At 45.3% G+C, this 70761-nt stretch overlaps 3 protein-coding genes and 1 long non-coding RNA gene across 12 annotated transcripts; 1 reads left to right on the forward strand and 3 right to left on the reverse strand.

Annotated features, from left to right (window-relative positions):
- The first annotated feature begins 4189 nt into the window (after nt 1-4189).
- Nucleotides 4190-18916, forward strand: med15 (mediator complex subunit 15). Of its 6 annotated transcripts, none has more exons than XM_064309459.1 (18): nt 4190-4350; nt 7002-7089; nt 7428-7479; nt 7646-7669; nt 7892-8053; nt 8783-9090; nt 9937-10386; nt 10844-10942; nt 11728-11829; nt 13742-13869; nt 14280-14407; nt 14657-14791; nt 14984-15047; nt 15141-15207; nt 15297-15457; nt 16126-16292; nt 16428-16526; nt 18524-18916. In XM_064309459.1, the coding sequence occupies exons 1-18, from the start codon at nt 4283-4285 to the stop codon at nt 18658-18660; spliced, it is 2439 nt and encodes an 812-aa protein (XP_064165529.1). In that variant the 5' UTR covers nt 4190-4282; the 3' UTR covers nt 18661-18916. The 6 variants fall into 6 exon arrangements, with proteins under 6 accessions (XP_064165529.1, XP_064165531.1, XP_064165530.1 ...); XM_064309461.1 differs by having other exon boundaries at nt 13745-13869; XM_064309460.1 differs by having other exon boundaries at nt 10847-10942.
- Nucleotides 18917-19012: 96 nt separating this feature from the next.
- Nucleotides 19013-24771, reverse strand: si:ch211-222n4.2 (uncharacterized protein LOC101885505 homolog). 2 transcript variants are annotated; one of them, XM_064309467.1, is made up of 7 exons: nt 23533-24771; nt 22775-22822; nt 22248-22362; nt 21367-21586; nt 20825-20925; nt 20639-20692; nt 19013-19344 (listed from the first exon to the last, which is right to left on the reverse strand). In XM_064309467.1, the coding sequence occupies exons 1-7, from the start codon at nt 23810-23812 to the stop codon at nt 19221-19223; spliced, it is 942 nt and encodes a 313-aa protein (XP_064165537.1). In that variant the 5' UTR covers nt 23813-24771; the 3' UTR covers nt 19013-19220. The 2 variants fall into 2 exon arrangements, with proteins under 2 accessions (XP_064165537.1, XP_064165536.1); XM_064309466.1 differs by having other exon boundaries at nt 19020-19344; nt 21367-21592.
- Nucleotides 24772-24886: 115 nt separating this feature from the next.
- Nucleotides 24887-46575, reverse strand: smpd4 (sphingomyelin phosphodiesterase 4). 3 transcript variants are annotated; one of them, XM_064309457.1, is made up of 21 exons: nt 46371-46575; nt 45756-45849; nt 45447-45533; nt 44862-44998; nt 43875-43950; nt 43530-43638; nt 43377-43429; nt 42868-43019; nt 42252-42384; nt 40977-41048; nt 38353-38442; nt 33073-33221; nt 32127-32217; nt 31840-31940; nt 31422-31585; nt 30855-31060; nt 30144-30374; nt 29034-29168; nt 26715-26843; nt 25784-26128; nt 24887-25751 (listed from the first exon to the last, which is right to left on the reverse strand). In XM_064309457.1, the coding sequence occupies exons 2-20, from the start codon at nt 45792-45794 to the stop codon at nt 25802-25804; spliced, it is 2481 nt and encodes an 826-aa protein (XP_064165527.1). In that variant the 5' UTR covers nt 45795-45849; nt 46371-46575; the 3' UTR covers nt 24887-25751; nt 25784-25801. The 3 variants fall into 3 exon arrangements, with proteins under 3 accessions (XP_064165527.1, XP_064165526.1, XP_064165528.1); XM_064309456.1 differs by having other exon boundaries at nt 24887-26128; XM_064309458.1 differs by lacking the exon at nt 38353-38442 and having other exon boundaries at nt 24887-26128; nt 46371-46574.
- A 19437-nt stretch (nt 46576-66012) lies between these two features.
- On the reverse strand, nt 66013-70086 carry LOC135239658 (uncharacterized). Its single transcript, XR_010325443.1, has 2 exons — nt 69986-70086; nt 66013-69196 (listed from the first exon to the last, which is right to left on the reverse strand). It is a non-coding gene; the product is annotated as an uncharacterized LOC135239658 (long non-coding RNA).
- Nucleotides 70087-70761: the final 675 nt, after the last annotated feature.

A 70761-nucleotide genomic window follows, 5' to 3' on the forward strand; every position in this document is an offset into this window, starting at 1 on the left:
TTTCCTTTGCCCCAGACAAGACTGAGGGCAAAACACCCCAGAAAAAAGCAGGAGCTGAAAATGGGTGCAGCACAGGCCTGGCAGAGCATCTCTGGGGAAGATACCCAGTGACTGGTGATGTCTCTGGTTCCCAGACTTCAGGCAGATATCAAATGCAAAGGAATTGCAACCAATATGACAGTAAATAAACGAACACTAAATATGACAACTTTATTTCAGATAATGTGAATTTGTCCAAATTTGCCCCTAAAATGGAGGGACTATATGCATTAACCTCATACTCACTTTTTCATTTCAAAGCCAATGTGCTGGTGTACAGAACCACAAAAACAAAAATTTTGTCCCTGTCCAAAAATGTCTTACGTAGTGCATTGTAAAGGAGACGGATGTTGACCAGGACATAATTTTGGTTGCATGTGAATTATGGTCCTAGATCTCTGTCTAGGTCTCTTGGAAACCCCCCACCCACACACACACACACACACACACACACCTATGTTAATGTGCTGAGAACCCCAGATAGCAGTGGAAATGGAGATTCTGTCAATCAGCTCGCAAAATGTTAATATTTCAGCAATGGTTGCAACTGGTGAGCACATGCCTAGAGGGAACATGGTGAATTCATGGCTGTTTGGAGTTTTCTTTCAGTAGTGGTCTTAAGGCTATGATATAAAGCACTTCCCTGGTTATTTCACAGAAACTGCAAAGCCAACACCCTCTAGTGGGTAGAAAAAAACAGTTATTAAATCTCATCACTCTACACTGGAACCATGAGCCACAAACTATGATCACAATCAACTATGAAAAGATCTGACATTGGGCCCCACCCTACTGCCAATCCTATGTCTATGTTCTAATATTATTTTTTAGGGCCTCTGTCAGCCAGGGCCCTTGGAATTATCCTAAGCCCCCCCCCCCCACACCCCAGGGCAGCCCCCCTGCCTGTCACCATATATTTTCACAAAGGAAAGAAGGTCACGGTGTCCTAAAATAGACCCCCTGCCCTCAGTCGAACTGTTTTAGTAAACAACATGCATGCTCAAACAATAAGCATGAATAAAGCAAGCAAAACAAATCACCCTGCCTGCCTCCACCCTCGAGCACAAGACTGTGGTTGCTGCTGAGCATCGTTCTGTTTTCCATTATATATAACAGGGCTGTTACAGACAGGGTTCAACCCCAAGAATTCTATCTACAACATCCAAAAAACAAAAAAGAAATAAAGACAACACAGCAAGCAAGGCTCACATTCAATGGAAACATTCTGGTTTCTTCAATGCTATGTTCCACCTTGAGTCCAGAGTTTAAACTCTTGACTGTTGACCCAACAGCAAGACATTGATGCAAATCCCACCAAACATGCAATCTCTTTCTCATATAGGGGCCAGACTGCACAAACACCATAGTTAGTATGTTAAAAATGTTTAAATGGACCCAAAATTTATTGTGCTGCAGCAGGTACAGGACCTCACCAGTCACCCATACACCTCAAGTGCTTCATAGCAGGGGTGCTGATCAGAATAGGTCCATAGGGTGCATTTACTATGACCTAAAGGGAAACCTGAAGCCAGATCCACACTCTTACTCTCGGGTGTTTTATAAATGTCCTGACTGAGCTGGATGCCTGCGCTTCCCCCTGTTTAAAGGCCGACCTAATCTGCTCACGGCAGACTGCAGTGCTACAACCTCAGTGGCTACTGCCATTGTTCGCTCGAACCACCTCAAACCGCCGTCTCTCTCGATATGAGCCTCAAGGCGCTACAGCTGCTTGTGAACTCTCCCACACCCTAACCCGCCACAGAACCGAATGCACTGCTCAGGCACTTCCTTTCACAGCTTTCAAAACCTTACAGTGTACAAACCACTTATGCCCCACCCACTCAAAGAATACACAAATTGAAATAGACTGCAGTCTTAGTAAACCCTGATGTTGCAATGAGTTTATTTTCTGGAGGGTAAGGAAATGTGCCTCACTGTATTAATAGAGCCACCACAGACAGCTCAGCTCACATAACAGCTCTATGGTCCTGATTTAACTGTGGGATTGACAAAAGAGGTAGGTTTTTAGCCTACACTTAAAGACAGAGTGTGTCTGAAGGCCGAACATGCATAGGGAGATTGTTCCATAAGACAGGAGTGCTGTAAAAGTAGGCTCTGCTTCCCATTGTAATTATAGATATACTTGGAATTTTCAAGTAGGCAGCACCTTGAGAGCTAAGCAAACCTGGAGGAGGGTAAGATATTCTGGAGCAAAACCATGTAAAGCTTTTCTATGTTAAAAGCAAAAACTTGTAGTCAATTCTAAATTTAACAGGAATCCAGTGAAGAGATTTGAGCACCGGACTGTTATGTTCACATTTCTTAGTTCTTGTAAGTACCTTAGAGGCTGCATTCTGTACAAGTTGCAGATGTTTCGGGGTGAATTGGTGCAACCAGTCAATAAAGCATTGAAGTAATCCAAACTAGAGGTTATAAAGGCATGAACCATTTTTCAGCATCCTGCAGAGACAGCTTTCTGCCATATTTCAAAATGCATGGGATTTATTTCTACATCAGTTTCACCCTTCTACCCTCCATTGGAAATATATGGTACTGCATGTGATGAAAATGATGTAGGAATATACCCCATTTTGAAATATGGCGGGTGATCTTTATTTTTTTTAAATATGAAAAATTCTACAGGTCCTGGAGCACCTGTTAAGATAAACTCCTCAACAAAAGTTTGGAAATGTATGTTTTATGCTCTGTTGTGATTGTATTATTAGCATTGTATCTTATATCATTGGAATGCCTGTACATTTCTCTTTACAATGATGTCCCATTTGTAAGCATCATATATTTGTGGGATGAGCAGCACAGCTGATTATGTGGGTGGGGTCCCAAGTGAAATGTGGCAAATTTCCCTGCCAACAGTGTATTCTTCTGTTGGTATTGACTGTATTGGTGTGAGTTGCTTGGGGGATTGGATGATTGAACTCTCTATCAGTAACAAGGAACAAACAAGACATATTAGCAATATTACGCTTTATTCATTGAACAAACAGTCAGGAGCCTCAGTAGTGGGTGGTAGAACCATACACAGCCACAATAACCTGGCACCTCCTCCTCATGCTGGTCACCAGCCTGGTCATGCGTTGCTGTGGGAAGGGATTCCATTCCTCAACCAGGATTCGTCGCAGGTCAGCCAACGTGGTTGCGTTGGTCACTCTAGCACGTACAGCACGCCCGAGCTGATCCCAGAAGTGTTCAATTGGGTTGAGGTCTGGGCTGTTGGCAGGCAATTCCATTCTCTCTACTCCCAAATTCTGGAGGTAGTCTGTGATAACCCTGGCTATGTGGGGGCGAGCGTAGTCATCTTGGAGGATGCGGTTAGGTCCAACAGGAGAATACACTGTTTGACATTGGCAGTGAAATTTGCCACGTTTCACTTTGGACCCCACCCACACAATCAGCTGTGCTGCTCATCGCACAAATGCATGATCCTTACAAATGGGACATCATTGTAAAGGGATATAATTGACAACAGAGATATAATCGACCAAACACAAATTTCCAAACTTTTTTTGAGGAGTTTAGATGTGATCATGAACACCAAGACATGCCAAGATATTTAAATAACAAAACAATGCACCCCCGCCAATGAGCTTACACGATTTCAATTTTCATTTAAAAATCAAACTTTTGAATGCAATCCAAGATTATCTGCTTATATAAGTACATATATTGAAATATTAAGTGTTTATAAACAAGTTTACACAGTTTAAAGCATTTTTAATCATGAAAAACTGGTTTAAGCAGGTGTGTCCAAACTTTTGACTGGTACTGTACAAAGTTGTATGTCATCTGCATAGCAGTGGTAGTTAACACCACGTCTGCTTATAATGTCCCCAAGATGAGCTAATACAGAGAAAAGAGCAAAGGACTCAAGACAGATCCTTGTGGTACTCCAAAGACATTCAGTGTCCCGTATTAGACTATAGTTATTTTATTTTTTTGGATTCCAGTTATGAGACAGTATACCATTTCTCAGGAATAATTTAACCTTTTTTATCAGTTTAAATTATGCTTAAATGCTACATTAATTCGTTAGGCTTGGGCATTCGACATTATAGATAAAATAGACTTTAATACAGTCGAGTTGTGATCTCTTATTTTGAAAATTTGACACCGGAAGTGCATTTTTGTTGTCATACGTCAAGCCCACAGAACCCACTCATTCACTGTTAGCTAGCTAGAGCTAACGTTACTACGAGTATCTTTGTTACTAGCTACTACGCTGACAATGGAGGTCCCAGGGCCAGACAGCGAATGGAGAAGTCCCGCATTCCGACAGAAAGTAGTTGCACAGATGTAAGTTCTGAAGTTCCTTAGTTTTTACTTATCGCCCATTTGAATTGTAGGTGCAAAGATATTGCGAGCGTGATATGGTTAGACTATTGACTGTGGTGCATGTTATAATCCAGAAATTCTCTAGGCCGCAAATGCATCCTTAATGTCGTTGTTCAGTTTTTTCCGCGGGGAGGTTGGGAAAGATGGCAACTTAGCAGGCGAATATGATGACTTGCTACCTAACTAAATTAACTGATCTACGTTAGCTCTCTGACTGAAAACATTCACCTTTTGGCGGAGCAACTGTTAGCCCGCACTCACACCGTCACAGCAGGCAACGTGTGTGTTCACGTATTGGCTAGTTGGGCAGGGAGTTAACCATTATTACGGGTTCGTCGATACCTGCAATAAGCTGAGGGTTAGGTACCCCGGGAGGACTACTGGTTGACAGTTAGCCAAGTTCATGAAGCAACCTCAAAGATGGTTTTTCGCTCTGCAGATACATACCAATGAGCTGCTAACTATCGCTAGATAGCTTCAGAGGTAGGAAGCAATATGTTGGCTAACGCTAGTTCGTTAGCTAGGTAACCAGCAATAATCACTCAGTTCATAAGACGTCGGCACACTTCCAACTTCCAAACGTGACTTTTTCAACGGTTAATCAGTTTTTTTGTTATTACCTTCTGACATATGAAAAGGAATTGTCAGAACCGGTGCGTTTACGTTGCCTACATCGTAAGAAGCTACGGTCATTCACTAATGTCATCTAGCAAGCAAGCTACGCACATTAACCTAACTAAGCTATGCCACACTGAACCTGGTATTTAAAATATAAACAAAGGTCAGGTTATTTGGATTTTAGATAACATAAGTTAGCTGCTGAACATGTTGCTAACTAATTGCATCTAAGAATTCAAGGCATTAATTCAGGGTAACTTTGCCTATTGGTCTATTAGGCTAACTATTGTAGCTTGGGTGTTTTGCTGGACACCTTTCAAGTGTGATGGTTACACTGAAAGTATAAATGGTTATTAAATACGCTTAAACCACGACCAGTAAACAACAGATGTGCTTTTCTCATGCTAATTGAACGTGTACTGTGTGAACAACGGTAACGTTAGAGTGCTTTATCTCTATGAAAATAGCTAACAAGCCAAGTAAGAAAATGTAATATTTCTACGCAAACAATCATGGAAGTCTTAAACAGAAGCGGAAATTATTGTATAATGGCTTAATTGACACCAACACCTGAACATTATAAAAGTACTGGACGCTATCAACGTTCGTGTGTATCATTAGCATCACAGATTTTCAAGAAAAATAATGTGAGAAACCCACAAAAAACATGCAACGCGTGAATAGTTTTTGTGAAAATATTCATTATAAAATATTAAAAGAAAACAAAATAACTCATTAATAAAACCCTACGTATTCGTCAATGTGCATATCATCAAATTCCTTAATGTTTTCCATTATTTCGGTACAGCGTTTCCACAGCAAACAGTTTGCGAAACAATGAGTTGAATGCTTGCACTTCCTGTTTCCAGAATTTTGGGCATTGGATATTTTGAGATTTGATGTTAATTTTGCTTACAATGACTTAACAGACATTTCGTAACGAACCGTGGGACATACAAAAGCTTAATAAACATACCGTGTGGTGTTTTCATTCGGAAATGTAAGCTGCAGAAGTGGAAGATGATGGGCCATGCTGTAATATGTAATTGTCGTTCAGCAAAGTGAAGGCATTAGTTCACAGTCTGTTTCTATGCAGATAGAAATGTGAGAGTTGACCAGCGATTTCCAGTCTTGTGGTGTCCACGGTGAGAGGGAAACATTAATAAAGAGAACTGAAGGAAGCATAACATTTTTTGAAAGATTTTTTTAGAAGTTTATTTATGACCCTGCTAGACCTCTCTTACCCGGCTCGCATTGTTCCAGTGTCAAATGCTATCAGCAGTGAAGTTGCATTGGTTTTGTTATGACGAAATTACGGACTGCACGGGAATACTGGAAGTTTTACGTGGCTGTACACTCTTAGTGTTAGCTAGCTGGCTAGATTCATGTTTTGACAACTCCGTCTATAACGGTGGCTGAAGAGTTAGCATCCTTTGCAAGATCAGTTATATCACCTTGCTGAAAATACTTATTCTAAAGCAAAGAGCAGTTTTAGACACACCGATGTATATACATACATACATTACAGTATTGCAGCGTCTATCCAGCTTACACAACTTTACATACATTTTTTACTTGTTCCATTACAGCTGAATATACTGAGCAATTCGTATACCTTGCTCAAGGGTACACGCAGTCATACCGGAAATCGAACTCGACCTTTCGTTACAAGCCATTCCTACCACTGTGCTACACTCCGTCCTCATATCTATATCTACTGCCTGTTGCACAGACAAACAAGGGTCCTTAACAGAATTCATGAAAGGGAAATTTTTATGGAGCAAGTGAACTTTTTGGTATAAGCATTGGCAAGAGTTGAGAACGCAGGGAGAGGGGGACCTGCTTCTGATAAGCATTTTTTGAATGGTGAGCTAAATGATCTTCACATCTGGTTGGAGGAGCCACCTATTAAGCAGGAGAATGCACGCGCAGCGCGAGATAAAGAAAGAAAGCCGTAACGGAAACATGAGCTCGTGCGATTCTACTGCTTGCAGCGAGGAGGCGATGCGGAAGGCGGGCACCGCGCACACCAAGTCCAGCAACGACATGGAGAATCACGTCTTTGTCAAGGCCAAGTCCAGAGTGAGTAACTGTGCCTACTACCCGAATCATTAGCGAATGAGGTGCACCGTGTTTTAAAGAAGGGCTCCTCAATCTTATCTGAAAAGGTCCAGGGCGGGTGCTGGCATTTGTGCCAACCCAGCAGTAACACACCTGATTTTACTGATCATGGTGCATAGCAAAGAGTAAGACTGTTGTGGTTGATAAGTAGAATCTGGTGTGTAACTGCTGGGTTGGAACAAAAGCCTGCACCCACACCGGCCCTTTATGGATAAGACTGAGGACCCCTGTTTTAAAGAAAGTGTAATGAGTTGAACTGTGCATTTGACATCAGTTTTTGTTCGGTGTGAAAAATACAGGATGAATATCTCTCCCTGGTCGCAAGGCTGATCATACACTTCAGAGACATCCGTAAGTATGCACTTTTTTATGCACTGTTCTAAGAACCCTGCATTTCTTTGGTACCAATCACACAGGGGCAGTCTTTGTAGAAAGGACATGTAAATATTATTTTCTGACTTGTTCATTACAATTTACTTGTGATATTCACAATTTTTTTTTTCTACGTGCTTTTCAGACAAGAAGGCACAAGGAGGTCCAGGTGAGATTGTGTTGAGTTTGGTTTCCCCGCAGTTTAATTTGCATATCTCAAGGTTTGGCAGCACACGATGGTTGTGTTGGATGAGTCTGGAAAACAGCCAGTAGAGTGAGGTCAGGCCATAGCAGGTTTACAGTTCAAGTGTGAGGTTATTGAGATGGCCGTCGACATATACCTGCCGGTGCTTCTCCTGGCTGACGTTCCCTCTCCGGTGTGCTGTGCCAGACCCCATGAACGCGCTGCAGACGCTGACCGGCGTGGGCACGGGTGGCCCCGGGGGGATGGTCATCGGGCCACGCCCTCCCGGCGCCCAGATGGGCAACATGGGAGGCCTGGGGCAGATGCAGATGGCCCAGCACGGTATGCAACCTGCCAACGCCCAGTCCCGTGAGTTTACCCCCACCAACACCCAGTCCTGTGAGTTTACCCCCCCCCCCCCAATGTCCAGTCCTGTGAGTTTACCCCCCGCCAACACCCAGTCCTGTGAGTTTACCCCCCGCCAACACCCAGTCCTGTGAGTTTGCCCCCCGCCAACACCCAGTCCTGTGAGTTTACCCCCGCCAACACCCAGTCCTGTGAGTTTACCCCCCCAACACCCAGTCCTGTGAGTTTACCCCCCCAACACCCAGTCCTGTGAGTTTACCCCCCGCCAACGCCCAGTCCCGTGAGTTTACCCCCCCCCGCCAACACCCAGTCCTGTGAGTTTACCCCCCCAACACCCAGTCCTGTGAGTTTACCCCCCCAACACCCAGTCCTCTGAGTTTACCCCCCGCCAACACCCAGTCCTGTGAGTTTACCCCCCCAACACCCAGTCCTGTGAGTTTACCCCCCCCCCCCATGCCCAGTCCTCTGAGTTACCCCCCCGCCAACACCCAGTCCTGTGAGTGTACCCCCCCCCCCCCCCCCTTCCCGCCAACACCCAGTCCTGTGAGTTTACCCCCCGCCAACACCCAGTCCTGTGAGTTTACCCCCCTACAATCCATTTCCACAGCTGCATATTTACTTAAGCGATTTGGCTTAAGCACGTTGCTCAAGGGCACAACAGCAGTGTCCTACCTGGGAATGGAACCTGCAAGCCCGGTTCCCTAACCGCTATGCCACACTCTGGCCCCACAGTTCCGGCGCCGCCGATCCAGATGCAGCCAATCGGGCAGCAGCAGCAGCACCAGCAGCAGCAGTTCCAGCAGTACCAGGCGCAGCAGCAGCAGAACGCCATGCAGCAGCAGCAGACGGCCATGCAGCAGCAGAACACCATGCAGCAGCAGCAGAACGCCATGCAGCAGCAGTTCCAGGCGCAGCAACAGCAGCAGCAGCAGCAGCAGCAACAACTCCTGCAACTGCAGCAGCAGCTGCAGCAGCAGGCGCAACAGCAGCAGCAGCAGGCACAGAACCAGCAGCAGCAGCAGCAGCAGAATCCCCAGCAGGTAGGGCACTCCTCGGCATAGCGTGCCAAACTAGCGGGTGTTCGCAAATCTGTGCTTGCTAGCTTGCCCACAACGGCAAAATACAGTAATAAATCCTTACAAATATTTTTCTGTGCTCTATTGATCTTGTCTGGTGTAATTGAGCCTGCCAACATGACCAGAAGGCGGGGTTTGCATTGGTTCCAATACACCAGACAAGATAAGTAAAGCGTAGAAAAGTATTTGAATCCAAAACAAATACGTATTTGACCCAGGTCTGTAACAAATAAAGATTTGTGCTTCAAATTTAAGATTTGGCTCTGTATTAATTAGTGGTTTGCATTAATGATTAGGCGTAAACTTGAAAAGTCAGGAGGAAGACATTGGCTAATAATTGTCGTTTGGTGAGACCGGTTGGGAGATTGTTTGCTTTTTAGGCGTGTTCTCTATGGATTAATGCATCAGGCTACATTAATATGATCTGATGTTAATAGATCCATCAGAGATGTTCTTCACACATTTATGGAGGACTAAAGGTGCCAAAATGGTGTAAATTATTATATAAATATTTGTGAAATTATAATGGATTCAGAAAAGGACTGTCATGAGGTGGGAATTATTGCAAAAAAAGTAAACGTGAAATGCAGTGTATTTAGTTAGTGCCTGAAATTATGTATAAATATACAAAGATAGTGCACATCAAGCTTTGGAGTGCAAGCTGCTTGGACTCCTAAGAAATCATTAATTATCACTCCATATTATCCTTACAAAAGTGTGAACATTTTCAAAGTATAGCTAGTGGATTAAACGTTGACCCCCCCTTAAAACTCTTATTTTGAAATGTTTTCTCCCTTTGTCACTGTGCAGCTGCGGCTCCAGCAGCAGCAGCAATTTGTGCAGGCGCAGATCCAGCAACAGCAGGCACAGGCGCAGATCCAGCAGCAGCAGGCACAGACGCAGGCCCAGGCCCAGGCCCAAGCTCAGGCCCAGGCCCAAGCACAGGCCCAGGCACAGGCACAGGCACAGGCTCAGGCTCAGGCCCAAGCCCAGGCCCAAGCCCAGGCACAAGCCCAGGCACAAGCACAAGCGCAGGCCCAGGCGCAGGCCCTGCAGCAGCTGCAGTCGCAGCACCAGGCGCAGGCGCAGCAGCAGCAGCACATGGTCCAGCCGCCGCAGGGCTCACAGCCCCCCTCCGCACAGCTGCCCCCCCACTCCCAGCAGCAGGCCATGGCGCCCCAGTCTCTGGCCGGCCAGATGGCCGCCCAGCACATGAGCAGCCTGGGCCCTCAGCACCAGCAGCAGCTAAAGGCCTTACAGGTAAAACCCGCTAACGTCTCCCAACCCTAAGATTGACCGTTAAAACCGGCTAACGTCTCTCTAAGACATAAGACTGACCGTTGAAACCCGCTAACGTCCCTCTAAAGCCTAAGCCTGACAGTCAAATCCCGCTAACGTCTCCCAACCCTAAGACTGACAGTTAAAACCCGCTAACGTCTCCCTAAGACTGACAGTTAAAACCCGCTAACGTCTCCCTAAGACTGACAGTTAAATCCCGCTAACGCCTCCCAACCCTAAGACTGACAGGTAAAACCCGCTAACGCCTCCCAACCCTAAGACTGACAGGTAAAACCCGCTAACGCCTCCCCTGTCTTAGTCAAACATAGAGTGCCCTGGTTCGGCAGGAAGGTGAAAGTTTCTGTGTGTGTGTCTGTGCTTGTGCTTGTGTGTGTGTGTGTGTGTGTGTGCGTGTGTGTGTTCGTCGGCCGGTTCACAGCAGGCTCGGGCCATTCAGCAGCAGCAGCAGCAGCAGCAGCAGGCGGCGCAGCAGCAGGCAGCAGCTCAGGCCCAGCACACCGCAGCAGGACCCGGGCAGGTAAGAGCGCCGCATGGGCCCATCGCATGGGCCCGCCGCATGGGCCCGGAGTCACACATGCCTTCAGCTGCACTCTGCTGTCCAATCAGTGTATCTCCATCAGCAGTGTGTTGGGTTTGGTTTTCTGACAATACGTATTTCCAGTTTGGAGGGACGTACACACACGCTATACTAACATTCCTACCTGAGATCGCATAGAAAAGACATATCTAAAAACAAAAATAATAGTTATTGAGATAGCTGAATGGTTATAGTGGTTAAAAAGAAGGGAAAATAGATGCAGATTGGTGTGGGCTTGACATTCTGTTGTGCATTGCTCATAAATCAGGGTAAAGCACGGCCAACAGCATATTAATGAGCCGAGGAAATGTGAAAAGCTCAATACTGTGAAGACAGTCAGTCTTCAGTGCTGAGAATCTGGGTGAATCACGCCTGCAGGGCCCTGTCGGAAGAGCAGAGAGAACGCACGCATTCCCACACAAACGGTCCCGTTGCCCCGGGGATGGGTGGGGTCGTCACGACAACCATTTTCCTCCCTCCACTTCCTCTGACTAACGGAACCCCCCGGGCGGCTCTGCGGTGCCGAGTCGCGGTCTCCGCTGCCCGTTTAGCCTTGCCCTCCTGTCTCATCTGTGTTTGTGTGTTCTGTGTGTGTGTGTCTGCCCACGTACCATAAGGAGTTGTGGCGATGCCCTCACGCTCTTCTTCATGTTCTTTCCTGCTGGCGTGTTGTCTCTCTCTTTTTTGCTTGTTGACATGTCTGTTGTCCCTTTTCCCTCTCGAAGATGATGATGGCTCGATCTGGAATGACCCGGCTTCCCCGAGTCAACCAGGCCGCTGCTATTCCTCCCAACTCTGCTGCCATGGGAGGCCAGCAAATGCAACAGGTACTTACACTACGGTCCATCCATACAGGACCTTACTCCAGGGTCCAGCCCCACATGTACTTACACTAGGGTCCGTCCATACAGGTACTTACTCCAGGGTCCAGCCCCACAGGTACTTACACTAGGGTCCGTCCATACAGGTACTTACTCCAGGGTCCAGCCCCACATGTACTTACACTACGGTCCATCCATACAGGACCTTACTCCAGGGTCCAGCCCCACATGTACTTACACTACGGTCCATCCATACAGGACCTTACTCCAGGGTCCAGCCCAACAGGTACTTACACTAGGGTCCATCCATACAGGTACTTACTCCAGGGTCCAGCCCCACAGGTACTTACACTAGGGTCTGTCCATACAGGTACTTACTCCAGGGTCCAGCCCCACAAGTACTTACACTAGGTCCATCCATAAGGACCTTATCATCGCCCCACAGTACTTACACTACGGTCCTCCATACAGGACTACTCCAGGTCCAGCCCCACAGTACTTACACTACGGTCCATCCATACAGGACCTTACTCAGGTCCAGCCACAGGACTACACTAGGTCCTCCATACAGTATATCCAGGGTCCAGCCCACAGTACTACACTAGGTCGTCCATACAGGTACTTACTCCAGGGTCCAGCCCCACAGGTACTTACCCTAGTGTCCAGCCCCACAGGTACTTACCCTAGGGTCCATCCATACAGGACCTTACACCAGGGTCCAGTGCCTCACCCAGACAGCTGACTCTCCCCTCACAGTCCTCCCTTCCCTGGCACTGACCCAGCCTTAAGCATTGGGACTGACTACCACTGTTGAAGCTTGTTACCTCTGCCATGTAATGACGTCTGTCCATCTGTCCGTTCATTGGTTTTAAATTTGCTGTGCACATTCATGTTCCCAAGAGGAACAAACCTGTTGAATTGGGTGACCCCATGACCGTTCTTCTTGTGCTGCCATCAGGCCAAACCTTCAAATTGTGACTGACATATCTCAAAAAGTAATGGTTGGATTGCCATGAAATTTATTGTGCACATTTGGGGACCCCAACCTTTCCTTTAGCTCTGCCATCAGGCCAGACGTTTATTGAAGAGTAATGACTGGATTGCCAAGACATTTGCTATTCACATTCAAGGAGATGTTATGCCTTGGTGGAGGTCTTCACTCTACTGAGTGCATTCTTTGTAGTTAGACCTGCTATTTTGAACTCAGGTTTTGAGAAGCAAATGTTTACCTCCCAAAAGTGTGTAGATGGGACGTGGTAACTCTCATTGGACTGCCCGATAAGGGTAACCTTGGGTTCCTTCGGAGTGCGAGGGGGTGTGTGTGTGTGTGTGTGTGTGTGTGTGTGTGTGTGTGCGTGTGTGCGTGCGCGTGTTGTTGCAGAATGCTAATTTGCATGTTGCTGTAAAAGGGATGTTCTCCATTTAAAAGAGGGGAATGTATTTATCCTTCTGCCTTGTTACGAGTCACTTTGTTCATAAGACAAAAGTGAACGGAAATATATTTGGTAGGACACTCTGCAGGGTTGCCTTTCAATACACTGCAATGCAAATAATCTATCTGTCCTCAGATTAGACAGTTTGTCACTAAATAAAGTAGCATATTCCAATATCACATGAAAGTACTTTACAAGTAATAGCCAGTTTGTGGTCACGATGGCTAACTAGCTGGAACTTGACGTGAACAGTCGTGAGGCGAAGCATGTTTTCTGTGGGGAAACGAGATGAGGAAAGACCCTTGTGACGACAGCCTTTTCCGTTCCCCCCTACCCCTGCTCTGTGCCAACTCCCTTTCCCAGGCCTGTCTTAAAAATTATGGTTCGCCTTTTCTGGTATTTATTTTAAATTCAGTCCCATATGAAGTCCCTTAATTGGGGGTCCACACTTGAGAGTAATCCCCGTTTGTTCTTATCCCCCCCAGCAGGTCCAGCAGCATCAGATGATGTCATCGCCCTCTCCGGTACAGGTGCAGACCCCCCAGTCCATGCCCCCCCCTCCCCAGCCACAGCCTTCGCCCCAACCCCCCACCTCCCAGCCCAACTCCGTCAGGTAAGTAACGCCTTCATGCACTGCTGGTGCTTGGTGCACTCTTTCAGCTATTATTAATAGTAATAATAATAGCAATAATATTAATTATCTAAAAATTACTATAGCACTTTCCACTGTACAGAGAACATATCAAACTGCTTGAAATGGACGGTTAAAAAGTAAAAATACAACTCTGGTACTGCAGTGTTTCATGGTGAACTGAGTTGTGAAAATGCCAGACTGCCTTGCATGTTTCAGGTTTGTAATATCTGCTCCCAACATGGAATGGTTTGAGACACGTTAACGTAATAATTCACCAGCCAACAGGGGGCGACGTTAACCTTCCAGGAGTGCATTGGAAAAGCAGTGAGCTGTGCTGAGGTGCGATTGTCATCGATACAATTTCCTTTTGGGGGGGGTTTGTGTTACAGCTCCGGCCCCACCCCTTCCCCCGGTGGGTTCCAGCCGAGCCCCTCCCCCCAGCCGTCCCAGAGTCCAGCCACGGCCCGCACCCCCCAGAACTACGGCGTGCCCTCCCCTGGCCCCCTCAACACCCCAGGTAGGAATGGCAAAATATACCCCCCCCCCCTTTATGATTATAACCAACTGCACTCTCAAGTACATTAGGAGGAAAAGTTAACAGTTGTGGACAGTGGACTTATTTCATGTGAAGATTTAATTTTAGGATACAGTTCATAAAACTGTTGGACCCAGAATGTGGAAGTATTTGGGAACGCGGGCAGGACGAGAGAGGCGTCGGGCGGGTTGGGGCTGATGGTTTTTGGGCCCCCCCCCCCCCTCCCGACAGGAAACCCCAGCTCAGTGATGAGCCCAGCAGGAGCGTCGCAGACAGAAGAGCAGCAGTACCTGGAGAAGCTCAAACAGCTGTCCAAGTACATCGAGCCCCTCCGCAGGATGATCAACAAGATCGACAAAAACGAAGGTGAGAGGGCGCGGGGGGGGGGGGGGGGTCCGGCCTCGTCTGTCTGACAGAGTCCATTCAGCACCTGATACCAGCGCTCTGGATGTCTCCTGCTGGAGATGGATCTTTCCCTTACAATCACAATCTGTCAAATAACTGAGAATCACCATCCCCATCTCCTACCCTCAAACACATCCCTGCTTTTCATGACAGATCGCAAGAAGGACTTGAGCAAGATGAAGAGCTTGCTGGACATCCTGACGGACCCTTCCAAACGGTATGGGGATCGGTGAAGCCGCCATGCTCCGCCTCGTCCTCCCACGTCCCCGGCGTGGTCATTTCACGGTCTCTCCATCTCTGCCCCTTGCAGGTGTCCCTTGAAGACCCTGCAGAAGTGCGAAATCGCCCTGGAGAAGCTGAAGAACGACATGGCCGTGGTAAGCTATCCGCCGCGTCCCGTCGTCTCCGTGGAAACGGCGCGCTCGGGGCGGTGCCTCAGCGTCCCTCTCGTGTGCCCCTCTTCCAGCCGACCCCGCCCCCCCCTCCCGTGCCCAGCACGAAGCAGCAGTACCTGTGCCAGCCCCTGCTGGACGCCGTCATGGCGAACATCCGCTCGCCCGTGTTCAACCACTCCCTGTACCGCACCTTCGCCCCCGCCATGACCGCCATCCACGGCCCGCCAATCACGTGAGAGCAGCCCACAAGGCCCCGAATTTCAACTAATATGTTTGATTTTATATTTATAGTGTTAGGGTTGAATATAACACTTTGTATACAGAAACACACTAGTGCATGGTATGCTAGTGTGTAACGGTACAGTTGTACACAGTATGCTAGTGTGTAACGGTACAGTTGTACACAGTATGCTAGTGTGTAACGGTACAGTTGTACACAGTATGCTAGTGTGTACCAGTACAGTTGTACACAGTATGCTAGTGTGTAACGGTATAGTTGTACACAGTATGCTAGTGTGTAACAGTACAGTTGTACACAGTATGCTAGTGTGTAACGGTACAGTTGTACACAGTATGCTAACGTGTAACAGTACAGTTGTACACAGTACGCTAATGTGTACCGGTACAGTTGTACACAGTATGCTAGTGTGTACCGGTACAGTTGTACACAGTACGCTAATGTGTACCGGTACAGTTGTACACAGTATGCTAGTGTGTAACAGTACACTTGTACACAGTACGCGAGTGTATGTCTGGGATACAGGGCTATCGCACTGTTTGCAGAAAGCTGCTGGGTCGTTTCAGTCTGTCACCGCTCCGAGCGGTCTGGTCTGAAACGGCCCCGGTGAGGACCTCTGCTCGCTGTAGTCTGACTCAGACCCGATTCTGACCCCCGTGCAGGGGGCCCGTGATCGCCGCCCGAAAGCGGAAACACGAGGACGACGACCGGCAGACCATCCCCAACATCCTGCAGGGGGAGGTGGCCCGCCTCAACTCCAAATTCCTGGTGAACCTGGACCCCTCGCACTGCAGCAACAACGGGACGGTGCACCTCATCTGTAAACTGGGTGAGCCGAGCGACACGCCGCCCTACTGGTGGGGGCGGGGATTACACATTCATCCTCTTTCGTGAAGCCCCTTCAACTGCCTGTTGAACTGCTTTGACCTTTCTTTAACTGCTGCGTTTTCCTGGACTCTTCCAGACGATAAAAACCTTCCCAGCGTCCCCCCCCTGCAGCTCAGCATTCCCGCAGACTACCCCGAGCAGAGCCCCCAGTGGGCTGACCACGCCCAGCAGTACGGTACGGACACCCCTCCCTGCTCCAGCTCTACAGTGGGAAAGGGCTATAATGAGTCAGCCTGGTTCCAGCTCTACTGTGGGAAAGGCCGATAATGAGCCAGCCTGGTTCAGCTCTACAGTAGGAAAGGTCTATAATGAGTCAGCCTGGTTCCAGCTCTACAGTGGGAAAGGGCTATAATGAGCCAGCCTGGTTCAGCTCTAGAGTGGGAAAGGGCTATAATGAGCCAGCCTGGTTCAGCTCTACAGTGGGAAAGGGCTATAATGAGCCAGCCTGGTTCAGCTCTATAGTGGGAAAGGGCTATAATGAGCCAGCCTGGTTCAGCTCTACAGTGGGAAAGGGCTATAATGAGCCAGCCTGGTTCAGCTCTACAGTGGGAAAGGGCTATAATGAGCCAGCCTGGTTCAGCTCTACAGTGGGAAAGGGCTATAATGAGCCAGCCTGGTTCAGCTCTACAGTAGAAAAGGGCTATAATGAGTCAGCCTGGTTCCAGCTCTACAGTGGGAAAGGGCTATAATGAGCCAGCCTGGTTCAGCTCTACAGTGGGAAAGGGCTATAATGAGTCAGCCTGGTTCAGCTCTACAGTGGGAAAGGGCTATAATGAGCCAGCCTGGTTCAGCTCTACAGTGGGACAGGGCTATAATGAGTCGGCCTGGTTCAGCTCTACAGTGGGAAAGGGCTATAATGAGTCAGCCTGGTTCCAGCTCTACAGTGGGAAAGGGCTATAATGAGCCAGCCTGGTTCAGCTCTACAGTGGGAAAGGGCTATAATGAGTCAGCCTGGTTCAGCTCTACAGTGGGAAAGGGCTATAATGAGCCAGCCTGGTTCAGCTCTACAGTGGGACAGGGCTATAATGAGTCAGCCTGGTTCAGCTCTACAGTGGGAAAGGGCTATAATGAGCCAGCCTGGTTCCGCTCTACAGTGGGAAAGGGCTATAATGAGCCAGCCTGGTTCAGCTCTACAGTGGGAAAGGGCTATAATGAGCCAGCCTGGTTCAGCTCTACAGTGGGAAAGGGCTATAATGAGCCAGCCTGGTTCAGCTCTAGAGTGGGAAAGGGCTATAATGAGCCAGCCTGGTTCAGCTCTACAGTGGGAAAGGGCTATAATGAGCCAGCCTGGTTCAGCTCTATAGTGGGAAAGGGCTATAATGAGCCAGCCTGGTTCAGCTCTACAGTGGGACAGGGCTATAATGAGTCAGCCTGGTTCAGCTCTACAGTGGGAAAGGGCTATAATGAGTCAGCCTGGTTCCAGCTCTACAGTGGGAAAGGGCTATAATGAGCCAGCCTGGTTCAGCTCTACAGTGGGAAAGGGCTATAATGAGCCAGCCTGGTTCAGCTCTACAGTGGGACAGGGCTATAATGAGTCAGCCTGGTTCAGCTCTACAGTGGGAAAGGGCTATAATGAGTCAGCCTGGTTCCAGCTCTACAGTGGGAAAGGGCTATAATGAGCCAGCCTGGTACAGCTCTACAGTGGGAAAGGGCTATAATGAGCCAGCCTGGTTCCAGCTCTACAGTGGGAAAGGGCTATAATGAGCCAGCCTGGTTCAGCTCTACAGTAGGAAAGGGCTATAATGAGTCAGCCTGGTTCCAGCTCTACAGTGGGAAAGGGCTATAATGAGCCAGCCTGGTTCAGCTCTACAGTGGGAAAGGGCTATAATGAGCCAGTCTGGTTCAGCTCTACAGTAGGAAAGGGCTATAATGAGTCAGCCTGGTTCCAGCTCTACAGTGGGAAAGGGCTATAATGAGCCAGCCTGGTTCAGCTCTACAGTGGGAAAGGGCTATAATGAGCCAGCCTGGTTCAGCTCTACAGTGGGAAAGGGCTATAATGAGCCAGCCTGGTTCAGCTCTACAGTGGGAAAGGGCTATAATGAGCCAGCCTGGTTCAGCTCTACAGTAGGAATGGTATAAATAGGACAGACACGGCTCTCACAGGATCACATGACTGACAGACCTGCCTGGTAACTCTCCTTCCTGTCTCCTCCCCCCCTCCCCCCCTCGCAGGTGCGAACCCGTTCCTGCAGACGGTCCACAGAAACATGACCTCCAAGCTCCTGCAGCTTCCTGATAAACACTCGGTGACAGCGCTGCTCAACACCTGGGCCCAGAGCGTGAGGCAGGCCTGCCTGTCCGCGGCCTAGCGCCCCCCGCAGGCACCTCCCGGCGCAGCAGGCGGCCTTCTCCGCGGCTGCGCCGGGCTATGAACTGGCTTCGGCTGCCAATCAACAAACGTCCCTCCCCCACTTCCCCCCCATTTGTAGGAAACTGTGCTGAAAAAGAATGTATTCTCCTTAATTGTATACTTTTTGCCATGTAAACCTTTTTTAAGTGCATATATATAATCAAAGGTAATTTTCCTGTGTAGCTGACAATAAATATTTTGCTGTTCAGTTATAATTTATCATTCTCCTTTCAACAGTTTTGCCATTCTGACCATTTACAACGATTGTCACGCGCATGAATATGACACAAAATAACGTTTCACGTTCAAAACAAACTGGAATATCTCAGTTTATATTTTTCAAAGCAAATGGCAGTTGAAAATCATTTTTTGAACAGTAGAGAGGGAGGAGGTGTAAGTCAATTCCTCATGAAGGAAAGCAGTCCTGTGTTTCCGTGGAGATGCCCTGCGTTTCCATTGGGAGCGTGGTCCTGCGTCTGTGCTGTCCTTGAGCCTGGCGCCCGGCGCGGTTTGTCCCTCTCAGGGCACCGTCCTCCTCAGACGGCCCCTGTGCACGGCCGGTGGCCTCTTCTGTCGCTCCACCAGGCCGTGCTTGAGGGGGGGCAGGATCACCCGCTCGGCCAGGCCCAGACGGGACCCCTCCCTGCCGGAGGGAAACGGACACCGCTCGTCAACCCGGCGATCTGCGGCGAAGAAGAGGAGCGCTCGCCCCTTGCGATACGGTCACACGGGCAACACAGGAGGGAGACAAACCCTGGTCGCTTATGGGCGCTCCTGGCTTGTGGTTACCAGCTTACAGAACAAAACAAGTAGGCCGGACGCGATTGCTACCTTATAATATGTCCCCTCTGTCTTTACTGTGAAGTATTGTGTCAGCTTTCATAGGCTCTATGAAAAAGCTGGTTTGTAAGGTAGTTACAATGGCTGACAAAACGTAGCTGACTACCAGTAGCAACTTTGCAATTGTGAACGTTTTCTTGCTAGCCTAATATGAACAACTTGCTTGCTAGCTACCTAGCAAATGAACGTGAACAACTACGTTTCTCTTGAATTGCGTTGAATTATTCGTGAGCAAGCGTTGCTGTTCAGTTTAGCTAGCTAGCTAGTTAGGTAGTGGTTGCGCACTGTATTAAAGTTGAAGCTAAAAAGCTGTGACTGCACATATATATGAATATCTCCACGATTTCAGGCACCCTTCTCCACGCATCATTCTTTATTTATTTATATCTTTGTACGTATCAAGAGACAAATTGTAGAGTATGGGGTAACCCGACACTGCCACGATGAGCTTCTCCATATTTGACTGGAACCAAAATTTTGAATCATTTGTTTCAGCAACGTCTGTCATGCTGCCTTCACTCCCATTGGTAGCCGCTGTGTCGCATCGCTCAGTAATTGCATAAAATAGACCTCTAGCCTATTTTCACCCCGCCTAGTTGGCTTTGCAAGGCCGCTTGTCTCTTGTCGCTGTAAATCGCCAACTCTCATTGAAAATGAACGACAGCCGGTCGCTTTGTCTTGCTCCTGTGTCGCCCCGTGTGACCGTAGTGTCACTGTCACCCCCCCCCCCCAAATTCTCTAATGCAGCTCATTACTGTCATCTCTGTGCATTAGTAAGCAAACCGCAGCGGCACCGTTTCTCCTTATCGTCCACTGTGCCTTCACCACAGATGCTGCTGTAGACTAACCAGATGGTCGATTCAAGTTCCTCCCATCTTAACCACAGGAGGCTTTGGTTAGTACAGAGATTCTGGGGCCGTATTAGCTAAGGACAATGTGTAAAATCGGGTGCGTTTCTGCTTCAGCAGAAGGGAAATGGTGCTTTCAGTGCTGATGCTGAGTCAACCATCTGGTTGGTCTATAGTAACGTCTGAGTCTTCACCTTGTGGCTGTGATTACTCGGTGCAACCCCCCCCCCCCCCAGTTTGTTTACTTACAGTCTCTCTGGCAGGGGTTTGAGCTTTGGAAACCTCTCGTTCCCTTCAGTTTGGCTGAAACAAAGATGGAGATGTTGGTCAGGAGGGGTGTGGCTTTGGGTTGGGTTGGGTTTTGGGCGAGGTGTAGTAGAGATGCACCGGAGAAACGCTCGCGCGCTAAACGGAACGAACGCCAGAGAACCTCACCTGGTGCAGTCGGCCAGGTAGGCCTTGGTCATGATGTAGGTCTCGGGGGAAACCCTCTTGCTGAACACGATGTCCTTCAGGACAGCCTTCACGCGCATGATCTGAAACAGAGAGCATTCTGGGGTGGGTAGCTGCGCCTCGCCGTGCGGGGGGGGGGGGGGGGTGGGTTTGAGGGTCGTGTGGGACCGGTGAGCGAGGAGGAGTAGGATAACAGGTAAGCTCGGGACAGAAGAGTAAGAGCGCTCCCAGATGGAGGGAGGAGAAGAGAGAGGTGAAGGGTGCGGACAGAAGAGTAAGAGCGCTCCCAGATGCAGGGAGGAGAAGAGAGGCGAAGGGGAAGGGTGCGGACAGAAGAGTAAGAGCGCTCCCAAATGGAGGGAGGAGAAGAGAGGCGAAGGGGAAGGGTGCGGACAGAAGAGTAAGAGCGCTCCCAGATGGAGGGAGGAGAAAAGAGGCGAAGGGTGCGAAGGGTGTGCGGGAGAGAAGAGAGGCGAAGGGGAAGGGTGCTGTCCCGCGCTCTGGGACGGGCTCTAGTGTCTCACCTCCTGAGACTGCAGGCTGTTGGCGTTGTACAGCTGCCGGATGATGACCTCGCACTCCTGCAGGGTGGGGGCGCGGGGGGGCTGCGAGGGGCTGCAGTGGATCCGCAGCGGCTGCAGGGAGGTGATGAGACCCCCCCTCGGCTCCTCTGGGGGGTCGGGGTTGGGCCCGGGAGGGGCCGTGGTGTCCGCGGCCTTCGGGACGGCATCGCTGTGCTCCGAGCTGCTCCTAAAATAAACGTGCGTGCGGACAGGGGGGCATGCGCACCAGGTCAGTCACCAGCACATCGCTACCTTGGGTTCGTTTCCCACAACATGCCAACAGGAATGTGGAGAACCTTCATTTAGCATGCAGAGGCCTTTCCCCAGCCAATCATGCTCTTACTCTGGCTCAAGGACTTGACACACCCAATACTCACTAAAGCAGGGCTGCCCTGTTCCTGTAGGTTTTCACTCCAACCCTAACAAAGTGCACACCATTCAACAGCAAGAGATCTCCTCAAACTGCTAATTAGTTCAATCGGATGCCAACATGGGGTTGACATGAAAACCTACAGGACAGGACTGAGCAGCCCCGTACTAAAGCTGTGGAGGTCGTAGGGCCGTGTCCGAGTCAGCGCACTTGCCTACTATGTAGCATACTACTTGTATACTCAATAGTAAGCAAGTCAGCTTTTATGGGCACGGTCTTAGACCACTGCACTGATGACCCACAGCTCTTTAGAGAACAATGGTACCCAATCAGCCATGGGAAAGAAGATGCTTAACCACAGTGACGGGTCTCTGGACTGCAGCTTGGGTTCAGAATCCTTTAAGGTTCCAGACAGCAGTGGCACTGAGGGCATCTTGCTGTGTGAGGCCCTGTAGCCCTGCAGCCCTGTTACCTTGGGGCATCCTCCTGTGAGAGTGGGCTCTCACACAGGGCCTGCTCCTGGGAGACCTCTGCCTGGGGCTCGGGGTCAGCTCTGTGATGGGGGTGCCGGTCTCTTCCGCTGGACCCTGAGGACACAGGACCATGCATGTGCTTCTGCATTTAACATGGCCCTCACTATCAATGAACACATACTGGCTCCTATTCTGAGGCAGAACATTGCACACAAGGGATCACATTCACCATTAACCACCCCAACTGTCTACAAACAAGGTGGTTTCTGCTAACATTAATCATGGAGATTATGATTTATATCCGTGTGATTCTACCTCAGATTTGTAACCCTATATGGTTAGACAACTACCAGCAAGGCTTCAACTTTCACTTCACTGTGAAGTAACTCTCACTGACATAATATCTGCCAGTCTTTCAAATCCCCAACAATTAAACATTCACTACAGAAAATGGCAAGAGCACAAAACTGGTTGGACTGGGGTATATACATGAAAACAAAGGTGTGTGTGTGTTGAAAAGAATTACCCTTTCTGTAGGTGTGAGGTGGATCCATGATAAGCTTGTACTGAAGCTCTGCAGAAAGACAATCATCATTACAAAGCGGTACACCTACAGTAGACAAGGAGCAGGTTCAAAGTAAAGCCGACACAAACACATTTTGAAACCATGTCCTATTCCATTTATACAGGTCGCGTGCCACTCGTCACGTAGTCATTGTGCTGATAAACAAAGCCGCTGCTTCCTTTCGAAAGGACTGGACACTCTCCTGGTGGGGTAGGATGCTGAAACGATAGCGCAGAGCTGGTCGGCCCGGTAACGTGACACTAGGCGGTCACCCCCGCCAAGCAGCCAAGACATTGTCTTGGTCTCATAACCTCTCGTTTCCACGCAACCAATATCTAGAATGTCGCTTCTTTCAACAGGTGTCCAACCCTTAGTTCTTTTCGCAGTAGTCAAAAAAGATGTAAATATTTAGAATGAAACTATGCAATTCTTCTTCTGGAAAACTTGATCGTGCAATGTCCTGTTATTGGTGGGAATTCTCAATCCCAGGACTCAATATTCAAACCCGATATGAAAGTAGATTCCAATTTTCAAATAACTATACGAAATAATTTCCTATCCAAATATATAACTTTATGGATTACCTATTTCGTAACTGCCTTCATAAGCATGACACGTAGACTCAGTCATTCAATTGCTGAATTGCTTAGATTAGACTGCTGATGGATAATTACAACACTGAGATACAAATAAAGCCGACAATACCTTAATTAGCCTACCTTTATTCTCCCGCTTCAGACCGTCCAGTTCACCGTGCAGTTTCTCCAATGTCTCTTTGTGCTGCTGCTGTAAGAAATGAATATCTCTCTCCAGCGATGCCACCCTCGTGTCCACGGCGCCGGGCGCGCAAGTCGCCACCTGGGAGTCCACGCGAGGTGGATTGGGCAGCGGCTGCAGGCGGTCTCGCGGCAGTGGTCGTGGAAAATGGGCTTTGTGCAGGCTTCCCACGCGAGGCCACTGAGGTAGGTTGCCCAAAGGTGGTACACTAAAACTAGACATAACCTAAAAAAATACCCGCTACGTGCCCGGCCAGGTCACTAATTTTCTATTTCGGTCAAAATCACTTAAGTTAATCAGGTAGCAACAAATAAGAATTCGATAGCTTAGTCATGTTTGTGGGCAACCACCAAGCTTGCCCCTAACCTTCTTTTGTCGCAAAATCTAGTGTCGGCTAACGTTATAGTATTCTGCATTCCAGCAACTGCGTTAATTTAAGGTCGGCATGCAAACGAGAAAGCCTAGCCGCCAACTTCACTGGCACGTCTACCTAGCTAGCGAGCAGCTAAACGTACTCTACACTTAATGTACGGTGCCACATTACCGGTTTCACAGTCGAACGCCCAGAAACTTGTGTAACCGAGTTAACTTATTAGCCAAATGAAAGCTGCTTGATTTCATTGACATCCCTACAAACCCATTTTCCATCAACAGTCATATATGGCTAGCTAATTCCATTTGCATGGATTAAAACACAGCAAACAAAACTTTGTGTGTAATTTAGCACATCTTTGCCTTAACAGTAGGTCACTATCTTGGATAAGTGGATTAATATTCAATAAACCCGTTTTTAAACAAATGTAGCCTATTGATAAGCATGCAACCAGACGGTGTACACTCCAGGCGCATTCCCTTCTTCCGTAAAATTACGCGTTGGTAAATAAGCACATTCCACTCCTAGCTTGCGATGGTCGGTTTTAAACACTTCAAAACAACTCGCAAGGTAATAATAGATGAATTAATTGCCTTAAGTTAGCTACGTACTGAAGTCTTCGTTTATTATACTACCTCTTGTGTAAACGTTGCTATGACGACTGGGCAGCTTCAATTGCTATAGTGAAAGGGCTTTCCGTTGAAACAGTTTAACATATAATTTCCGCCGTGTTACCGCGTATTGATTATTAATTCTATAACATCATATAAAGGCAGTCGACTCATGCAAAATACAAGATCGCTATGTGTTACGGACAGTTTTGTGCCAGTAGCAGGTGGTTTAGTCCAACATTATGACGTCCGTGACATGACATCACCTTCCACATATACCAAACCGCGAGAGGCTGTGATTAAAGACAGTCATTGAAAACAATGCTTGTTTAATGATCTTTAAATAGTGCATTCAGATACAAACTGGCATTAACAAGCAATGCACTGGATGCTTTTTGTCGTAAGATATGTATAGCTTCTGAAAGCTAGAGAGCCATTATATTTCCTCTTGAATGTTTTGTTGAAGTTTCAAGCTGTCATTTCTTTCATCCACACATTTGACAAACTGTCAAAACATCAATGTCTCGAAAAAAAAGTTTAACTTCAAGTACCATTCCAGCAAACATTCTTAAGATTTTACTCATATTTACAGTCTTTAGAGGGTAACCTCACCATATAACGTAGTCTGACAAGGTAGCATTCTTTGTCTTAAAGTTTTTATATGATAGTTTGGAATACTGATGGCACATTAATCTTAATTTTCAGTATTGACTGAGGGTACTGCACAGAACAATGACCACTACTGTCTGGAAACATTTAAGCCATTTATCCTCCATACATTCCTGTCTGACTACATTTCCCACAATGCACTATGAAACTGGTGGGACACGTTCTGGCTTCTAAGAGGATGCCCATACACAGCTGACAAAGGATGACAGATTAAGACACATACCAACATAGCCTACAAAGATTCTTTTTAATCATACAGCCAAGCAACTGTCGTCTATTTTATGGACTTTATATCTGTATCAGATAAGTAATCAGATTCATATCTGTATGAAGGTCAGATAGCTCTTTGTTCCTTGTCAAAAAAATAAATTAGGAGTTCTTCAGTGCGGACGTCCACAGCAATAAAAAGAGGGATAAAAATTTAAAGATATGGTGAAGTTACCCTTTAAAAAAAACTAGTGCCTTAAAGCAACAAGCAGAAGTGTGAGACCCGATGGCCCCGCTCTTCCTCGTGTCACCCCACGCTCTTCCTCGTGTCACCCCGCGCTCTTCCTCGCATCACTGCGTGGTCAGCCTCTCGCCCAGCAGGGCCATGCAGAGTCCGTAGAGCAGGCTGGCGGCGAGGATGAGGCCGGTGGAGGAGAGCAGGCCGAAGGAGAGCAGCGCCCCCAGCAGGTAGAACAGGAGCACGCTGAGCAGGGTGCGGTAGCTGGCCAGCGCGCGGAGGCTGAGCCGCGGCCTCCTGTGGCCCTCGCCCGCCCCCCCGCTCGCCGGGCTCCTCTGCTGCCCCCGGCGCCGCCGCGCGGACCCTCCGGTGAAGTAGTACCGGCCCAGCCTGCCCAGGAAGTCCGTCCGCGAGCACAGCACGTCCATGTGTCCCCCGAACTGCACACAGACGCACACAGTCAAGCCACTGCCCCCTTTATCCTGAACCCTCCCTCTTACAGTGACATCATCAGCCACCAGACTCCTTACACCCTCCCTCTTACAGTGACATCATCAGCCCCCGCCCCTGAGACTCACCCGCCGGTTAATGAGGGAGGAGACTCACGGTCATAAGCCCCGCCCCTGAGACTCACCCGCCGGTTAATGAGCGAGGAGACTCACGGTCATAAGTCCCGCCCCTGAGACTCACCCGCTGGTTAATGAGCGAGGAGACTCACGGTCATAAGCCCCGCCCCTGAGACTCACCCGCCAGTTAATGAGCGAGGAGACTCACGGTCATAAGCCCCGCCCCTGAGACTCACCCGCTGGTTAATGAGGGAGGAGACTCGCGGTCGTAAGCCCCGCCCCTGAAACTCACCCGCTGGTTAATGAGCGAGGAGACTCACGGTCATAAGCCCCGCCCCTGAGACTCACCCGCTGGTTAATGAGGGAGGAGACTCACGGTCGTAAGCCCCGCCCCTGAGACTCACCCGCTGGTTAATGAGGGAGGAGACTCGCGGTCGTAAGCCCCGCCCCTGAAACTCACCCGCTGGTTGATGAGGGAGGCGACCCGGAAGAGGAAGCGGACCAGCGTGGCGTTCTCGTAGCTGCGTATGGGCTGCAGCTCGGGGTCGCCCTGGTACTGGATCTCAAACCTGCGCAGCCCGTTGATGATCTGAAATTCAAATTAAGAGTCTGTGAGTGAGAGGAGGGGCAGGAGGGGAGGGGGAGAAACAAACAAACAAGAGATACAGCAAAGGGTGTCCAGTGCAGGTGAGGACCAGTTCAACAGCACAGTCACAATACCAGAGACTGCAGCAGAGTTGTGAAAAATAAATCCCAAAACTTAGAATTCTTTTAAACTGTTATATTCAAAAATCATACGACAGTTTGGGTTTTAATTGAATTTATTACTCTATTGACATTTAGATATCTAATTTAGATACACAAGCTTATCTTATATACTCATTTGGATATGTTTTTAATGTGTAGTCTCTAAAATCAGATGGCTCCATTTTTTAATTTCAATTTAATGCAGTACATTTCATATATTACACCCTTCATAAAAGCATTTATCGTATCTTGCAATTATCTCATGATCATAGTATTCTGTCATGGAAATCAACTGTCGGAACAGGAGGAAAGCTTCAATCCAAGTGAGCCAAGCACAAAAGAAAAACAAATTAAAAACGACTATAGAGGCTTAAGTGATCGTGGTCTAGCGGGACTAAGAACAAGTTTCATTTCTTTACACACAGCTGCATGTGATACTCGTAACGGATCTGACCAGGCAATTCGAGTGGAACCGATTCATTTTATTTGTTTGTTTGAACTTTACGGCTGCAACATGGCTGAACAGCTGAAATCAAAGCCTACGGATAAAAACTCAAAGGCCAGCTGATCGACGGAACAGCACAGTTTCGCCTGCTCCTGCTGTGACACTGCTCTGCTTACACTCTTGTGTACGCTTACAAACAATGATTCAGTGCATTCATTAGAATTATGACAGCACATCAACCGGGTTTTATTTAAATAAACAGATTCTGAAAACTTACAATGAATATACAGTGGGCTCCAGAATTATTGGCAATATTGATAAATATGCACAAAAAATGCTTAAATGCATTGAAGCATGAGAGTAAATGTATTGCAATATAAGTAGCTATATAGTTTTCCCGTATGTTTGAACATAACATATAGATTATTATCTGTGTCATTTATTATATGCAGCCTTTTTTCTTCATTTTTATTAAGGGTGCCAACAATTCTGGAGCCCACTGTACATCTGCTCATTCTCAAACTAGATTCAATCAGTTAAACGTAGGATTTAGTGGCATCTAGCGGCGAGGTTGGAGATTGCAACCAACTGAATACCTCCCCTCACCCCTCCCTTTCCAATGACATAGGAAAAGCTACGGTGGCCTGTAAGTTCCAAAAATGATGTCATCGTCTAACGACAGCATCGAGTAGCCAAGTGTCAAGTGATGAGGTGGCCTTGCCAGATTTATAAATTGTATTTATTTATTGAAAACTATAGGTCATAGCTTACAGCTAATTCTGAAACGATATGATTTGGATGTATTTTAAACACATTGGATGTATTAATAATAATTTCATAAATCTGGTTATTTGTTTATTTTATGTTTGATTTATCAATACACAAAGTTTATTGTTTGGCTTACATTCAAATTAGCTAATCTAAATGGATGTAAATCTCGTATGCCTTTAAAATGCATAATTTGTGAACATTAGGCCTAAATGTTTCTTTCTTTGAGTGTATAAGCACTGCTGTCGCCTCAGTTTGCAGAAGAGTGATTCGTTTGTGGAGACGTGCCGGAGGGAAATGCCAGCTGCCTGTTTACTGTGAATCAGACATTTTCCACAGCATTGCCCGCGGCTCGCCTGGAATCGTGAGGCGATACGATCATTCCAGCAGCCCTCTCCGCCATTCAGGCTTTTAGCATCGACATAACCAGCCCTGCAGTGCCACATCATTTCACCTACAGACAAGGTCTTACCTGAGGACAGGTCTTACCTGCTTGAGGACAGGTCTTACCTACAGACAGGTCTTACCTGCTTGCAGACAGGTCTTACGTACAGACAGGTCTTACCTGCTTGCAGACAGGTCTTACGTACAGACAGGTCTTACCTGCTTGCAGACAGGTCTTACGTACAGACAGGTCTTACCTACAGACAGGTCTTACGTACAGACAGGTCTTACCTGCTTGCAGACAGGTCTTACCTACAGACAGGTCTTACCTGCTTGCAACAGGTACGTACGAGTCTTACCTGCTTCAGACAGGTCTTACCTACAGACAGGTCTACCTACGCAGACGGGTTACAGACGGTCTACGTCAGACGTCTACTGCTTGCGGCCCAGGTCTGTGAGGATCAGGCCGTTATCTCCCTGTATGCAGTCTGGGAGCTGCCTGTCCCCGCCCAGCTCGTCCTCTGCAGACGCCAAATTGGCCATCAGCTGAGACACCTGGCCCACGTTCAGCTGCAAGCCAGGATACAGGCTTAACATAACACAACACAACATACTACAACATAACATATCATAACAGACAGTAACATAACAACACAACACAACATACTGCAACATAACATAACATAACACAACACAATGTACTGCAACATAACATAACACAACACAACATACTACAACATAACATCATAACAGACAGTAACATAACAACACAACACAACATACTGCAACATAACATAACACAATATACTACAACATAACATATCATAACAGACAGTAACATAACAACACAACACAATATACTGCAACATAACATAACATAACACAATGTACTGCAACATAACATAACAACACAACATACTGCAACATAACACAACACAACACAAAACAACATAACATATCATAACAGACAGGACAGTGACTCAAAACTGGCACTGGAAGGACTACCGACTCAAAACACTGGCACTGAAAAGGGTACTGACTCAAAACACTGGCACTGAAAGGACTACTGACTCAAAACACTGGCACTGAAAGGACTACTGACTCAAAACATTGGCACTGAAAGGACTACTGACTCAAAACACTGGCACTGAAAGGACTACTGACTCAAAACACTGGCACTGAAAGGACTACAGATGCAAAACTGGCACTGAAAGGATTACTGACTCAAAACACTGGCACTGAAAGGACTACTGACTCAAAACACTGGCACTGAAAGGACTACTGACACAAAACACTGGCACTGAAAGGACTACTGACTCAAAACTGGCACTTAAAGGACTACTGACTCAAAACGCTGGCACTGAAAGAGCTACTGACTCAAAACACTGGCACTGAAAGAGCTACTGACTCAAAACACTGGCACTAAAGGGATGTTCAATAGTCCCTGAGCCGCTTCTTGGATACTCGATGAGCAGACAGGGTCCCACCGATGCAGGACAGAAGAACAGGAGGTAGAAACACCTCCCTGTGCTGCTCTCCACCCACCCGGAATATCTGGCACAGGTAGTCCAGGGCCCGGTCCAGGAACTCGTGGCTCTTCCTCACACACTCGCCCATCTCGTCCGGCTCCGTCCCGGCGTAGGTGTGGTTGAGGTCCGGCGAGGCGGCGGAGAACCAGGACAGGAAGGACTGGTTGGCCGCCGCCTCGGCCGATTGGTCCGATATGCGCTTGGCCGTCTGCCGCGCCTGGGCCATTATCTGCACCAGCTTCAGTACCTGGGATCAGCACAGAAACAGAGCGCGCTCAGTACCGCAGGAAGTTAGCACGTAGCGTACCCCAAACACACACACACACACACTCACACACACACACACACACACATACACCTGGGATCAGCACAGAAACAGAGCACGCTCAGTACCGCAGGAAGTTAGCACGTAGCGTACCCCAAACACACTCACACTCACTCACACACACACTCACACACACACACACGCACAGGCACACACACACACGCACACACAGACACACCTGGGAGCACCACAGAATCAGAGCACCCCACACACACACACCTTTCTATCTGGGGCCCATTAGCAGAGCTGGTGTTGGTGTGGAGACGCAGAACCAAGCTGTGCTGCTCCCAAGGGGCACCAGGCTATTCCCCTTCCCGCCTAAAACGCTACTGCCCTCTCTGCGGCGTTTCGCCAAAGGGGTCCCGGGCCCCTACAGTGGCCCCCAGAGGGGCCCCAGCTCACCGCGGCCCGCAGCTCGGCCCCGAACATCTGCGTGTACTGGCAGTCCTGGCCCTCCAGGCCGTACACGTGGCTCTTGACCTTGAAGACGGCGTCCACCTCGGCGGGTTGCCGGGACGACAGGAAGCTGCCCCCGTGCGCGGGCGAGAGGAAGACGCGGGAGTGCCGGTGGTGAAGGACGTGCTCCGGCTCCAGGAACAGCTGCTCTCCTGTGGGCGGGGGGGAGGGGTGACCTGCTGGTACTGGTGCCATGACAACAGAGTGACTCCAAACATGGGCACATGCCATCAGTGTCATCACTAATGTGGGCTAATTCTATTTTTTTATTTATGATTTTGCTGTGGAGAGCAAAAGCTTTTGCTGCCTTCACGCAAGTCAATGATTGACAGCTCATTGTAGCTCCACCCCATGATTGGAAAGCATCTCTCTACCATCAGTACCTGGCAGGGTACCAGGCTCAACACACAACCGGTTTCAACGAGTGACAGAGCGCAGCTGTCGTGTGAAACTCCTCAAACCTACAGAATTAAACACACAGGCCAGCAGGGGGCGCTCCAGGGCTCCGCTCACCTTTTTGGATCATCTCCGGCAGGTTGGGCTGAGCAAAGACTTTAGCCACCCGGAAGACCATGAGCGCGTTTTTGGCGTTGACCAGGTCAGTGCGGACGGCTCGGTTCAGGAAACCCTGGAACAGCTTGGTGTACAAAAGCAGGTTCTCCTGCACAAAGGAGGACCTGAAAGAGAGCACAGCCAATCACACGCGTCCGGCAACACACGGGAACCAATGTTACGCATCCGCACGCTTTATTAGAAGAAGGCTGATATCTACAAATGTGAGCCACAGTCTCTCTACATCGCCCTCTTGCTGCCTGGTGCGTATTTCATTCTGTAGTAACAGGGCAGGGTATCCCTCAGTGGTGCGGCTCCACTGGAAAAGCTTTAGTCACATGACTATTTTACGGTAAACGGCGCAAGGCGTGTCCCGTACCACTTCTCCGGAACGCTGCGGTTCTGGCCCTCCGTTTGAGGGTTGGCCTTTTCCCCCGTGTAGCGCCAGGGCTGGATGTAGCTAAGCCACGTCTCCAAAACCTGCGAGGGAAATCAAGAGAACGCTGATCTTACACGCCTGCGGTCGTTTCTGACAAACCCTCCATATCACCCTGCGACTGAGTCCACTGCCCCCGTGTTTTAAATGAAACCAGGTCCACTGGAGTGGAAGGTTGAGACCGGCAGCTGACCAATGAGCTCTTTCCCAGTGAACATGCGGCGACTCACTGCTCTGAAGGAGGCATCCAGCGGCCAGTGACCGAAACAGTGCTGCAGGAAGACGTAGAGCTTCTGCTGGACAAATCGGGGGATGACCACCCTGCAGGCCGAGAGCGACAAGCACACGAAGGAGCACGATGAACAGGTAGCCTCAGTTTGGGTGAAGAGTGTGTTTATGCAGGGTCTGTTTGGGTGAAGAGTGTTTATGCAGGGTCTGTTTGGGTGAAGAGTGTTTATGCAGGGTCTGTTTGGGTGAAGAGTGTTTATGCAGGGTCTGTTTGGGTGAAGAGTGTTTATGCAGGGTCTGTTTGGGTGAAGAGTGTGTTTATGCAGGGTCTGTTTGGGTGAAGAGTGTTTATGCAGGGTCTGTTTGGGTGAAGAGTGTTTATGCAGGGTCTGTTTGGGTGAAGAGTGTTTATGCAGGGTCTGTTTGGGTGAAGAGTGTGTTTATGCAGGGTCTGTTTGGGTGAAGAGTGTTTATGGCAGGGTCTGTTTGGGTGAAGAGTGTTTATGCAGGGTCTGTTTTGGGTGAAGAGTGTTTATGCAGGGTCTGTTTGGGTGAAGAGTGTGTTTATGCAGGGTCTGTTTGGGTAAAGAGTGTTTATGCAGGGTCTGTTTGGGTGAAGAGTGTTTATGCAGGGTCTGTTTGGGTGAAGAGTGTGATTGTATAGGTACAGTTTGGATGAAGAGTGTGTTTATTCAGACTGTTTGGGTGAACAGTGTGTTTATGCAGGTTCTGTTTGGGTGAAGTGTGTGTTTACGCAGGGTCAGTTTGGGTGAAGACTGTGTTTACACAGACTGTTTGGGTGAACAGTGTGATTGAATAGGTACAGTTTGGGTGAAGAGTGTGTTTATTCAGACTGTTTGGGTGAAGTGTGTGTTTACGCAGACTGTTTGGGAGAAAAGTGTGTTTACGCAGGGTCAGTTTGGGTGAAGAGCATGATGTCGTGTTAACCTCTTGAACTCCTCCAGGGGGCTGGCCTGGGAGTGTGCGGAGGGCGAGGTGGAGGCGGGCTCTGGCTTCAGGCTGCTGGCGAAGGCGTGGAGGTGTTTGACCAGCAGGCGAACCACGAGCACATGCTCCTCGGACGGACAGAAGGGCTCCTGCAAACCCCGACCAAAACCAGCCAATCACAAAAGGGCACACGACACCCTCCCACAGTCACGCACCAATCACAATGCAGCCATAAACAAGCCCACTCTCCCACCACCACAGAAGCCCCACCCCTTGATTTACAGACCACACCCACCTCCCACTTTTCCCATCCGTCTACCCAACCAGTTCCCTTGTGTTAATCCACGCACAACTCTGAATGTTTAGGTTTAATAGGTACCTTGTTAGGGGCACACAGCCTGACACTGTAATGTAATGTAATGAAATCAAGCCCTTCAGGTTAATCAAGAGGCTTGTATAATCACACAGCAAAGATTCAGACATTAACGCTGTCTGTGAGTTAGCTCTTAGTTTCAGATCTTTATAGAGATTTAAACTTTGTGCCTGAAGAATTACTGCAGGGAACTTTTTTTCTTTTCCCCCACACATGCAAAAGAGGCTTGCCTTGATAAACTGTACTTTTTAATATCACACTCACAAATGAGACACTTTTGTACCAACCAGCATGCAATGCTTAATTTCTTTCTTTTTCTACAAAAGACTTGTGACAGTGTTTCCCATACATGTGCTTTATTTGGGCGGGCGGTCCACGTACATTTCCCCCCGCCCAAAATTATTTTTTGTATTTAATCGTTTATTTCTGCATGTGACGTCCACTAATCGCTGACATCCCATCAACAGCTTCTACTTCAAACACGCTTCAAAATGAAAACCCATATGTGTAACAAAAGTGAACTGAATAACCTGTACCTCTCAGACTGTTATTTTGTCCACGAAATGTGACTTTATAGCATGATGGGCTAAATCCATCCAGGAGATTGCTGTTGCTATTGATAGCTTGGATGTCACATTGGATTATGGTGTTCACCAGACGTTGCTTACAATTACCACAGCAACGATTCCATCCTCTTCCTTGTCTACAGTTACTTCCTTGTTGGCTGCAACACTCATCATTTTTGCTATATCAAGGTCAATATAGCGAAAATGGACAAAAGTAGTAGTGATAGTGAGGTGCTAGCTGTAGCAGCAGTGCTGCTAATGAAAGTAAAACTTCATAAGAGCTGAACATCCAGTACCTGGATGACATCATGTCTGCTTTTAGCATCGCAAACTATTCTCTCGTAAGGAAAGATCGCAATCGCAATGGAGGTGGCGTATGTACTTTTATTAGATCAGATATTAATTGCATTGTCAGGTCAGATCTGGAAGACGAGAGTGAAATTCTTATGCTAGACATCTGCTTACCCAAAACCAGACCTTTGCTGTTGGGGGTGTGTTACAGACCGCCCAATCACAGCTCTTTTTATGATAACCTGGAAAACGTATTATCCAATTGCAAAGGCTCGTCGGAAAGAGAATGTGTTCTATTGGGAGATTTTAATACGGACGTTTCTAAAGCATCCGGTTTTGTAAACTGTTTGGTTTAATTCAAAATATTAAAGAACCAACAAGAATAAGTGGAACAATTCATAGCACAATTGACTTAATTTTAGTATCTGATAAATCAAACGTTTCACAGAGCGGAGTCATTGTTTATGGTATCAGTGATCATTTTATAACCTTTTGTACAAAGAAGGTCTATAGGGAGGTTTTTTCTGGTCATAAAACCATTCGAGTATGCAGCCTTAAGTATTATTCTGTGGATAAATTAAAGGAACACATAGCAAAGGTGGAGTGGTCAGCAGTGTTGAATATTAGTAATGTGGATGAAGCATGGGGTGCTTTTAAACAACTGTTTCTCCAGGTTTTGGATGCAATTGCTCCAGTAAGAGAAGTCCGAGTTTAAAAAAAGATCCAGCTCATGGATCAGTCAAGAAATCCTGGAAGTGATCAAACTTAGAGATTTGTCATTGACTAAATATAATAGATCACTGGAACATATAGACTTGGAGTTATTCAAGAAATATAGGAATGAGGCACAGATTAAGATTAGGGCTGCGAAGCGAGATTACTATAAAGAATTAATTAAAGAGAATAAAGATGACCCTAAAAAACTGTGGACAACACTGAAGTTTTTAGGATGTGGTGGTAGGAAAGACAGCAGAGATAATAAATCTAGCAATATTGGTTTAGAAATGGATGGCAGAATAGAGTATGATAAATGCAGAGTTTCTACTACATTTAATGTTTTCTTCACTTCAGTGATGAACAACCTTGTTTCAAAGTTGCCCCCTAGTTCAGGGGAGTACCGCGAGGTATACAGGCAGAGATATTATGCAAATTTAGGAGTTAAGGCCAATTCGTTCTCCTTCACTAGGGTAACTAATGAGAAGGTTGCAAGAATATTAGGAGAGGGAAACATAACTAAAGCTACTGGCCTTGATGATATTCCTGCTAGGTTTTTAAGAGATTCAGCTGAAATGATTGCCCCTTATATTACACACGTTATCAATCTGTCTTTAGATCAAGGGATTGTACCAAGAGATTTTAAGCATGTCAAAATTATTCCTCTCTATAAGAAGGGGAGTTGTACAGATCCTAGCAACTACAGGCCCGTATCAATTTTAAGTGTTGCATCCAAGGTACTTGAGAAGGCTGTTCATGAGCAAATATATGATTATATTAATAAGCATAATCTTCTTTAAAATCTTCAGTCCAGTTTTCGGAAATCTTGCTCCACAGGCACTTGTCTTTCGTATCTTACTGATTTTATAAAAAAGGAGATAGATGAAGGCTAACTTTGTGGAATGGTCCTACTTGGCCTAGAAAAGGCCTTTGACACTGTAGATCATAGGCTACTTTTATCCAAGCTAAAAGCTTTTGGGATGGATTTAACAGCAGTTGGGTGGTTGACTTCTTAACTGGCTGAAAGGGATCAGAGGGTGGAGGTTGGTGGCCAATTATCAGAGGCTATGCCCATTACCTGTGGGGTGCCACAGGGAAGTGTTCTGAGTCCATTACTATTTCTGTTGTATATTAATGATATGAAATCTGTCTGTTCAAGCACCCTCTTCTTGTATGCTGATGATTCTGCCATACTTGTTTCACATAAAGAAAAAAATAAGATTCAAGAGTCTAGATGAAGAGCTTGTGAAGTTAAGGATTTGGTTTTCTGGCAACAAGCTTTCTCTACACTTAGGTAAGACAGAATGCATTTTATTTGGTTCTAAAGTAAGGCTGAGCAAAGTTTCAACATTACAGTTAGAGCTTGGAGGAAAGCCTACTACTACATCAGTGAATTACCTGGGCTGCATATTGGATGGGAACCTGGGAGGAGAGAGCACGGCCTTGAAGGTGTTGGGCAAGGTTAATGCGAGAACCAGATACTTGGCTAGGAAGGCAAAACTATTAGACACTATTAAACTATTTGTCTTAAGGTGTTGGCATCTAGTCTTGTCCAGTGTCACTTGAACTATGCTATCTGCTCTCGGTTTGGGGGCTTGTCTAGAGCATTAAAACAGAAACTTCAGGTGTCTCAAAATAATTTGATAAGGGTGGTGTTGGGCCTGGATTACAGGAGTCATATGGGCAGGACTCAGTTTCAGCAGTTACAGTGGCTGCCAGTTGAAGCAAGAGCAGGTATGCTGCAGCTCAATATGGTCCATAAGATCATATATGGTAGGGCTCCAAAGTATTTTACTAATTATTTTATGAAGGGGGAAGGACATGGCCATAACACTAGAGCAAGTATTGCTAACCTGAGCCTTAGTAGGTTTAAGACCAAGATGGGCAGGGTCTCTTTGTTGTACTCTGGAGCCTTGGAGTGGAATAAATCGCCACTTTCAATTAAAATCAACAGTAAACCCTTCACCTTCAAAACAATGATCAAAGGTAAGCTGTTGGAAAATATCCCCATATAAGTGGCTGGCTTACTATTTGTATTAGGCTCACTTTGTTTATATAGGACTGTGGATTAAAATGGGCGTAAATTGTATGCGATGTAAATAGGAGTTATAGTATGATTATGTATTTCAGACTATGGTAAGAATCTTTGTATGTCGCGTTGTTCTTTTGAAGCCTGATATTACCTTGCTATGGCTGAAGGAACATCAAGGACCAAGATGGAAATAAGTCCAGGATTTTTTCGTGTTATCCTTGACAATTTCTTCACATGCAAGTCTTTTGACACGTGTTTTAATTTTGTCAAATAAACTAAACTAAACTAAGCACCCGGTACACGGAGCGTACGCAAGGCTGCGCGAGGATGAAGACTCACCGTCGTTTCTTAATCTCACCCGTTTTTTCCCTGAACAGTATGCTCACCAAAGAGCAAATGTCACCGTTGATTGGGGATGTGACTACTCTTATACCGCACGCTCCTTAGTAACCATAATGAATTTTTCAAAATGTATGCAGTCGCCAGCACAAACACCACAAACACCTCTCACCCCCCACCCCCCACTTCCCACTAATAAGAATTTTCTATGGGAAACACTGAACACTTGAATGTCATTTAAACAAATTCACTTAATTCCTGCATGACTTTCATCAACTACAAAAATACTGTTAACCTAGAGGGCTTTGCCTGCAAAAATACGAATTACCAAATGCACAAATCTAACAGACAAGAACATAACCAAAGTGTTAACGACTGATTGATTGTTATGAAACCATTGTTATGTTCCACTGATGTTTCAAGTCAATATTTGTATTTAAATCAGTAGAAAGGTAGCAGTGTTTGCTCTAGAACAGGAAAAGGCCGACTGAAACAAAAAAAATGGCCAGCAGGAAACAGAAACAAAAAAAACAAAAAAAGCATTTATCACACGACACCAACACGAAAGGACACATGCTTTTTAAGGATGGAAAAAACAAGAACAGATGCTGCTAGACCCGTGCTACCCTTTCTGTCAAAATACACTATGCACGCGACTGCACCATCCTGCATTTGATGGTCAACAGTGGACGTCCACGTGTTAAAGAAACCCACTCCCAGGCATTTGAGTGAGGAACTACACTACCCACAATGCTTTGCAGCTAGCCTTGACTTTTGAGGCAACTGTCTTTGATGTCATTACAAAGAGTAGAATAACAACAAGGTTCCACCCCCAGACATACATATCATTCTGTAAGCCACCTTTGATCCACAAGATATGTATTCAGTGTTTCTACCTGCCACGCCCGTTACCTTGCCCAACAGCCGCTCAAGCAGCCAAAAGGAACAAATCGAGAGGTAAGTACTTGGTAGGTGTTGAGGGTCCCGTAGCCAGGCGGGGCGGGGGGGCTGCTGGGGGAACCAGACATACTGAGCCGGTACTGCAGCAATGCCAGCTGGGACAGCCGTCAGAAGTCACAACACGGGACGGGGGGGAGGGCAAGAGGGAGAGGACAAAAATAACGCACAACACAGCGGGAGAAGGAGAGAGAGAGAAGAGAAAAAGGGAGCGGGGGGGGCAAGAGTGAAAATGAGGAGGTAGAAACAACAGGAAAAGGTAAAAGAAAGAGTAATCCAAAAAGAGGACAAGATGAGAAGAGGAACACAAAAAAAGAACAATGACAACAACAATGGCGACCAAAAAGAAAGACTACGGGAACGCTAACTAGAGGAAGGCGGAGACATGGCGGCTGGGTGGTGCAGTAGCCCCTTTCCAACCCAAGCAGTGCTGCTCATTCCGCTAGCGCCCCGCTAGCGCCCGCTAACGCCGCCGTGCAGGCTAAATCAGGGCCATTCAGGGGCCTGTGGGAAAACAGCCGGGGTTCCTCCCGCAAGCGAGCAGCGAGCAGCCGAGGAATAACAGGGTGACGTTCAGAGTCTGGATTCTAGAAGTGTTCTCTCCAAGAACTGATTTTAAGGAGCCCCTAGAGCTGTTCGCTGAAAACCCATCTGTAGTTTATCTAAAAACGGTCCATTAACAAGAACGTACAACTGGAGCCAGAAATTAAATTTTCAGGAAAAGAAGACAGATTGAAATTTATCTTCCTTTCCTGAAACCCCGAGCACGCATCAGGTTAATTGTCTTCACACGACAGGTCTATAGACTGCAAACAAATGCTTTCTTGGGGTTTTTTTTCCTCAAAAAACAATCTCAGGTAGCCTTAGGTGCAGGGAAGAGATATTAATAGTCCCTCTGTACTATAGCGCTGGTCTCAAGAACTGCAACACCTCCCCAAAAAAGAAAAGCTCCACTAAAACTTGGAAACACCATCTACTCACAGTGGCAGAGCGGGGTGTTGGGTACACAGGGAACGGGCCGCTCTAGATTAACCAAATTTATCAGAAAGGACATATCTGAACATTCTCCACTGAGTTTGATGATTTAAGCCTTGCTCTTAGTGAGTCAGTAAGCTGGACCCTTATTTTTGAATTCCCTACATCTGTACCTACACACCAATCCAAAAATCCTACACAAAACACAAATCCTACACAAATCCATTCTCATGACTCTCAAACCTGAGGACTACAGTACTGCTGAGGTAAGCAGACCTGAGTCTTCACTGCTACCTGCTCTTCCTGTGGACTGGGACTTATTTTATGCCTCAAATTACTCCTGCCATTTAAACAACCTGGGTCTGCAGTGACTGACGATGATGTCATAATGGTCAGTGCTGACAACCAATCAGGCCCAGAAAGCCAGCGAAGCCCCGCCCCGCCATGCCCAGCAGGCAATGAGCAAAGCGAGAGGACGAGCTGGGAGAAAAGCAGCGGCATGCACAGGAGCAAATGCGGGAATGCGGAAAACAGACGCAGCGCAAGGTTGGATGTGTGTAGCACAGCAGTGTCCTGTAAGCGCATGCTCTGTGCCACCCACTGAGAAAACAGCCACACCGTTTCTACTGTGGAAGCCTGTGAAAATGTAACACTGCTTCTACTGTACAAGCCTGTGAAAATGTAACACTGTTTCCACTGTAACAGCCTGTGAAAATGTAACGCTGTTTCTACTGTAACAGCCTGTGAAAATGTAACGCTGTTTCTACTGTACAAGCCTGTGAAAATGTAACGCTGTTTCTACTGTACAAGCCTGTGAAAATGTAACACTGTTTCCACTGTACAAGCCTGTGAAAATGTAACACTGTTTCCACTGTAACAGCCTGTGAAAATGTAACACTGTTTCTACTGTACAAGCCTGTGAAAATGTAACACTGTTTCCACTGTAACAGCCTGTGAAAATGTAACACTGTTTCTACTGTACAAGCCTGTGAAAATGTAACACTGTTTCCACTGTAACAGCCAGTGAAAATGTAACACTGTTTCCACTGTAACAGCCAGTGAAATGTAACACTGTTTCCACTGTAACAGCCAGTGAAAATGTAACACTGTTTCCACTGTAACAGCCAGTGAAAATGTAACACTGCTCCTGTGAAAATGTAACAGTGCTCCTGTGAAAATGTAACGCTGTTTTCACTGTAACAGCCTGTGAAAATGTAACGCTGTTTCCCTTCACCCAAAAGAAGCACTCTGCTGCGGTTCTGCCGTGTGATTGTTCGATTTGATTGGATGTGAAAGTAAGGATGTGGGTTTATACCGAAGAAGTGCGATCACACAAACCACAGAATATCCCTCTACACAGCCGGGGAGCCGCGACTGACGAAATGCAGACGGAAAAAAAGAATCGATGAGCACATTAAAGAAAAACAATCAAATCACTCAATACTTATTATCCTTGAATCAGCCTAAAGTGCTTAATTTGCACTTAGCAACTGAAAAGACTGTATCAGCTGAATTATAAAAATGAGTGTGAGTGTGTGTGCATGTGCACATGAGAGAGAGGTATTTGAATAGGGGCAAGCCGAAATCAGCCAGGCAACGGTGCTGCGGGACAACAGCCAAAAGTGTGCTGGGGGGGGGGGGGGGGCGGTACACTTACCTTCACCTGCGGAGACTGAAGCTTCTGGTACATCTCCAGGGAATAGTGGTGCAGCCACATCTCCACAAACACCTGAGGGTGCGCACGTACGCACAAACAAACACACGCACACACGCACACACACACACACGCACGCACACACACAAAAAAAAAATCCCACATTACTCAAACTGGCTACTCAAACATATTTTCAGAACAGGGTTGGTTTGAGTTAATCGAGTTAATCTCCATTTCCACACAGGGTACCACGCCAGCGTAGCATCGCCTCCTGGTTCTGTGAAGGAATGGTAACAGCATGCCAAAGCACTCGGGTTAACACAACCAACGGTGGACGCTAATGAGCTAGCAGCCGATGCTCCTGCCAGATAGCCCCTTGACCTGCTGTGATATCCCATCTCTCTTTATCTCAGCAATTAGCACTGCTTACTCAGCACAAAGTCCGCTTGAAAGGCAGTCAGAAACAGCAATAGCAACAAACTTCAGATGACAGTTTAGTAAAAATTAACACAAGAAAAAGGGGGGAAATTTGTGAGAAAAATGCAGTGGGAAAAGGTCATAATAAGCCTGGTTCAGCTCTACAGTGGGAAAGGGCTATAATGAGCCAGCCTGGTTCAGCTCTACAGTGGGACAGGGCTATAATGAGTCAGCCTGGTTCAGCTTTACAGTGGGGAAAGGGCTATAATGAGCCAGCCTTGTTCAGCTCTACAGTGGGAAAGGGCTATAATGAGCCAGCCTGGTTCAGCTCTACAGTAGGAAAGGGCTATAATGAGCCAGCCTGGTTCCAGCTCTACAGTGGGGAAAGGGCTATAATGAGCCAGCCTGGTTCAGCTCTACAGTGGGAAAGGGCTATAATGAGCCAGCCTGGTTCCAGATCTACAGTGGGAAAGGGCTATAATGAGCCAGCCTTGTTCAGCTCTACAGTGGGAAAGGGCTATAATGAGCCAGCCTGGTTCAGCTCTACAGTGGGAAAGGGCTATAATGAGCCAGCCTGGTTCAGCTCTCAGTGGGAAAGGGCTATAATGAGCTAGCCTGGTTCAGCTCTACAGTGGGAAAGGGCTATAATGAGTCAGCCTGGTTCCAGCTCTACAGCGGGAAAGGGCTATAATGAGCCAGCCTGGTTCCAGCTCTACAGTGGGAAAGGGCTATAATGAGCCAGCCTGGTTCCAGCTCTACAGTGGGAGAGGGCTATAATGAGCCAGCCTGGTTCAGCTCTACAGCGGGTGTAAAGGGGTCTATTTAGCTAGCGTGACTCTATCACCTCCCTGCTCCCCTCACCTGTAGCAGTGTCTCGGACCTCCAGATCTCCTGGGTGGCGAGGTCAGCATTGACTGAGGGCTGATGGGTAATGTGGCGTTTCAGTAAGCTGCTGCTGTGGGCACCGTACCCTGCAAACGGCATGTTGGCAGATCTGGAGAGAGGACGACACAGCAAGGCCAATCATGATTGGACACTCTCTATGCAGTATACAAATACAAGACCAGACATCTGTTTTGTGACCAATATTTTTAAGGGTTTTGATCTACTCCTGTGTTTGTATGTGAGCAGTTGCATTTAATGAGAAGTATCAGCTGATTAACACTGCCTTACAGGATATTATCTTTACCTCATACCTGCACATCTCCAGTATATGAAAGTATGTGTGTGTGTTTGTACATACTACACCTTACATGTGACGATTCTAACATTTTATAACTATATGTTAGATTATAATTGTATTTGTGGATTGACCATGGATCCATGTTCTATGTTTCCCTGTCCCTTCCACAGAAAATCAGTCAGTCAGTGTCTGTCTGTTCATGTCAGTTTGTCTGTCTACAGTCAGTCAGTCGGTCTGTTAATCGGTCAGTCAGTCGGTCTGTCAGCCAGGAGTCAGTCAGTCCTGTAACAGCACCTGGGAGAGGGCGGGGCCACCGTGCTCCGGGCGTCCGAGAAGGGGGAGGGGGGCACGACGCCCTCTGTGGGCAGGAAGTACTGAAGGTAGGCGTCCACCAGGACGAAGTAGGCACTGTCCGAGGAGCTGACGTGCTGCCCCGGGGGGTAGTTCTACAGACAGGACACGATTACTCACTGACCAGCTCACATTCTCACACCATCGCTACGGCGAAACAAAAACACTTTTTATTAAAGGGAGTATTTGGAAACCAGCCGCACAATTCCACTCCTGTTGTTACTGGACAGCAAGCGGAGATAGTTTAAGCTAACTAGCTGACTTCGCTAACTCGTGTAAACAGCTATAGTTTAGCCAATGAAATTCTGCTGCAAACAAAACATAGGAAAACAAACAGTAGAACTGTAGCTTTTTTGGCACAACCCAAATTTAAATCTTTTAAATCTTTAATTCCTCCATCTGTTCCCCAGCAGAGTAAATTATATAAATGTCCATAAAAAGTCTCCACTTACCCTCGGGGCGATGAGACTTGCGGCGAAGAAAAACATGTAATATTCGAAGGGATCTGAGAGAAACGTTAAGGAAACGCGCAATCCGCTCAAACGGACGAGAGACCGTGGAGCCGGGGACGCGGACGCCTGCCGGAGCCCGGAGGACAAGGATACTGAGAGAGAGGCTGAGGCTGGGCAGGCCCGAGAGAGGGAGCTGCAGCTTGTTGTGGAACAGCGGGCAATCCGGGAGGACGCCTTCCTGAATGGCAGCCTTCACAGGACCCTGAGGACACGAGACACGTGCAGCACGTGACTCAACAGTGAGTCGGCTGCAGCTAACGAGGAGCCAGAAGCGCTCGACTCGCTCTGTCTGGATGAAGCGCATCGGCTCAATGCCTGCGCGCTGTGTACATGTAAGCAGACCTCTGTTTCAACCACGCTACGCTACAAAGCCTGCACGTGTGATTAGCTGCATCAGGCGACGAGTAGCTCGTGTGAGAAGGCCGCTCCGAAACTCACGGGGAGAAAGGAGACCGGAACCTCGTACTTGTAGTCCTCAGCCTGCAGCTTGTACACCAGCTTCATCATCGGGCCGCTGGAAGACACAAACGTCAAACCTTACTGTGCAACACCAAGGCCGATGACGTGATGCGAAGCTTAACATCAATCAGCACGCTGAGGTTTCTGCTTCCGTCGACATGGGCGTTTACCTAACACGGAACGCAAATTTCTAGCAACTCAATCTCGCCCAGAGCGACAGAAAGGCCAGGGCCGTGCCTGGTAATGGCTCACAATGAGCGTTTATCTCAAAGAGCTCTGTCGCGAGGGCTTTCCTACGCTGGAGAAAACGCTCTGCTGCCGTGAAACAGCGTTTAGGCACTAAAAGGTACGATAATAAAAAAGTACTCAATCAAACGCAAGGACAAATCCACCCCTAATGCAATCAATTAAATAGTGTTTTAAACTCATATCAAGGTCTCATTCCCCTACATACAAGGGCCCATAAAACTGCACTACATCACTACATCATGAGTCATGCAGACCAGCAATACATTCCTGAAATTGAAAGCTGTCCCTGACTCAGCCGACAGGCTCAAACCGTTTAGCAGAATGTGGAATCTAATCCAGCATCAGTTTCAATGAGAATCATTTGTCCGAAACAGAAACCACTTTTGCCAAGATAGCTTCAAATATCTCTCAGCAAATAAAATAACATATAAATTTAAAATCCCATTTTCACATTTTGTCATTTTCATTTTTTAAATTAAATTTTAGGTTTATGGCTTGTTCAGCTTTACTGCACAATTCAAACTGCCGACATCGCAGTTCACAATGAGCTCTACAGGCTACGCCACAAGACACCCCCATTTAGTTATTTTCAAGATTTTTCAAGAACTCTGGTAATCCTGAGAAAGTCAGTCTAGAAGCCGTACTTAAGGACTGATTTAAGAAGCCAGAGGGAGGGTGCGTGTGTATTCAGTTAGAAACCCGGAGGGAGGGGCCCACCTGGGGTGCAGGAACTCCAGGGCGATGGCGTACTCGTTGATGCGGCCCTGGAGCTGCCGGAGGTTCCAGCCCACGACGACGCCATCCAGACTGCCGAGGATACTCTCCACCAGCCAGGGGAAGACCAGGTGCAGCTCCTAACAACAACCAGGATAAAAGCACTATCACCATCTCAGAGTGCTTTACAGTGAAGGGGGAGGAGCTTGCTTCAGCTGCCACCAATCCTGCGCATTACACAATCCCACAATAAAGCTCACTTTCTTTCTTTTTTTGACAACATCTCAGTGTCTTTCTCTGTCTCACAGACCTGGGTCAAATTCATATTTGTTTTGGATTCAAATACTTTTCTGTGTTCTATTGATCTTGCCTGGTGTAATTGAGCCTGCCAATATGACCACAAGTTGGGGTTTGCACTTTTTGAGAGTATTTCATTGGTTCCAATACACCAGACAAGATCAGTAAAGCATAGAAAAGTATTTGAATCCAAAACAAATACGTATTTGACCCAGGTCTGCAGTCTCACATACACACACACGCACAGATAGACACCTCACTGCTGAATGGAATAGCTTGTCGGGTGCTCACCTTTGCAGGGTAATCATCAATCACTTTCACCAGCTCCTGACAGCGCTGGAGGAGATGCTTGGTCACAGAGTCCGCTTTCAAATTGGCCTGAATAAACGCACACAACCTCGATCTTACACTCAAAATACAAACCCAAATCAAACATGATGATATCAGCACTAAGTATTAATCTACATGGGCACTTAATAAATCATTGACTAGCCTGTAACGGAGATGTACCATTTAACGGTAGAGAAAAAAGCAGTTAAACGGAACGTGTGGGGGAGGAACATAACAAGGTCACTGCGTAATAAACTTTGATATACTAACCAACAGAAAACTGGGCTGTTGCATGGCTGGGGCGGCCATGGCCACGGGACTGTCCTTAGTGTAGATCCTAAACGCGACAAATGCGTCTACACACCTGCAACACAAGCGAATCGGAGTAGATTTTCACAACAAAAACACTTAGCTAACATTATTAAATATATAAAAGCTAGCTAGCTATGTTTTATAGTAAACGGGCATTAACCAGTATCAAACCCGCTAGCTAACGTATTCAGGACATACCACGTCGTTTGTCAAACTCTGTGTAGTTATGTGATTTCAGCTAACGGAATGCAATGTGATAGCCAACATCAGTCTATTTGTTAGCTATTACAGCTGTAGCAGGCTAGCAAGTTTAGCTAGCTAACGCCTCTAAATATAACTATAAGCTATGTAACCAAAGTCAACAATATGTGAAATAGGGCAAAATAACACAATATTCGGCTGTTGAATGTAGAAACCTTTACAAATGACAGATTTAGACACATTGTTAGTCAATGCCAGAACGTGGCTCGGTGGCCTGATAGCTAGCTAGTGTTAGCTGGCTAACTTGCGATCATAACTACTCTGACTTTGTTACAGTAGCTAGCTAGCAAGTAGCTAGCCTGTTTGGGTTACCTGGCACAGCTATGACACGATCACACGTAGTTAGATAAGAAGTTATCCATTCGGCCGGCTGACAGTATCCAGAGCAGCACCGAAAACAACACCTTTTAACAATACAGTCTGACTTCACTCCTGCACCTGGCCGCTTCTTTCAATTCTAATCTACCGCGTTTCAGTCAGAATGTGGCCGCATGAAGCGCATGACGTCACTTCCTGGAAAAAGTGCACCATCACCGGAGAAAACAGAACTGTTATAATCAGAATAGTTCTGTGTTGTTATCACATACTTTTTCTGCAATAAAAAAAGTCAATACGTTGGTTCGTTTTTATAAAGTTCTGGCCGTGTAAACATAATTGCCAAGGCATAGACAAAAATGCCAAGTTACTCACACTACATACTATATAAGCCAGTAATTCAAACAGCCAAAAATCCTGCCTTCCATTAAATCTTTTAATTTTAAAATAAAAAAAATTTCATTTGGGTGAGCAAAGATCAATCAATATCAATACTTTTAATGCCAGGCCTAGATTTTGTGAGTTTGAATTAATGACATATGATTATACTGCATTGTATGTGTGAGTAACTTTTTTTGTTGAAAACGTTTTTTCTTCAAATATCATTTCTTTTTGTTCGGTGTTAGTTATGAGTAACTGATAATAGTAATGCGTATTAATGTAGGCTATGACAGACATTCATACATGCATGCAAACACACATACAAACACATTGAAACACATTGGCCTGAATTCAGTCATTTTTCCTTTAATGATAATTATAATTTCAATGATAAATAAATGAAAGCTGGACAAAGCCTGCAATAGATCGCCGAGGTTTTAGGGCCTATCAGTCATGTAGGCGTCATGAATACGGTTTGGTACCAAAACCCAGTAGCAGGCACCAATTTCCATACGACTGGTAACGTTACCTACTGGACCGAATCATGACGCAGATATCGATGCTAGATTCTGGTGCCATCTCTACTAATGTTATACACTGACTTTGTCAACTTGTTAGCAAGCTAGCTAACATTAAACTCAGTCAAAATGCGAAAGCAAAACTATCTAAAGTGTGGTTGTATTTTACCCAGAAGGATTCAAACAATGGGACATGCCTTTGCAATAAAAACAATATGTTCTTTAATGTCTTTCTTTGCTTGTTCTTCTAAAGAAGGAAGACTACCATTTCAGGTGTGAAAAGTGTTTTAGCAGGGGTATCATGAAAATGCGAATGGTACCCCTTCCCTAGTCATGAAACAATATTATGTGGGGTTTGCATGTGAAATGATAGAGAGATTTCAGAAATATAAATAGGTTTCCCACAAAGATTATACAGCTGTAAAAGCAATAGTTAGCAATTATTAGTTTGCAAGCAAGTTAGCTTCGTTACAAAAATGTGTGCACCTCATTGTCCATTGTCTGTGTGTATCCGATGATGTTACTGGTTGACGTATCCTAAATATCCAATCAGGTGAATTATTGATTGTGGTACTGGAGCATTTATGAAAAAGAATGGAAAAAACGTAAAATCCCTGTCTGTTTACATGAGGTGAGAAGGTACAGAAGTTAAAGTTATGAAGTAGGTAATTGTGGCTGTTTCTGTCAGAAACCCTGAAAAGTGGCAAACTCAGTGCTGTATAGGTATGGGGAATGCCGCCCCACCAAGCCGTAACTTGTTAGGATTGCTGTTTTATATATGCATAATGCATTTTTTTAATAAATGACTTCAAACATATTATTTTGAATTTCTTATATTGAATTCATGACATTTAAGTTGTTTTTCATCAATTTTAATGGAGGGATCAGATGCTTATGAAAATGCCTAGTAGTAGTCGTAAGTTTTAGGGTTAACATTGGGGTTTGGTAGTGTTAGGGTTATAAATACTCTATTTCTTATATTGAATTCATGATATTTACGTTGTTCTTCGTATTTTTTAAATGAGCAATCACAGAATTGCCTATGGCTGCAATTAGCATATTGGACTCAAATTAGGGTTCTGCTAGGGTTAGGAAAAAGGTCAGTTTTAGGGCTGAGATAAGTTTACGGTTGTGTTCAGGAGCTTGAGAAAAGGTTGGGACAAGCATAAGTCTTTGATTTAGGATGAACTTTTTCACTAGCAGGCTGTACCCCCATAGCATTATATTGATATATGTATATTTTTTCAGTGAAATACATTTTTCAAAATAAATGACTGAACACTTTATTTTGCACTCTTCTTATTTCTGATTTTTTATCCATGATGTTTATGTTGTTCTTCTGAGTAATCAGATGTTTACAGAAAGGCTACAGTTAGGTTTTAGGGTTCAAATGATGGTTTGTTAGGTTTACAGTTAGGAAAACGGTAAGTGTGTGGGTTGAGGGTAATTCATGGTTGTGTTCAGAAGCTTGAGGAAAGGTTAGGCCACATTTTGGAGTGATAGTAAAACTAACCAATCACATTTTGCCTCTAAATGGGTGGGATCTTCTATTGATTAAATTTATTAAATTTATGATGAGTTCCACCAGCAATAAGGCCTAACACAAGTACAGTTCTGTGCGCTTGACAATTAATTCAAAACTTGGCTGTCATTTTTTCATCAGTATACTGCTCTATGGTACTAGCCACAGCAACTACTAGAGAAAATAAGCTTGTCGCTACCTTGTCAATCACTGATGAAAGACACACTCTCCATGGCCATGCATCTCCACCAAGTTGCCTGAAATCTAGGAAAAGCTTCCTGACAACCATAGAACCACTGAACACCTCACCAGCAGAAGAACGCCTCAGCATCTGGAAGGCAAGCCTTGCAGGAAGCCCACTCCCGGTAGACATGGAGATTGCACCTGCAGAACATCTCCCTCCAGGCCCCAAAGACAACTGGGTGGACTGGAAAGCCCTAAACTGTCTTCGTGTCGCAGTGGGAAGATGTAAGAGGAGCCTTCACAAATGGGGATATTCCACCAGCTCAACCTTGTGTGACTACAAACCAGAGCCGCAGGCCATGGACCACCTCATAAGATGCCCACTGCTGACAGCGACCTGCACCAGAGAAGACCTGGCCACGTACACTCTACCGGCCCAGCTTCGTGTAAAGAAGTGGGCAAGCACAGTCTGACGTAGGATACGAAAGAAGAAGACCTTGTCGTTATCACCATTTGCAAATTAAAACTTGAATTAAATATTTGATTTAGTGAAGAGAGAGACATCAACACCAGTGCTGCCTATTTTGGTGCTGAAAACAAATGCATATGAAAGGAATTTCATTCGAAACAATTTTGAGAGATACCCATGGATGGCAGGCAAAAATTTTAAACCAGGACATTATGTTCAATTTAATAAAAATGCTGTTAACATACACTATATGGCCAACAGAATCTGGACACCCCTGATCTGGGGCTGTTTTTCATGGTTTAGGCTAGGCCCCTTTGTACCAGCGAAGGCACATTTTAATGCAGTAACATTCTAGACGATTCTGTGCTTCTGACTTTGTGGCAATAGTTTTGGGAAGGCCTTTGCCTGTTTCAGTGTGACAATGCCCCCGGGCACCCAGCAAGATCCAAATAGAAATGGTTTTATTTTATTGCTAGCTGACAAGCTTCAGCATGTTTCGAATAAGCAGTCAAATGCTGATTCAAAGTTTTGATTTCACACATTCAGACAGCACAAAGCTCAGATTGGCTACCATTAGCTTGTGGCAGGTTGCTGTTTGCTAATCTTTTTGCTGTAATATGCCATAACCTATATATGCTATGTGTATACTGTCATTAACATATTAAAATATGAATCATCAGCACGTCCATCTCGTTAATAAATGATCTCATAACTACATTTAGAGTGCATTTGTGTGTTGTAAGTGATCAATTAATCACATCATGCAGCTGTTTTACTTTGCGGTGGCAGTGAGCTTTTAACTCGCTTGCACGAGAGCTAGCTTCCGAATGTAGCTGGTAGCCTCTACCCATTTTTTCTCTCAGTTTCTTTTTTATGGTAGGAGCTGATAGAAATGGCTGCCATTAGCTAAAATGCGATGTTTGCTCGCTCTCTCACTCTCGTTCCTGTACGGCCGCATTCTGTGCATTTTGCTTTTGGTGCACTCTGAATGATTATGTTTGTCATATGGACTTTCAGGGACAGCACGGTGGTGCAGTGGGCAGCACTGTGTGTGCCCTGCGATAGATTGGCGGCCTGTCCAGGGCGTATTCCTGCCTCTCGCCCAATGCATGCTGGGATAGGCTCCAGCACCCCCCGTGACGTTGCCCAGGATAAGCGGGTATAGATGATGGATGGATGGATATGGTCTAGTCTGCCATTTGCCCCGTTCTGTCTAGTCTCAGGTCTAGACTGTAGTTTGAGCGGTTCGGTCTAGTCTCAGGTCTAGTCTGTAGTTTGAGTCGTTCGGTCTAGTCTCAGGTCTAGTCTGTAGTTTGAGCAGTTCAGTGTAGTCTCAGGTCTAGTCTGCCATTTCAGCAGTTCGGTCTAGTCTCAGGTCTAGACTGTAGTTTGAGCCATTTGGTCTAGTCTCAGGTCTAGTCTGTAGTTTGAGCGGTTCGGTCTAGTCTCAGGTCTAGTCTGCAGTTTGAGCAGTTCAGTGTATTCTCAGGTCTAGTCTGCCGTTTGAGCCATTTGGTCTAGTCTCAGGTCTAGTCTGTAGTTTGAGCTGTTTGGTCTAGTCTCAGGTCTAGTCTGCAGTTTGAGCTGTTCGGTCTAGTCTTAGGTCTAGTCTGCAGTTTGAGCTGTTCGGTCTAGTCTCAGGTCTAGTCTGCAGTTTGAGCTGTTCGGTCTAGTCTCAGGTCTAGTCTGCAGTTTGAGCTGTTCGGTCTAGTCTCAGGTCTAGTCTGCAGTTTGCCCCGTTCGGTCTAGTCTCAGGTCTAGTCTGCAGTTTGAGCTGTTCGGTCTAGTCTCAGGTCTAGTCTGCAGTTTGAGCTGTTCGGTCTAGTCTCAGGTCTAGTCTGCAGTTTGCCCCGTTCGGTCTAGTCTCAGGTCTAGTCTGTAGTTTGAGCAGTTCAGTGTAGTCTCAGGTCTAGTCTGCAGTTTGAGCCGTTTGTAGCCAGTAAGTCGCTGGCCATAAATCTTAGAAGCAGTAAAAATGCATACTTTGCATTTTATTTTTCACTATCTTTTTTCTTTTTTATAACTTTAATTCCTGTATTTATTTCTATTTGTAATTGTGTGTGGTTGTTCTTATACTGCATTGTGGTCCCTGTGGTACTGTATTATTATGTTATTTTCCTTACACCCATCTGTAATAAGAAGAATGACAATAAATGCAACTTGAACAATCGTTTCATTTTAATTGGCTGTAGTTAAAATTATAGATACAGTACTGACACAAATTATGGTTAGACTGCCTTTATAATCAGAGTTTGATGATTAATTCAGTATTTCGCAACAATCTCTCTTTTCGGCATAATAAATGTTATATCTAATAAACGTAATATCAACATTAAGAAAATGTAGAACTCATTAGCATTTGAGTCAAACAAGTAATCGTCATTACAAGTTCCTATATGTATTAGTTCATAGCAACATAATTGAGCAGTTTAACGTATCTTTCTGGTGGAATTTTTATAATCAACTTGAATGTGTGCTGTTTTGTCCTGTATCTTTCTACATAAAAGGATAACATTTCTGCAAAGAAAAATAAAAGATCTTTTGGCTTGTATACTTCATTTAAAAATACTGATGGTCACAGAATATGATTACCACATGTGTAACAATTGTAACAAGTTTCACTTTTTTTTTTTTTTTACAGTACTTAGAAGTAATGCGATCAAAAGCTGTGAAATTTTTCTACAAGGAGGGTGCAGCACACTTGTCTGCCATAATAAGTCGCATAAAATTTGTAGTGATCACAGTTTGTTTACAATTCAAACAAATGTTAACACAGTCTGATGTTACATCTGATAAGTATGTATGTATGTATGAACTGTATAGATTGTTAATATCTGAAATATTAATGGACAAAATGTTGTTGCTTCAGAAGAGCTTACGGTGCATGGATGTTTAAACTATAATCCAATTAGGAAGGTCGTGTTTTTTGTTTATTGCCAAAAATGGTAGGCTACATAAGCAGTATTGGATGAGTTTTGGTTTTGTCATATTTTGTCTGTGTAATCATGGGAAGGGAAGAGTAAAGAAACAAACATTTTTCAGCCAAGTTTCTTAGTTATAGAGTCTTGTTTATAGTTGATGCATATGTGTAACACTTTCTTGTGATGAACAACTGTTCAAGGATTGGGCTGAAGAATAGCCAATAGGAGTTCGCTGTGATTTGTATCAGTGATGCCCATAAGGGCTGGGATAAGAAGAGTTTACCGTACGTGCGCGCGGACGGTTCTGGAATCCCGTTCAAAGAGGCACTGATCTTACGTGTTAATAAATGCGCGCGATTGCTCAAATTAATATCTGGTTTAACTCTTTAATATAACGCTCCAATCTCTGCAATAACCGACAATAAACATTTCAGTAAAAATTTGTATTATTATGAGGACACAATCACAGCTAACACATCGAGAGGTTAGGAAGTTCCCACGCTGTAAACAAAAAAATGACTCCATTAGGCTTCTTTCTTGTTTTTTTTAATTTAAATATCATATTCAACAGGTTTTACTTTATATACTTTGTGAATGCCATTTTTCTTACCAGTTCATATAATATATACGCACACCCCTTAATGATTTATGCTGAAATGGGCTATGTAAATAAATAACGTTATGTAGCGTACACCTTCTTGGTTGTCCGCATGGATAACATGTTCTATTCCCCGTTTGCCAGCGGAATCTTAACGTTTTCTCTAGGCGCTTATATTCTCTACCGCTTTCGGTAAGACCGTTATCATTAATTTAACACAATGCAATATTATTTTTCACTAATAGGGTAGGCCTACACTTCCAATGGACTCCCAGAAGATGGCAGTGCAGTATAAATTTAAATATAAAATACACAACTAACAGAAGATTTAAGAATCTGTAGATAACTTTACAGCCACGCTCAGCTTTATTATTCATCTCGCTGGTAGACAAAGGTGTTGAAATCATTCTACACATTACGCTCATTACAACGCGGGATATGAAAATTATTTACAGCCTTTGCCATCTGTATTCTACAGTACATCTTGCTTACAATGACACCTAATGGCTCCATATGGTTGACATAGAACTTCTAAAAATATATTTAATATTTAAGCTGCTTTTATAATTTAGTTTGATAATTGGGACACAGCATGAAAGCATGGACACAAATATACTTCAGTCATGGCCATTATTCATGCACCAGACCTTTTCTAATTGTTTCTTCAGTAAAACAATGCAAATCATTATTAAATCGTCCCAATTCCTTGCAATGGAATTAAGATGTCTCTCTCTCTCTCTCTCTCTCTCCCCTCTAAATAAGAAAGCAATTTAAAAATATTAATAGCATGGCGGTGGCAGCATCATGCTGTGGGGGAGTTTTGTTGGAAAAGGGACTGGTGCACTTCAGAAAATAGATGGCACCATGAGGAAGGAGGATTATCTAGAAATACTGAAGCAACACCTCAAGACATCAGCTAGAAAGTTAAAACTTGGTCACAGCTGGGTCTTCCAGCAGGACAGTGATCCTAAGCATGCCTCCAAAGTTGTAACAAAATGGCTTAAAAGCAACAAAGTGAAAGTATTGGAGTGGCCATCACAAAGCCCTGACCTGAATCCCATAGAAAATTTGTGGACTGAACGGAAAAAGTGTGTCCGAGCAAGGAGGCCCACAAACCTGTCTGAGTTACACCAGTTCTGTCAGGAGGAATGGGCAAAAATTCCGGCAAAGTATTGTGAGAAGTTTGTGGAAGGCTACCCCAGCGTTTGATTAAAATTAAGCAATTAAAAGGCAATGCCACCAAATACTAACAAAGTATATGTAAAATCTTGACCCACTGAAAATATGATATAATACATAAAAGCTGAAATAAATCTGTCCTTCAGCTATTATTTTGAAATGACCTTTTATGGAAATAAAGTAGATACCATAATTGACTTTAACACAAGGAATGTACGGTCACACGAAATGTGTGGAGTAGTGAAAAACTGAGTTTGAATATCTTTAGCCTAGGTGTATGTAAACGTTTGGCCTCAACTCTACATGCGGTGAAAATGTTGAACTACAATTAGTTAAAGAGTAACACTTAAGCTGCCTCGATTGCCCGATGTCCCAAATTACCTGAATTCACTCTACATTTTGTAAACCATAACGGTCCTGGACGTTTGGGACAGAAGTGTCTACCAATTTAATACATGCTCTACTAATTATTTTCGCAAAAAATTACTTTGACGCAGTTATGTCAGACTCTCGTCTATCTAACGGCTGAGACAGGCTGTCGCAGAAGGTAAAATAACATGTGCTATTCATCGGGGGACTGAAATAGGCAATGACAACATTTAAGAAGACACGAACACGTCATTTACAGCCATCTCTCTGTCTTGAAAAATGTCACATCACTTCACACTACCGAGGGAAATTATATGCTTGCATCTGCCTGTCAATTCCGGTAAGGAGGAACAAAGTTGGTCCTTCGGCCGGGATTGCATAATGCGCCGTGAATAGCCTCCACCGCATCTTATTTTCTTCTGCACTTCTATTACAAATAACATTTGTCAGAACTTGATTATGCGCTTTGATGGGCGTTATAACCGAATCGCCGGAGAGTGCGCGCGTCAGCGGAAGCGTTTAGAGAGAAATCGAGCCGAAAGCCCCACCGCTGTGCATCTCGCGCGTTAAATTCCCACGGCGCGCCGGCTTCTTTAGCGAATCTCGGCAAGTCGTCGGAGAAATGCAGGACCCCCGGAGGTGTCAGAAAATGACAGACAATAGACCGACATAAAACACAATGCAAATGTGCGCGCAACAGGGCTGAGAGTCGCATCTCTGAAGGGTACAACAAGGACAGCAAGAAACGCAAGATAAACACACCCTCGCAGTGAATGGGCGCCCGCCTGCCAAACGTCCCCTACACGTACCTCCCACAGGGCAGGCACGCGCACAGTAAGATTAAGCTAATTTGAAACTATATCTGTCCACTTGAAATTGAATGCTATCACAGTTAAATGTCTCACAGGCCATTTCCGACCTGTGGACTACTTGGCTAGACGCAGAAGTGAGAAACAGCTAGGATGGATTGCGTATGAACAGTGGGCTTTTAACGACCCGCTGACACAGTACGATTATTTAAATTGCATTATATTTTACTGACTGACCTTTTGATTTAATTCGAATATAAAAGCTCAAGCATAAAACCTTTCGAAAGCGTATCTCTTTAAAGCTCAAAGTCAGCAACTATTTCCATCGAAAACCTGTGGTCATCTGCAACCTTCTAGTGCTGTGATTGTGCATTTGATCAACTGATCTGAAATGGTCTAGCACTATCTCTGATCTATCACTGTTTGAAAACTTCACACTGTGCGACCACTTTTTATTGTCCTACCAGTACCATATGTACCATCTACAAAAAATCTATTAAGATTTCATTTTCTGTGTCCTTTTGTGAAGTGCTCTGTCAATAATTGAACAACAAAGGCAAAGACAACTGTAGCTGTTCAATTGTGTTTGGCAGTTGATATAACAACGCCATTCTGCCTTTGTAGCGTGGCAAGGTCACATGCAAGGGTTCAATAATAGTATTGGTCCATCCGGAAAAAAAAAGCCCCAAAGCCTTGCAGAGCAAACAGAGGATATTGTGTGTTATTCTGTACGATGGATTTCCCTTCGGTGATTTCTAATACCGCAGGTATTCAAAGTACAAAATCATTCCGACTCTTTCGCTCTTTGAAAATCAAGTGGCACTCTCAGTTGTGCCTCTTGGTAAGCTTATATGATTCAGTCGGGTGCACTGATATTTGTAAGGACATCGAAATTGGCTTTGTGTGAGGCAGCGCTTCAATTCAAATCTGTGTCGTTGAAAAAAATCATTCCACCCCTCAGTTTGTTCTCTCTCTGCTGCAGAAAATTCAATAGGTGCGAGTTTGTGATCCTGTCCTCTCTGACTTTGAAAAATCAAAGGTAAAATCATATCTTTGTGTGTTTTTATGATTTAAATATTAATAAAAAGTAAATATAACCATTATCCAGTGCTGCAGTTATGTCATGCTGCATAAACAAACGTAGATAGCACAGCACTGGCCGTTTGGTCAGACTGAAGGCTGAGGAATGGTTTAACCATCCTCTCAGTATTCAGATCACAGGCTCGTATGAATACCTCCATCACACACGTCCTGCACAGGAACCCAAAGTCATGTTAACAAACACACCAGAGCACAGTAGAAACTGGTGCACACACACACAACAGACTCACACATGCACATCAGCCATCACACACACATCACATACACACACTGCGTCACACACACACACCCAGATCACACACTGGCGTGATCACACACACACACACACATACACCACATGGCCACACACAGTCAGAGTTCACACACTGCACATCACGCACAGACACACACGACACACACAGTGCTCATCCACACACACACACACATACACACACACTGCGCGCACACACACACACAGACTCACACACTGTGCGCATCACGCACGCACACATTGTGCACACACACACACAGACTCACACGCACACATACACACTCACACACACACACAGACTCACACACTGTGCGCATCACGCACACACACACTGTGCATGCACACACACACACACATACACACACACACACACACATCTGTTACCTTATACTTTCCCTGCGATCCCAGATGTCATACCATGGTTTCCTAGCAATGCCTAGTGACCTCCGTTACCGTGGTATAAAGTGTGTATGTACAGTATACGCTGGAATATATTCCCCACAAGGCAAATCAAGACGATCAAAAACATTAAACAGGCAAAAATCACTAAAGTCATAAAGACCCCAGAGGGCATCTTCGGCTAACAAAAGATATCAGCGTCTCTGATATCATCACAAGTCTCATTCTCACTCCTGCGTTCTTTTTAATGCTAATATCCTTACTGGAGAGAGTAGACTCGGGAGAGAACTGAAGGGAGATGGCTGTCACTCAGAAACAATATCACCAGCTGCTCTTTTTTTCCCTCCTTTTTTTAAAGGCCCATCTGACAGCGCGAGGCTTCGACCGCGACCTCTTTTGAAATGGTGGCGCCGGCTGTGATTGGTCGGGGGGTCTGCAGTCAGTGTAGCGGCTCGGGAGAGTCTCCTGAGGAGGGGCCCAGGGGGGAAAAAACCCATTCGGTCGCACTGTCATTCGGTTTCTCAGCGAGAGACGCCGGCCTCACCTTTCCAGTGTCCCGATCGTCAGCCGCCAACCAGGAAGCAATTAGGCTGTTGACTGCACGTCTGCCTCAGAGCCTCGCACCTCGTCACCCTCGCATTTAAAATGAACGCATCGGGTTTCACCGGATGCATGACGTGCTGCCCCGCCTGACGAATCAGCAGTCATATTAACTACAGCATGAAGCTGCAGGGGTAATGCTTCCATAAAAATCACCAGGGCCACCAACACGGAGGGAACACCGGGTCAGTTGTCCCGGGCCCTGGGTCAAGGGCGGGGGGGGGGCAAAAGGGCCCTCTAACCCTTAAATGATCTGCTGGAATAATCTCGTGAAATCTAAATCCATTGGCAACTTCAAAGCATTAAAGTTGGGAATGATAGCATGTCCCAGTTTGTTGCTGAATTTCATCTTTTGGGGGGGGGTTTTGAGATCATCTTGTCCTGGGCACGAGCAAGACACACGTCGGGCCTGAAAATAACACACAGATGGTATGCATAAATACCAGTCTAAAAACCTGTCTTTCTCTTTCTCCGAGAGTATCACAAAGAAGAGGGGCAAAAAGAATAATTTAATAATTATTTAATAATCAGAAGAAAAAGCTTCACTCCTGTTCTGTTCAGCTTGATTCTGCCAGGCAGGACAGTCTGACACAAATTTGCACAATTTGAATTTTCATGCTCAGATCACATTAAAGTAAATGATCAGGGAATTACCCCTTGATTTTAATAGCCTTTAGGATATATTTTCATATAGGCTATCCTTTGTTTTTCATTGCCTATTTTGGTTGATGGATTAATTATATTTGTGATTAATATTACTCTTTAAATTTTAATCTTTATCTTTCCATTTGTGTGTTTCCATGAAGCCTTTTGGACTTCTTTTTGTATGATAGATGATGATTGTGATGATGATGATGGCTATTATTATTATTATTATTGTTGTTAAAGGAGAGCAGACAGTCTGCCATCCTGCATCTTTTCCACATCATTGTTCAGACAGGGGAGAGCAGAGAGTATCACAGATAGCGATGGGATTACAGAACAGAGACAAGGAACCCAACCCCAACCCACATGAAGAGATTCATATATCGGCTGCCCATCGGGCGGCCAACGGTGCCACGTGGTCTCCCATTATTATTATTATTATTATTATTATTATTATTATTGTTATTATTATTATTCTTATTATTATTATTATTATTAGAGCCAGAAGATGATTACTCTTCAGACCACTGAAGGCTGCCTCATTAGTGTAATTTACCGATGCTGGCCTGAGTGCATTTGGAATTCCGGTTTTGCTCTCGACCGACGCAGCTAATTTGCAGCATTGACACCGAAACGCCGGCTGTCCTTGGATAAAGTGAAGACTACGACAATGAAAATTATTATCAAATGGATGGAAGAGAGTAAAAAAAAAAAGCAATTTGGCAAGTCCTCCTCTTTCCCCTTCGCGCAATGAGCGTAAACTCTTATCAGCGCTCCGGGGCTCCGGCCGTACCTCTCGGGGTGCGTATATAAGGGGGGAGCTGGGAGAAAACTGTCACGCGTCGCGCGGAAGTTCTAGGGAGTTAAGCAGGTCACGACTCCACGCGCCGATAAGAAGAGCGCTTCATACAAGTTAAAATTGGTTGGAAAATATTACATTTCCTCCCATTCTCCGTATCGGAATTACTGAGCTGCCAGTCAAAATATCTAGAGAATACTTGATCTGATAAGTACCTTTCTGTCGCCGTTTTCTCTCCGGCAAGGAGCTATTTCTGGTACGTTAAGGGCACAATGTTATTGAAATACGTTGACTTCCTATTTGAAACTAAAAGACTGCACACGTTGAATCGATTTACAGTTTTCTCAAATGTTTTTTTTTCCTTTCTAGTTATAGGAAAAGATCAATGCTTTCAGATCTGGCAGATTTTACTATCAAAATCACTTACTGTTTGATTGTTATCAATAGAGACAAACAGTTTGTTTTAACTAAGAAACATTTTCCCCCAAAATGTTTATTTTTTTTAGTATGTACATGGACTGCAATAAGTATTTTAGCCCCAAGCACAATGGAAGCTAAACAACTTTGGAAGACTGGACTGGGAGACCATTTAGAGAAGGAGCACCTTAGCGTTCAGGTCACAAAGCAGAATTGTAGCTATTCCTTTCACGTCATGAAAACGTGGCAAGGTAAATACCAACAAGCCGTCGTGTCCCTGATTGCATGTATACAAAGTGCAATGTTTAAAATTCCACTGGCTCTTTGAAGTTTGCCAGCCACAATGTCTTATTTCCATTTGCGAATGTGTTTTACAAATTCCATATGGATTCTGCTATGTTCATAAATTCTGTCTGATTTGACCGGGTCAGCGGTAAAAGTCCTCGTGTGGTTGCTAGGCAGCTTGCGGATGTCACTGTGAACCCGATCCTTGATCAATCTGACTCGATTAAAGTGCCTAAGATTAAACCGCATGGATTTATCAGCCAGGGCATACCAAGTAAGAAGATACTGCAGCCTGCACCGTCAAGACAAACCAAAAAAAAAAGAACACTCGGGGGTGATAGTATTGTAATGTTTGAACTTATTGAGCAATGCAGCGTTGCGTATAAACATCACGATGCCAAAACAATTGAAAAATCAATAACCCAGTGAGATGATTAGGCCAATTTCAGAATAGTTCTGATCACACACAGCAATGGCAAGCGGGAACAGACCACCAACACTAGCTTTTAATTTATTGGGCCAGTAGGGCCTGCTTGTAGAGTTCTATGCTGCGTAAATGAGATATTAGCCTCTAATGATGGTCTGATTATGGACTAAAGTTGGCTCACGTGTGTGTATCAATCACCCATGAACAGTCCTCTTTTTTCCATGCCTCTTCACACATCCATCTGTGTGCTGTTGCGAATGTATTATTTTAAGACCCGCCTCCTTCATGGTGCAACAATTAAACTTGAGTTAAAGCAACGCAGAGCCGGCAGCGAATGAACTGCGAGCGATGCATTCTGGGACGGCGCTGGGGCGGCGGGGACGGATGAAAGCGGCGCGCGTTTCTTAATTCAGCAGAGAGCGCTTCAGTCTGCCAGCGACTCCGGACCCTTCCCCCGAAAGAGTTCAATCACCGTTGTTCAAAAATGTTCTCTAACGCTTTCGCGTTAGTGCACGCTTCCGCAATTCAAAGAGAGACGCGTCCTGCAACCTGAGGGTGTGCGACCTCGTCGAACCCCTGCCACCGCCCCCGTCCTTCCCGGGAGCCCGGGCCCTCTGAGAGAAACAGAGAAGAAGGGAGAGATTATTATTACCACATAATTACAATAAGTATTATTATCCTCGTTGTGTTATTTTTATATTCATTAATTAATGTCGAGCCCACCCCTGCTAGCATTCGTGCTGCTGAGTTTTGTGTGCCTCTTGCAAATTTTTGTGCGCTAGTGTGCCAATGGAAGGGAGGAGTGAGAGAGGAGGAGAGAGGGAGATGAAGAAAGATATATATATATATATATATAAATAAATATATAGAAGGAGTGAGTGAGTTTCTCTCCTAACAAGTGCGAATCCGCAATAGCTGTGACCGCACACGCGCATGCATCCATGTGTGCATGCATCCACACGCACACCCTCACACAAACACGTGACCTCTTCTTTGGCTTATGACCAACCTTTCCACAAAATCTTGTGCCATGTGTCATGACCAACCTCCATGCCAAATTTCAGCCTCCTGGGGCGAAAATTGTGGCCGCTACGGGGTGGAACACTTCTGTGGACCAACCGACCGACCGACCGACCGACAGACAGAGCTATAGAGCTGCGGTCGCAGCTAAAAAGGATGACTGGTTTTGTGTGTGTCCTGTATTTTTTTGTCGCATCTTTAAATTGAACGTAACTGCCTGGCAGCACTGCTTCAGTAAATCCTGCCAGTAAAATGCACTTCATGAGAAAGTTAGCGAGAGAAACTGTGCCTTATATATCTACACTGAACGTATACGGCCGTGGCAGCTTTGCAAAGACTCGCTTTTTCTTTTTCTGTTCCGCGGTGCTTGGCTGGAAACCGTTTCCATGGGTACAGCATCTCAACTCCGCAACCCCGGTGACCCTTCCTTCGCCACCGGCGGACCGACGTCTCAGCATCGATTGGAGCGCAGCCCCCCGTGCAGCCCTGCGCGCAGTCCCCGTGCGCAGCCCCCGCCGGACGCGCTGCGTGCACGCTGGGCCGCTGCATTAATAATGCATGGCCAGAGACCGCCGTGTGCACAGCGCAATGCATCCGGAGCAGCGCGCATTCCAAACCCCTGCAAGAGCAGCAGCAGCTCTGCTTATTTTTCAGAAATAGTATTTTCATTTTTTTTTTTTTTTTTTACAAAGATAGACTGCATATTAGATTATCTTATTCAGTTTTCGCTGATGGATTTTGACCAGAAATATTTTTGATTGTTTTATGTGAAGTGCCTCTCCCTCCAGGACGTTTAGCCTTAGAGACTGGTTATTGCAAGTTAATGTTAATGTTCCCACTTCAGTCATTTTTGATAATGCATTGGGAAAACTACAACTCTAATTTCTCCTGCTCATTTATCATGGGGAAATTATCCACTGTGCATCATATTTTGTTGAATTCTTTATTAGACTCACCTTAAAGAAACTTTTGAATGGTTCCTGCAGGACTTCGTTAGCTATAGCGATAATTGCATTGAATTCAGTTCAATTCAATTTGTATAGCACTTTTTACAGAGAACTTGTCAAAGGAGATGCCTTACAGAGAAGTGAGAAAGAAAATTGGGCAAAAACCAGGCCCGAAGCAAGCAATTGAGGTTGGTGGTGAGAAATCTCGGGAGGAACCCGGCTATAGAGGGGGAGCCCAGCCTCCACTGGCCAGCCAGTCTGACAGTATTGATAGAGTGAACGGTAACAGAAATGTAGAGATCTAGCAGGACAAATTATAAAATGGGCTGGACGGGTTGCAGTCTCAGGTCAGGCAGTCCAAGCAAAGAGAAGTAAATTAATATGCAGTCCCGGGGAGGGGGGGGGGCGGGCGGATGTGTGTAGGCCCCCCAGGTTGCATCATGGCATACACTTGAACCAGGAGACGGACGGGGCTGGAACAGTCTGCAAGAGAGGAGAAATAAATATACAGAGGGAGGGAGCGAGTTTATCTCCTAAAAAGTATTAATGGTGTTGATTTCTTTTCACGTGTTTTTATACATATTTTGTGTCCTGTATTTTTGTGGCGACTCTTCACATTGAAGGTAACTGCTTGGCAGCACTGCTTTGGTAAATCCTGCAGGCAAAATGCACTTTATAAGAGAGTTAGCGAGAGAAACTGTGCCTTATATATGTACACTGAATAACATGGGGGTAAGGGCAGAAGCCTCAGGGAAGGAAATAGAGGAGGAGGAGGTTTAGCGCTATATAAATATGAGATTACCTTTTGCACGTGCAAAGCCTGGGTGTAATATGGAAAAGCCCCAGCGGGCTGTGCTAAGGCAGCATATGTAAAAGATGAAGACGAGGTGTACACAAACATGAGAGTGATGAGTAACTGACAGAACAGAAGACCTGAGCGTTCACATGCTGAGACAGGGCAGCAGAGTCAGCTCACATAACAGCTCTATGCTCCCGACTTATCCCTCCCAGACATGTTTAACTACGGTATTGACTAGAGAGGTAAGCTTTGAAACTACACTTAAATACAGAGTGTGTTTGAAGCCCGAATATGCAAAGAAAGATTATTCCATAAGACAAGAGCTCTGTAAGAGGAGGCTCTGTCTCCCATTGTAATTACGCAAGATTTTCAAATAGCCAGCACTCTGTGCACTTAGCAAACTTGGCATAAAATAGAGAACAATCAATTCTCACATATTCTGGAGCCAAACCATTTAAAACTTTATGCGTTAACAGTACATTCTTATAGTCAATTCGAAATTTAACAGGCACCAAATGAAGAGAAGCAAGACCCAGATCGATATGTTCACATTTCTTAGTTCTTGTAAGTCCCATTTCAGCCACACTCTGTACAAGTTGGAGACATTTCAAGGCTGAACTACTACAACCAGACAATGAAGCATTATTGCAATCCAACCTAGAGGTTACAGAAGCCTGAACCATTTCTTCAGCATCCTGCAGAGAGAACATATTTGGTAATTTAGATATAATTTCTCAGGTAAAAGAAGACCATAACTGTGATGTTATTAATTTGCGCCTGAAAAGGAAGGATCTGAATCAATAGCCACACCAAGATTTTTCACAACTGTATTTGCTGAGACAGAGAAGCCATCTACATTACATTACATTTTATTTGGCAGACTCTTTTATCAAAAGCGATGTGCAATAAATGCATACCGAAGGTCACTAGGACAACTACAGAACACAGGTCTGATAAGATACAATTCTGATTAAGTATCAGTTAGCCATAGCCATGAACATCAAGTCTAGTTCACACAGTAAACATAGGCTAAGTCAGTAAAGTTATGGAAAGTCATAAACTAGAGAAGTGAGGTGTGATTAACAGAGCTATGATAAAGAGCTACAGCAGAGTTTTCCAAGCCTGGTCCTGGGACCCCCTGTGTATGCTGGTTTTTGTTCCAACCTCAATCACAATTCCAGAATTTTAAATAAGCTGCTAGTTTTCCTTAATTAGATGCTTTTCCTGTTTAGAGGGATTATTTACTCTCTTAAGTCATATTTTTTCTGAAATAGCTTTGCATTCCACAAAGAATGAAATTCCTGTGTTGATATTGTGCTACATTGCAAACAACTACATAAAAAGGTCACTTTTTTGATCAAATGAAAAACAGAGGTAAATAAATAGGCTAATTAGGTTGTTACAAATGTTTAATTTCATAATTTTTTACTTAAACTTATAAACACACGCGCTTATCATTACCCATTGTTTGTCTGTAATTCTCATTTTCAGATGTTAGTGCCAGTGTCAACTTCAACAAATCAGCCTTTTGATTCACCTCAGTCTTTAATGTGAAATTTTACCTCTTTTTATGTAATTGTTTGCAACATAACACAATAAGCACAATATGAACATGGGAATTTTATTATTTATGGCATGCATACGGTAGCTATTTCTGACATAATGTAACTCAAGAGGGTAAATAATCCCTCTAAATGTGAAAGTACCCAATTAAGTAGAAAATCAGAGCTTTTTTAAAATTCTGGGATTGCGACTGGTTGGAATGAAAACCAGCACACACAGGGGGGGCCCAGGACCGAGTTTGGGAACCCCTGAGATACAGCATCAAGATGACAGTACATGTGCCACACAAAAGTGCTAGGTGAAGGTGAAAGTGCTATAAGATCAAGATACAAGGGATATAAGGGATATAAGACAGTGATCCAAGATTGGGAGTAACCCTGCAGAGGATTAGTGTTAGAGTTAGCCAAGGTACAGTCTGAAGAGATTACGTCTTCGAACCCCAGTGGAAAATGGGCAGTGACACACAGAGGAATGGGGAGTTTGTTCCAGCTCTGGGGAGCGAGGGATGGAGAAGCTCAGTCGTCGGGACGAGCGAGAATCATTCACCTGGACGGCAGGAAGTGCATTTAAAGAAATGTAAAGAAAACTATAAGACTATAAGAATTTATCTCTCAGATTGGCCTACTACTAATATTTCAGTTTTAACTGAGTTTCGTAAAAGTGAAAATTGGGTCATTGTGTTATGTCTTTAACACAAGCTTGGAAACATTGCTATTTATCCTCCTGTCACAGAGATAGGATTCACACCAATTGATTATTGTATCAAAGTTGCCATAATTGTAGCCATTTTAGGTATTGTCTTTTATATAGAACACACGTTACATCTCAAGAAAACTCCCAGGCACTATGAGCATGGCAAGAAGCCTCAACTGTACCTCAAAGAGGACAAATCCAAACGACGCAACACAAAGGAAATGTTAGCGCAAAGATAATATTAGCGTAAGGTAATGTTAGCGTAAGGTAATGTTAGCACAAAGATAATGTTAGCATAAGGTAATGTTAGCGTAAGGTAATGTTAGCACAAAGATAATGTTAGCAAAGATAATGTTAACGCAAAGATAATGTTAGCACAAAGATAATGTTAACGCAACTACACGTTTTGTCTGATAAGCCGAAGTAATTCAGCAATCCGCAGTCCATGCAAGCTTAGATCTAAGTCTGAGGCAGCTGATGGTCGGATGACAGGTTGTAGCAGTGGGCTGGGAGTGGGGGGAGAGGACTGTTATAGTAGCTGGTGTACTGTGAAACTCCACACAATCTCTCAGGAATATCAGAGCTATTGTGGCTCAGCGGCATTAGCATTTGCATGTATTGGCACTTGCGATATTTCCCATTCATGTGACTCAGAGATATCAGTATTCATCTGGTACGTCCCAAAAGCAAACCCGAGTTCTGGGGACAACACAAAAAAATGCTGCAGACAAAACAAGGAGTCAAATTATAAATACAACAACAAAAAGATAAGATTTATTACAAACAATGAGACAAAAAACAGAACGCATTACCATGTGTAGGCTAACAGGATGGTTCAGGCAGAAGACAAACCAGAGGTAGGCTACTCCTAATCTAAAAGAAAGCACATTTTAAAACCTCTCTACCGGGACAAAGCAAAAGGAGTGAGTCTCCCGGTAAATGTTATTCCTACTCTGGTCTAACTATCTAAAAACATGTTAAAACAGGAAAGAAAAGAAACTGCCTGACCACCTGCAACCTACCACAGAAAAGTTCCAAAACAAGACATAAACAGAAAACAAAATATAATAACTGCAAAATGTAAAAACACACAAAAGCAAAGAGTCTTAAAAGGAATCTGAGTGAAAAAAAAAAAAAAAAATCCCCAACCATCTCTCCCTGAAATGTCTTTATCCACTTGGCTGTCAGGTGGACACAGGTGTGCATCATCCGGCAATTAAGCCATCAATCAGCTCCACCTGCAGAACTGAGATGGGCATACAGACTCCACAATGCAAGGGAATGTAACATCATGCAACTTGGGGATATTAGCATTCATGTGATTCAGGGATATCAGGATTAATGTGACTCAGGGATATCAGCATTAATGTGACCCAGGGATATCGGCATTAATGTGACTCAGGGATATCAGCATTAAAGTGACTCAGGGATATCAGGATTAATGTGACTCAGGGACATCTGCATTCATGGGATTCAGGGATATCAGGATTAATGTGACTCAGGGAAAGCAGGATTAATGTGACTCAGGGATATCAGCATTAATGTGACTCAGGGATATCAGGATTAATGTGACTCAGGGATATCAGCATTAATGTGACTCAGGGATATCAGCATTAATGTGACTCAGAGATATCAGCATTAATGTGACTCAGGGACATCTGCATTAATGTGACCCAGGGACATCTGCATTAATGTGACTCAGGGATATCAGCATTTATGTGACTCAGGGATATCAGCATTAATGTGACTCAGGGATATCAACATTCATGGGATTCAAGTATATATAATCACATGTGCCTCTGCAATATCAGCTCTTAGGGATATCGGGACTCGTGTATTTCATTGGCTCTTCCTGAGGTTGAAAATGTAAACGTGAACGGGAGTGAGCACAGTGGCTCTTAGACGTCTTTCACATGCCAGGGGGCTGAAAAAAAAATAGAAAGTGTGGCGTGCTCGTGAATCTCCACTGCTGTTATGACAGCAGAGACAAACAGAGTAGAATGTAACAAATGAGCTTCTGGCCAAAAATAGCACTGAGAGAGTTGCTGCTCTCAGGAGGAAATTGAAAATCGCATTTATGCAGCGAGCAAGACTTACTGCTGATGAGAAAAAAATAAATAAAAAAACTAAAGCACTTGTTTGTTGGATACTTGGACCAGTGCACAGCACACCGGATTCATTAAAAATAGGGTTTATTTCTAACCGTCACGCCAGGGCTGCCAGCTGGGTCTCTTCCACTCTGGTCGGAGGTTAATCGACACAATGAGTAAGAGGTCAGGTACATCTGGCCAATAGGCTGGAAAGTGGGACAGGTTAGTTTACCAAAGCCGACCTTTACATTCCAGGTTGCCACGAAATGGAGTTTCTGCTGTAAGTCCAAAGGGGGCATTTCGAGAATATTGCCAGTTTTATCATCTTTGATTTTATGCCCTTTTATGCCTGTAGGCTGGTTTCTGACCATAGTGATGATAAGAGCATGAGCCAAGATTGAGGCCTTCTAAAAATAAATAAATAAATGCACGGAGAAAGGGCGCGGTCTCAGCTTAGAGCCAGTTTTGGGAGGGGGGTCTTGTCTGTGTGAATCTATCCCCCCACTGTGTCCCACCTCTCGTGGGGTGCAGGAGGACACATCCCACGCTGGGCTAAACTCGCCCTCCCACACTCGAATCAGAGACATCAAACCCCCCTGCTGAGGAAGAGGAGGAGAGCTGCCGTGGAGGTGGAGCACACGCATCACGCATCGTCTCAACGCCTACCTGTCTGTGAGTTCAGTCCGCTTCGTCTGCAAAAATATCTTTTCTCAGTTCCAGACAATATAAACAATGTTTAATGGTTGCCATTTATCTCTGCTAGATTACATAAAAGTGTCATTAATTTTTGTGAAATGAAGTTGAGATTAATTTTTTTGTGATTTATATAAAACCTCCACTGAAATGAAGGCATGGGGGCACAAATAATGTTTATCTGTGAGAATGAAAATGAAACAAGGTTTTCATGCAGTGGATTGTTGATAGTTATTGCTTTGAGCCAAATTTCTCAGCAATCATATCTCAACAACATCATATAAAGCTTTCAGAGGCACTGGGGTTGCTGGGAAATGAGCAAGACCTGGTCTTAATTATTATCGGGTGTCAGCGGCTGCTGTCATGGTCACGCGTTGCGGACTGAACAAATGGAGGGAAGGTAAAGCCAGAGGAGAGGGCCGCGCGGTTCCTGCACTCTCACTCAGAAACCGATGTTGGTTCTGCGCTGAGCCCCTTTCAGCTCCTGTCTGTTTACAGACGGACTGATTTCACATGAATGCTCTGTGCCCCGGCGTTTTCAGCCGAAAGGTCTCGCACACTCAAACAGGCCCTTCCTCTATAAGGAGGGATAACTTTTGATTTAAAGTGTGACAGTCACATCACGCATCGTCTCAACGCCTACCTGTCTGTGAGCTCATTCCGCTTAGTTTGCTTGGAGTGGAACCACTCTGGATAAAAGCGTACCTGAGAGTGTATATAAATCATCCATTTTTACATTTTTTATTTCATATTACTAGTTATTCTAATGGCAAAACATAATAGATACAACCAACACTAAACCACGGGCCCCGTACCCCAAAGGCCAGTGTGCAAGCCTACGAGCATGCACATGGTGGTATGAGGAAGTCTGAGAGAAAGACATCATCAGCAAAGGCAAACTGTGGTTGGACGAGTACACTCCTGAGTGGACCCTGTTGTCTGTACAGTGTCTGGAGGCTCAGTGCTAGACAGGTGAGTCTAGTGCACTTAAACCCTACGACGACCAGGTCAATGTTAATGACTCTGTGCAAATGACTTGCACGCTGCCTTTCTAGAGGAAGGGCGTAGTGTCTTCCAGGATGGCATGGCCCCTATTTACAGAGCATACACGATCACTCAGCGATTAGATGAGCACAACTCTGCTGTCTGTATGAATAAAAGAGGGGGGGGGGGTAGGAATATTCACACTCTGAAAAGCACCTTCACACAAACGTCTTCAATGTCAAAGGCACATTCATACAAAAGCCTCTAATGTCAAAAGCACCTTCACACAAATGTCTTCAGTATCAAAAGCACCTTCAAACAAGTCTTCACCTGCCTGCATCACAGGGACATTTAAATGATGAATTTGTCCGTATGGGAGGAAGAATTAGACCTGTGTTTTCTGATGGATCCACCTCATCCCCGGGGGTGGGGGGGGGGGGAAACAGAAATTAAAACGGGTAGCGTTTGGGCCAGGACAGAGCAGATTTATAACACTGAGCCGTGCTCTGCACTGGTGAATTCTGTGGTCCGAATGGGTGGGTTTGCCACAGAAAGTGCTCGCACACTTATTCTGATGCTGTGCTAATGACCTGTAGATAATTTTCCATTTGCGACAGGAAAATATTTTAGCTGATGGGCACTGATATAGGGAAAGCGTGATTACATCCAGTCTCCTTGAGGATATCCTATGATTGGCCAATTATGACAGAATTACAAAAAAAAAAAAACTTAATAATAATAATTTCATTTAGAACAAATAAAGCAACCAGTGAGTAACCAGTGACCTGGAGTCAATTAAGATCTATACTTTGCTTGGAGAAAAAAAATTAAATGCAAAGCTTTTTTCTTAAGCACAGTTTGGAGAGTTCAGTGGTCTGTGTTAGTGATAGAAGGATGACTACTCTTGCATTTATCTGTAAGTTAAAGACAAATGATGATTGATTGTCCTACCGAGACAGCGACGTGCACTTCTCTCTGTGTGGAGCTCTAGTACTCTGATTGTGCTCTGTTAATGGTGGTGGATTTGACTGTCTAGCCCAGTGGTGTCAAACTCGTTGCCATGGAGGGCCGTGTGTATGTAGGTTTTCATTCCAACCAATTAATGCTGCCTTAATTGAGTCCAATTACTCATTCAGCCATATGCGTTTAACAGCATTGAAGCACAGAATATAAATAAAAATTTTTATTTAGACAATGCGGGTCACCATAGACGTCGGGTCACCATTGTGCACAAACCTGCATCCCTAATTCAGCAAATAATTTAACTAATTATATAATCAAGATCTGAGGCTGGAATGAAAACCTGCATACACACGGCCCTCCATGGCAACGAGTTCGACACCACTGGTCTAGCCAATAATGAGCAGGTAGAGAGAAAAGGCAAACTACTGAATCAGACCTCCGAGGCTCAAATTTGCCATTAGATGCTGGGTTTATCTCCCCTGGCTATTTCCAGACTACCCACAGAATGACACAGATTTGCTTTCTCCGATTGTTAAAAAAACGACAGGAAACTGCTGCAGACACAGACATACAAATTACATGCAGAGCCAGGTGTCAGATTATTTAGTCTGTTCAGGTTTGTATGCAGATATCAGGTTAATGAGCCTGTTCAGGTTTGTGTGCAGATATCAGGCTCATTAGCCTGTTCAGGTTTGTGTGCAGGTAACAGGTTAATTAGCCTGTTCAGGTTTGTGTGCAGGTAACAGGTTAATTAGCCTGTTCAG

This window comes from Anguilla rostrata, chromosome 14, assembly GCF_018555375.3.
Source record: "Anguilla rostrata isolate EN2019 chromosome 14, ASM1855537v3, whole genome shotgun sequence".
Taxonomy (NCBI): domain Eukaryota; kingdom Metazoa; phylum Chordata; class Actinopteri; order Anguilliformes; family Anguillidae; genus Anguilla; species Anguilla rostrata.

Bases quoted from the DNA above. Each gene is read 5' to 3' on its own strand.
- smpd4 (XM_064309457.1), bottom strand. From the start codon at position 45,794: ATGGCCGCCCCAGCCATGCAACAGCCCAGTTTTCTGTTG. The intron at 43,020-43,376 runs GTAAGTGGAGAC...TCCTGTCTGTAG, and splicing joins CAAGTCTCATCGCCCCGAGG to AACTACCCCCCGGGGCAGCA. The intron at 31,586-31,839 runs GTACGGGACACG...GCTCTCTTTCAG, and splicing joins CGCAGCGTTCCGGAGAAGTG to GTCCTCCTTTGTGCAGGAGA.
- si:ch211-222n4.2 (XM_064309466.1), bottom strand. From the start codon at position 23,812: ATGTCTAGTTTTAGTGTACCACCTTTGGGCAACCTACCTCAGTGGCCT. The intron at 22,823-23,532 runs GTAGGCTAATTA...GTCTTTCTGCAG, and splicing joins TCTGAAGCGGGAGAATAAAG to AGCTTCAGTACAAGCTTATC. The intron at 22,363-22,774 runs GTAATTCTTTTC...CTGTGTCCTCAG, and splicing joins ACCTCACACCTACAGAAAGG to GGTCCAGCGGAAGAGACCGG.
- med15 (XM_064309459.1), top strand. From the start codon at position 4,283: ATGGAGGTCCCAGGGCCAGACAGCGAATGGAGAAGTCCCGCATTCCGA. The intron at 4,351-7,001 runs GTAAGTTCTGAA...TACTGCTTGCAG, and splicing joins CAGAAAGTAGTTGCACAGAT to CGAGGAGGCGATGCGGAAGG. The intron at 15,458-16,125 runs GTGAGAGCAGCC...ACCCCCGTGCAG, and splicing joins ATCCACGGCCCGCCAATCAC to GGGGCCCGTGATCGCCGCCC.